Here is a 72,089-nt window from a genome sequence, read left to right as displayed (position 1 = left end):
GGTTTATTGTTCGTCTAATATATATCTTGTATTTAAGTTTTTTTTACATCTCGTTCTATGCCTGAATCTTGAAAATAATATATTTATCATTCTTATTCTGAAGAGGTCAAATGCTTGAATTCTATCTCATTATTGTCCAATTAGTTTGTATACCATGATTTATAAACTTATTGATAAACTTTTGGTGAGTAGAATGCAACTTCATCCATTGATAAATCTAGAACAAGCTGCTTTCATTAAGGGCAGAAGCATCTCTAATAATTTTCTAATGGCTCAAAAAATCATATATGATTAACAAAGAGCTCTAGCTAGGCATAGTTATATGGCAATCAAGTTGGATATAAAATGGCATATATAGGATTCAATAGATTGTGTTTTAACCTCTTTCCTTAGCTGGATTTTCATGAAGCTTGGACTAACTAAATTTGAGGTTGTATTATTTTTTTCTTATTTGAGTTATTTTTTTATTCAATCATATGACATGAGATTGTCCTCATCGCCCTATTATTTATTAGATTGTCATCATCGTCCTATTGTTTATTATTTATATTGATATTTTTTTGAGAATGCTGAAAGCTATAGTGGAGAAAAATTTTTTACTGGTGTACCAGCTTGCTGAACTAGGGCAACTATTTCTTATCTTTTATTTACTGATAATTATATTTTATTTGCCTAGACTACACTATCCAATGCAATGCATTTTCTACTATTATATCAAATTGTTATTGTGCTTTGGGCCAAAGAGCGAATCTAGATCAAGTAATAACAAAATTTAGCTTAAAATAAATACTTTAAGTAGACAACATATTGAGAATTATCTCCATATTAATGAAGATGATGGCACATGGCAATACCTTAGTTTCCTATCTCCAACAAAAGATTGTGTCTATAAAAAATTGTAATGGTCTAATTCAGTAATTATTTGATAATTAGAGGATGAAAGTGGAGAAAATTATCTATGATAGACAGAATTATTCTTATTAACTCTTTCTTTTAGCTATTTCTATCTATTTGATGTTTAACACTATGATCCTCAGGGGTGTGCTTCTAAGCTAGAAAGTATCATAAGAAATTTTCTATGGAGATCATCTAAGAACATAAAGAGAGTACATTTAGGGATTGTGTATGTCAACCTATATGTAACGGTGGTTTGAGCATTCTTTGCTTGGTTACTAGGAGTGAAGCTTCAATGGAGAAATGTGTGATGAGATTTCTTTTACTTTAGGATGGTTCCTGAGATCATCTATGGGAGGTAAGTATGGTGCTTGGTCCCCTATGTCTTTTCCTATTTCTTTCCAAATGGCTCTCCAATTTGGAAGAAATCTACTCTTATGCTCCTTTGTTTATTCTAATATTAGACGGTGTGTTAAAAACTATATGTCTATTGATGTGCTTCGTGATGCATGGTTATCATCTATTCCTCTAGCAAGATGGCCTACTCTGGTTGATAGAAAATGGAATCAGCTGTTAGTTTTATGACTTTTTGGAAACAAATTAGCTAGTGAAATTTTTTCTATTCTAATTTCGGTTGGCAACAGTATGGACAAGTTAGGATTGGACCCATCTTCAAAACTGATGATCAAGATATCAAAATTGTATAATTTATTTTTGTCCAATATTCAACTTAATCAAGTCAAAAAATCAAAGTATTGATTGGGTATGGAAGCTAGGTTTTCAATCTAGAGTTACTTTATTTTTGTGAAAAGTTGTTTGGCATTGGCTTCTGTATAAAGAGATTTTACATAATCTTGATCTTTATATTCTATGCATTGTGATTTATGCCAAAATGCTGAAGAGTCTATTATTCATGTTTTACTACAGTAAGAATGACATCAAATGCATGGAGATTAGCTCCTTTTCAAGATTGAGATATTATTTCTACACTATCCATTTATAGATTCCTTGTAGGTATTAGAGAGAGATCTTCTAATAATGATGAAAAAAATAATGCTATTTTGATGTGCTATATTGCTTATTTTATTTGATTGGCTAGAAATGAATATATTTTTTAAGGATAAGATAAAGTATAAAATGATTCTTCTTAGGGCTGGCACTCATGCTCAACAATTCATCCATGTGACCACTTCATAGAGGAACCTATGACCCTTCCTTTGCAGATTCTGTGTCCTCTCAAATTATTTATTTATTTTTGAGAGCTACTACTCCCTATTTTCTCAAGATTGACTTTGATGGTTGCGTACATGAAAGAGGTGCTTTCAATGGAACAATTTTATAATCAAAAATTCAAGTAGTGTTCTACTGACTACAAGTGAAGCCCGAATATTTTTGATATAATAGTTTCAATGGTGGAATTGCATATAGCTTAAGAGGAACTAACATATGCTGCATATATGTTGAGGACTTTGCATATTTATATAGAAGAGGATTCTGTGATGGTTATCAAATTCACCTTCTCTAGAGGCCGATTCTCATTTTCTTTTACAAGATTGTAGTAGATGATACATAATTTACTATTTTTTGAAGCATCTCATATCTACAAAGAAACTAATAATGAAGCACATTGGATGATATCTTATGTAACTAATTATACAAGAACTATTTATGGATTTCTATGATTGATCTACCTTCCGATTTTTGAACATTTTTTTTTTTTTTATTTCAACTGATGTATATATAGCAGAATGGTGTAATTTTTTTCCAATTTACAGGTGCTAAGAAAATTCCCCAGCATGCACTTTGCTTACAGTACCATTAATTGTTCCAGATTTCCAATTCCCAAAGAGGAAAAAAAATATCTACATCTCCATGATCAAAAACAAAGTGAAGTAAATAAATAGACAAGTGTTTCTACAGCTGAAACGTGGCCACATCCTATAACAAGCTGAGGGCATCCTAACAAACTAAAAATTCAATTAAGATTTAGAAAGAAAAACACTTCCGCTTCGAAAATAAACAGCAGATGGTAACAGACTTGCAACATAGAAATTATGTAAGCTTCATCGATACTCAGAATCTGAATACATAAATCCATTTGGTTGGGGTATGTCAGATTACAAGATAATCTGATAATTTTTAAGGATTATTTATTTAAAAAATAATTGTGAAGAAAATTAATTTTTATTATATTTGGTTGGTGAAAAAATTATTCCGAAAAATGACATTGGAAAACGATTACTACATTTGATTGGAGGTAACTTTATATAGGAATATGGCCAAATTTACAAATATATCTTGGAACATAAAATATTTTTTTAATACTATGATAGCATTATTCTTTCCAATTAATTTTTATGTAATGACTATAACCACATGACTCTTTACATAATACTATTTTCATCTTAATTTTTTTATAAAAAATTTTTATTGAATAAATTTGAAAAGATATCAGAATAAATTCAATAATTATATATGTAGTTTTATCGGAATATTTTTGTCAAGTATAAATTACTGTCATTCGAAAATTTATCAAATACCAACCCTTTCATAGTATTTGTTTTATTTTTTCTTTTCGAAAAATAAATATAAGGTCCATCAACTTTTTTATTATTTTTTTTTTTTTTTCATGCTAAACATGATAATCTATATAAAAATTATTTTTTCATACTAGATTACCCCTAATCAAACAGCTCTGAAAAGCTAGACAGAAATCCATCGTAACATTATAGTAACGGAGCAGATACAATTAAATAAATTAGAAAATAAAAAAAATAATAATATTTTTTTATATTTTTGTCAATATAATTACTGTCATTCGAAATTTATCAAATACCAATCTTTCATAGTATTTGTTTTATTTTTTTTCAAAAATAAATATAGGATTATCAACTTTTTTTATCATTTTTTTTCATGCTAAATATATTTGATATAAAATTATTTTTCATGCTAGTTACTCTAATCAAACAGCTCTGAAAGCTGACAGAAATCCCATTGTAACATTAAGAACGGAGCAAATACAATTCCATGAAATAAACGATACAGCAATTAGACTTGATTAGATAATTAAAAAAAGGGCACATGACTAGAGCATAATTCTGTAGTATGAGAAATCCAGAGTCTCGTAACAACAACGGATTCTACATCCTGAGCATAATTAAATGCTGTAAATGTTACCGATAGGCGGTTTTTCCATAAAAGAGCGATAGGTAGCGTGGGAAACTTAACAGCTAATTATTTTTTTTTGGGGGGTAAAGAACGGCTAATTTATTTGAAATACGACCGAGTTCGAGAAGGAAAAGGGTACCCTCTTCCCCGGTCCCTTATATAAACCCCGACGCCCCCCTCTCCTCTCCCGCTATCGTCGTCTTCCAAGATTCCACAGAAGATGGAGCTCCTCCTATCCCCAAAGAAGAGGAAGCTATGGCTTTCTTGCGAGGAGGAAAGGCAGCCAGCTCCGCCCAAGAAGAAGGCAAGATGGCAGGAGAAGAAGACAAGAAAGACGCCGGCCGTCGTCGACGTCAAGAACCGGCCGTTCAGGAAGTTCGCCGCCGCCGGTGCAGCACCGTGCCGGACAATCTTGGTGCGGTTGGGCATCCACCGCCCGGTCCTCCTGTTCGAGAAGATCCTCTTCCACAGCGACGTCGACAAGGAGCAGAACCGGCTGCAGGTGAACGAGGAAGTGGTGGAGTCGTCACCATTGATGGCGATGCTAACCGAGGAGGAGGAGTCCTTGATGAAGAACCCCAAGATCGGGTTGCCGGTCACCGTGCTCGACCCCCTGGCACGCGAGTACCGGATGACTCTCAAGAAGCTCGGGACCCAGTACTATCGCTTCATGGGTGAATACCATAAGCTCGTGAAGAACAACAAGATCGAGGTCCATCACATTCTTGATATCTGGGGATTTCGTGTCCGGGGAGGCCAACAGGAGGGCGAGCTCCGATTCGCGATGCTAAATTACGGCCAAGAAGAAACAGAGGATGATGGAGAAAAGCTCACGGCTCGTGAGAAGGAGGCCATCGAGGCGTTGTTGGAGCTGAAGAAGGGGCCCGCGATTTCCCGGCATTAGCGGCGGGCTTGGGTTTTGTTCTTTCCTTCCCACTCTTCTTGTGCATGCAGTACATTACCCATGTTGACGGACGGTGGATGCAGGCATTCTTTGATTTAGATATTATTGTTATTGTAATTATATACCGGAATTGATGGACGGTGGACATAGGCATTCTTTGATTTAGATATTATTCTTATTGTAATTATTCTCATTCTTGTTGATGTTGAATCTTTGAGCTATTATGTAAGTCTCGGGACAAACAGTTTTGTAGAAATTAAAAGTTGTCCAAATTTTTGTTCATTCAATCTTTATAAATACCAGTTAATTGATGTATGTAATGGTTCAGATATGGAAGGATTAATTAGCTTCTCTATTTCTGTTAATTATCTGAATTTTGTAGTCTTCGTCTGTCTGCATGTGCATATAATTTTCTATCCAAGCCAATCCAGGACCCAAAATGCAGGAATTCAACTTCTGCAGCACCTCAAATTTTCCCATTCACAGCAAAGCTACAGCCTTTATCGAACCCATCCAAATGCTATCGTTACATAAGAACTTGCAATACCGGGTTAAATTTAAGCATCAAGCATCGCACAGGCTAGAATACTCGAACATAAATACCTCAATCAACTCCAGAAATTCAGTTAAAAAGCACAAATTCTTGACGATTGCTGTTCATTAAATTATTTCTTTATCCACAAATTTCAAATGTTACAGTATCAGAGTGAAAGGCTGCTGCTAAATCAAATCAAAATCATGAAGCTTGGATGGATTACCATGCCATAAAGCTTAGATTTTTACACAAAGCAAGTAGATCTTCAGACTCATTTCGTCTAGCAAATTTTGATTGAATAAGTTCATAGAAGCTTGTAGCTGTTCCTCTTCAGCTGCTTAATCTTCTCACGTTGGGGCCGGCACAACCTACAATTTTCAACCAGTGTGCACAACTCTGCCTTCAAATATCCTGTTGGTTGAGCTTTTCCAGATCCACCGTGACATCGATCCCAATGTTTAGCGAAGAGGTGACCATTGCAGGGATGTCACTTTGAAAGGATTCAGCTGATGTCTGGCCAGTTCATGCAAAAAGAGGTGCAGAAATATTAATGGGACACAGGGAAGGGGGAAATTTAAATGCTGTCACAAGTTACCAATAGGCAATGTTTCCAGCAAAAAGTGTAACTCATAAAAAAAGATAGCATAGGAAAGTTAACAGCAATATTTGAAACTAAAAAGATAATATAGAGGATATACAACAGAGCTTGAGAATGAAAAGGATCCATATGAACATGGCATGACATTATGATACACAAACAATTCAAAATAACCTTCTTGTCTTCTTTCTTCTATCTCTTTATCACCTCCAGTGGCCATTCACTGATCAGTCTCTGTAGCACATCTCAGATGCGTGACTTCTTCTGGTCAGGCAGATTCTGTAGTATATATATCCAGTAAAAACATCAGTTTCATTTTTTTTTTTTTTTTTGAAAAAAAGATAGGTAGCTAAGAAATGCAAATGGCAGGATAAACTCGAAAATAAGCAGAAAAGATGGTTTCCAACTCTTGACCATTTCCTGAACCCACTCAACTCAGTAAGTCTTCTAATTATAGAACTATGCATTATGAAAGATTAATCTTTTCATTAACTGCTTCACATTGTAAATTACACAAGTCTAGGGCTTATTAACATTTCAATACTCTTTATTTGGAAGTGTAACTTGGTCCCAATTATAGATTTACAGGAATATCCAACACTTATCAGGACCCAATGCACCTTTCATGAGAAATCTTGTTCTGATAAGTATATTAAGAATGTCATGTTATACAAATTAACTAAAAGCATTTTGATATCAATGTTTGTTTACATGGGGCAATTTCTAGTGCTACAATGAGCAAAACATTGCAATTGGCCATATGGCTCAACCAAAAAAAAAAGAAAGCTGTACTCTCTCACAAAATTTATATCTTACTTCACTATCAATGTAAGTAATCTATCCCATAGCTTCAAAAATAGGGTGTGAGATGGTCCAACCTGATGGAGAAGATGAATAGTGGCAGCTGCACTCTTAGGATTACGTTCAAGAAGAAATCCCTAAAAGGACTACAAAGAAACAAAGAAAATGTTGAAATATAGCATACTTCCATAGTGCAATATTTTAAGAATCTATGAAATCAATAATTAATCTATATATCGCTTGTCTCTTCAATAAGTAATCTACATAATCGGAGATAGCTATGCCCTGGTATTTGTTTGGAATAGTTTACCATCGACAATCTAGCTATATGTTCAATTGGACCTAGCAACACAAGTTGATGGGACTTGAATGGAAGAAACATGCAAAACTTTGTAATATGTCAAAAATTCCAGGCAATGGTAAAGTGGATTTTTTTTTTTTTTTTTTTTTTTTTTGAGATTGGTGAAAACCTGACATCGGCAAGGACAAAAAGCAGTAGTCAGGTGGAAGACTTCGAAGTTGGGATGCCTAGAATGGTTATGGATTGGGGATGGCTATTCAACTCGCCGGGATGATGTCCAGAGGTTACTATCATATTCAATGTGTGAGAATTTGTTGCCGTATTAGATAGAAAATTTCTGTTAAACTAGCATGAAACCTGCGCTATGCTGTGGGACTTAATAAATAGAAGATAGAATAAAAAAATTATTAATCTATGGTTCAAAATATTTATTAAAAAATATTACGTAAAATAACGATTATGTGCTTGAATTATAAAAATATTTATAAATTATAAATATTTACCAAAAAATTGAAAAATATCTTTTTAATTGATGTTCTCTAATTCAAATATATAGTTGAAAGAATAGAAGATTAAATAATAAATAAAAGAGCTATAGTTCCTTTACTTCATAAGCACCATGATTAATTAATTTAAAAAATATTTTTTATAAAAAAATCTTCATAAAAGAGAGGGTTGAGAAATGATTGATCCATAATTTTTATTATAAATTTATGTTCATTGAAAAAAAATTTAACGAAAAAAATAAAATTTTTATGCCTCATGCAAGAAATTAAACAACAAAAATTTAAAAAAGAGAGGAAAATGCATTGAAACAGAAGAAAAGAACCATGCCGATTCAGTTATAGAAATGCAAGAAATCAAACCATGTATATTATTTTTTAAAAATTTGAATTAAAAAATATTTAAAGAGAAAAAAATTTAAAAATATAGTTAGTTTATTTATAAATAATTATAAGACCGTCTGCAGATACCTAAAAAAGTTTTTGTGCTGCTGCTCCATAAAATTTCTATGCACCCTATAATTTAAAAACAGCTTCCCTATATAATTTTTATGAGGACATCCTCATATGTTTAATTTTTTTCCTCCTATATACTAGAAACTCATAGAATTGTTATGCGTCTATTTATTTTTCTTTTAACCCTAACCTTTTCTCACCTACCCACCACCGCTGTCACTTCCAAATCCTCTTCTACTCCTCCGCTGTCCTCCGACCACCGCTGTCGGCCTTTCTTCACTGGATTTTCTCTACCGATGGCCATTCCATAGCTGGGGAGGATGAAAGAGAGAGCAGCACAGGCAATCTTGTGTGTTTTTGGTCCCAATGCCGATTTTGGATTTTTTTTCTTTTCTGCCTTTCATCTTCGAAGATGATGTGGTGGAGGATGATGTCCTTGAAGATCCTATGGCAAGCTACGAAGATGCTCTGTACCTTTCTCTAACCTATGCCAGCATTCTCATCTCCGGACGAATCAAGGTAAATCTTATTTCTAAGATCTATTATTTCTAACCACCTTTGGCTTCTATTACTTATTATTTTTTTCTATTTTTTCTTTTTCATTCCAAATCCAAATCCTATTCCTCTCTTCATCTTCTCCACCATCTTTTTTTTTTGTTCTCTTTTCCGATCCAATTTTCTCTACAACCTTACCCTAACCCTAATCCCGCACTTATTATTTTTTCTTTTCTATTTTTTCTTCTTTGTTCTGATCCAAACTGTATTACTCCTTTCCTCTTTTTGACCATTTATTTTTATTTTTTTGGGGGTTCTCTTCTCCAATCCAACCTTCTCTGCATCCCTACCCTAACCCTAACCCGAGCCCCAACCCTAACCCAACCCCTAATCCTAACCCTTAGCAGAACCTAACCCTAACCCCCAGTAGAACCTAACCCTAACCAGCCCCTTAGCCTAACCCTAACCCTAACCCTAGCTGGATAGCTAACCCTAATTAGATCCTCTATCATAATCCTAATCTAATCGGATCCACTAACCTGTTAGCCGAATAACCTACAACTCATTTAATGTGCCAGTCAGTCGATTTGTACAGATCTGATTGCAATCCATCCCTAAACCCATTAAACCATATCTTCTTTTCTCCTCTTAATCCATCCATTTCTTCTTATTCACCAAACCCTAACCTGATCCATCAAAACTCATATATGTTTTTTTTCTATTCATTGGAAGGCTTCCTAGCAAACCTTTGCTCCTTCTTCTTTTTGTTCATTGGAAGGCTGCTGAATCTTAGCAGCAATCGTGGTATTTTTTTCTTTCATGTGGATGTTGAGGAAGGCTACCATAGCATGGTACCAATCCTTTGTCCCTCTCTTCCCTCACATGATATGTGTAAATAAAAGAGTGGAAGGCTGCCAAAATGTAGGCAGCAACCCCCTTGTATTTTTAATAAGAAATAGAATATTGTTTCTGATATTATAGTAAAAAAAAATAACTGATGAGGGAATAAAAATTACAAACATTTGATAAAAGTAAACCCAAAAAATAAATAAAAGTTCCTAAACTCATCTTTTCTAGCTCCCTTTACTCAATTTTTCTTGTCTACTGCCACACTCTTCGATCTTTCCTCAATAAGCCTGATGAAAAATAAAAAAAGCAGTAATCAGAAACAGACCCACCAAAAAAAAATACTCTCCACCTCACCTTTTTTATCCAGTACATATAGGCTAAAGCATGGAAAGAAAGCGATAAGATAATCAATACTTTGACATCAACATTTTCTATTTTTTTTCTCTGAAATCTTTTCTCTGAGATTTCTTTTCATCCGCTCCATTTCTCGCTCTTTTTTTTCTTGCTTGCACCTCTCTCATGACAGAAAATGACATAGGAGAGGAGAGCCACCGCACATAAAGCTCCATCCCATTTTTCTTCTTTTTTTTTTTTGTGTGCCTCTCCCATGAGAGAGAAGGTCATGGGAGAGGAGAGCCAGAGCAGAGTCAGCCTGCTCAGCCTCTAGGAGCATCTTTGATCCATCCAATCCAAACTGCTACTTTTTTTTTTTAGATGAAGCATCATTTTTTCTATATGCTAGATGCACGCCATCTGTCCTCTCGTAGATAGCCGGCACTTATCGCATTAAGGAGGCTCTAGTCTCAACTTTAATGTATCGTATATATAGTTGTCTATAGGTTTAGCAACTGATATACATGTGTCAAAAATGAACTAACGGCACATACGCAGTTGCCTATTAAACAAGAATAGACTAATTTAAGGATCCATTGTTATCCAAAAATTTATATTTTTTTAAATAAATAATTTTAAATAATATTTAGATAAAAATAATTTATTTATATTTTTTATATATTAAAAATAGCTCAAAAATATATTACCTATGTTCTTTTGCATTACTAGTTTCTTAAATAAATTGTTAAGATCTATGTTTTCCATAATATTTTTTATTATATAAATATTAATCTATATTATAATATAATATATTATATTATATTTTATATAATAATATAATATTATTATATTATATTATAGTAATAAAAGAAGATATTATATTATAATAAATATTATTATTATACTATATTATATTATATATTAACATATTATTATATAATAATTATATTATATTATATTATTTATAAAATAATTTTATATTATTATATTATTGCTATAGGATTAAAGGTATATTAGAAATAAAATAGAAAGGTTATTTTTCTGGCTAATAAGAAAATGATTTACCCACCTCATATATGGGTAAGACTTTCCTTCCATTTGATAGATAAATACTATCCATGAAAAAATAATTTATCCACCTAAAAAAATATGACCACATAGGAAAGTTGGTCAAATGGATAAGTTGATCAATGTGAAAATTGATCAACTTTTATATGATATTTACCCACCAAAGAATGGGCTAGAAAAAATACAAACTATCAAGTAGGAGGAAAGCTCAGAAGCTACCCTAATATCATCCTGATGATGTTACCCATAGTGAATTGCACTTATTATAACTCTAGTTGGTGACACATCCTTTTAATTACAAACCGCCAAATGTCAGTCCTAAATTTTAGCAAATAAATTCACCAATCAAAGCCAACACATGCTAAATCGACAATAAGTCAAAAGTTGTATAAGTACCTTAGGAAGCTATAGGAGTACCATATAACCCATTCCCATCAAATAAAATTTAGTAGTTAAATCAAGTGGTCAACCAAAGTAAAGGGTAAAAAGGTGTAGATATGTTAGTTACCCCAACTACAATCATGGGGTTTGCCATTTGATAAGAATTATTACCTTAGCACATAGAAACCTACTTGCAAGAGTTTGCCTTTTCATATAGGAAATTTTAATCTTGAATGCAGAAATAATCATATCTTTAGCCATTGTTGTTCAAACCCAAACGAATCAACCTATAACCTGCAACCATAGGAGAACCAATCCTGGATGCTTCTCGTTGTTGACGAGCAATGTCTTAATTTTTCTAACCCTAATCTGAGTATATCTGAGGGAAGTATCTTATAAGCTTTTGGATGAGTAGGAGACCAAGTCCGTAGAAGTTCTTTTATGATGTGCCTCATCCATCAGAAATAGTATCTGAATCGATTACAAAAACTGAAAAATAGACTTTATCCATAATGGTTGTATAGAGCTCAACTTTATGAAATCGTCTAATATATCTTTATCACTTTATCAGAGGTTTACTTTAGTCAGAATTTAGATCAATTAAAATATATAAAATAAATCTCGATACGTATTAGTATGGATCACATTTGGATGGGATTAATCATATAAATTATAATTTTCTCTCACTTGACTCAACCTAATACATGCATCTTCATTTTAATTATTTAAAGCATTTCAAAAATCTTTAATGAAACCTTATCTAGATCTGATAATTAAAAAATTGATGTGATCACATTTTAAAAACTTTAATTCCTCCTTAGGATACACACTATATACTTGATTACCAAATAATCATCAGTACGAATCATAACTACAAATATATTATCAATTAACACACAACTTTCCATATACCACAATACTAATGATACTTCATAATCAAATTCTTTATATAGAATTTTACTTTATGAAAAGAAAAATCTTATGCCTATTCTTTGATCATCTTTATATCATATGGTAAATAGGTGATCAACATAAAATAAACTAAACTTTATCATAAAATTTAATGTGATGACTTTATACATAGTGCACAATATATAAAATAAGCTATATCCCATATAATCCACTTGATTTTCAAGATTTCAGGAATAGATCCTTTAGTCAATAGATCTACAATTATCAGCCTTTCTTTAATATATTTCACAGACACTATGTTCTCTTTTATTCTTTCACGAAGAGCAAAGTATTTAATACTGATATGCTTATAAGCATATGTACTCTTTGTATTGTTAGAAAATCTTATTACAGAATTATCACGGTATATTTTTATCGATCTACTGATAAAGTCAACAACTCTAAGTCTTATGATAAAATCCTATAACCTTAGAGCTTATGACGATGTCTCATATAGGCTACGTACTCTGCTTTCATAGTGGATATAGTAAATAAAATCTTATTTTATATACATCCATGATATAGTACCTCTTGTAAGTAGAAAGATATTCCAATAATAGACTTTCTACCATTGGTGCATCTAGTAAAGTGCGAATACTAATAGTCTATTACTTCATGATGATCAGACCGATCGTATGTGAGCATGTAAACTTTTATACCCTACAAATAATATATAACTTTTTTTGTAGCATTTTTATACTCTATTTTTAGATCATATTAATAATATCCAAACATTGATGGACCATAAGTAATGACTGAACCCATATAAACATGCGCATAGACTCCCAGCATCATATGCATAGATTATGAACTTCATTTTTTCTATTTTTATCTTAATTTTTGGATATTGAGCTTGATTAAATTTATCATCCTTTATAATATGAGCACACCTAGAGAATATTCTTTCATCTCAAATTTTATATTATAAAGATGTAAGTCTTTTAAGATAGTCTAAGTAACCTTAAGGATCTCTCTCTATGAATCTCAATGCCAATAATATAAGCAGCTTCATTCATATCTTATATTTCAAAATCTTGAGACAAAAACTATTTAGTTTTTTTAAGTGGATCAAAATCATTATTGACAAGTAGAATATTATCCATATAATACTAAAATTATAAATTTACTCCCACTGACCTTCAGATATATATATTTATATATTAATCAATAATATTTTTTTAAGTTCAAAAAAAATGATTATCTTATTAATTTTGAGATATCATAATGTGGAAGCATGTTTATTATCCATAGAGCCCAGCTTTTCCCTTTATGGCATCCAACTATTGTAAGGAGTTTTCACCTTTCATGGCTTATAACAATGTCTTAAGGTCATATTATTTTCACCCATATTAGTTAGATACACCACACAATCTAAAGGCATAGCATATTTTTTTATTCTAATAGATCTTCAAAGAGCTAATAGCATTTTTTTTATTCTAATAGATCTTCAAAGAGCTATCCCTTAATCTACTTATGGTAGTGATTAGACTGTGACCTCTTTGGTAATAGAAAACTCATAGGATGAAATTTGATGAAGTGATGATTCCTCCCGAATGTTATTCTAAAAAATAATAATAGGAATCATTACTTTAGTCTGCATTATAGACCTACTATTTTCTTAAATATAATGTCTCAAGATTCTTCACTTTCACTAAATATATCATCCTACAGAAATCTAGCATTATTAGTTCTACTATCTTTAGTATATGAGATAGGTAATAGAATCTATTTTTTTTAATCTCTCCAGATAATCAATAAAAAAATTACTAGTTGTACTGAAATCAAATACCTTTCCTTATGGATTTAAAACTTTGGCTTCAGTTAGACAACCCTATATATGTATATATCACAAACTAAGTTTTCTACCAGTCCATAACTCATGAAAAATCTTTTACACTATCTTAGTAGGAACCTTATTTAAGATATATATGGCTGTCTTTATAGCCTTATCCCATAAGTAAATAGATATAACAGAATAACTTATCATAATCTGAACTACTTCTTTAAGCGTCATATTCCTTCTTTCAGCGATACCATTTTGATCTGGCATGCTTTGACATTATGTAATACAATACCATATTCTTTTAAGAATTTTGCTAATAGTCCTAGCTATTGTTTCATCTTAATATCTATCATAGTACTCGTCACATATATCGGATCTAATTATTTTAATTATTTTTTCTTTATTATCTTTCTATCTTTGTTTCAAATTTTTTAAAGATCTCAGACACATCAGCCTTATCAAACAAAAAGTATAGGTATATATATTGTAAATAGTCATCAATTAGTGATGAAAAATTTTTACCTATTAGATATAGAAAAAATATCTGCATACAATGATTATGAATGATTTTCAAAATTTCTTTAATCAATTCGATATCCTTTTTAAATATGTATGTCTACTTTACCTTTATGCAGTTAATACATATCACAAAATTAGTGAAGTTTAATGATCATAAGATCTTATACTTACTAGTTTTATGACTTTTTCTTCCAAGATATACCTCACTCTCTAATGCTATAATATAGAAGAGTTTTGAAAATAGAAATCTACTCCAGAATCTAAGACTATCCTGTAGCATCCAACTGTCTTAATAAGTAAACATGCTTGATTTTCAATAAAAATAGATCGTTCACTTTTAATCAGAGGTCTTCTTAATAGGAAGCCCTACAAGTTATTAGTAATATGCATAAATGCACTAGTCAATGCACCAAATAAAATTAAGAACATTTACCAAGTTAGATTCAAAACATACTAAAGAGTAAAGGATATTTTCTTTTATAGCTATTTTTTATACTTCATGTAGTTTTAAGAAGCATTTGACAACCTTATTAATGACTTCACCTAATACTACAAATAATGCTTTTTCTCTTTTGCATTGGATACATCTTTTTCTTTGTCTACTTCTTTACTAACTTAATGTGAAACAAAGTTCACACTATCTACCTTCTCATTCTCTAGTGTCTTCTCCACTTGCACATAGTGATTCACTAACTGTCCAATTCTCATTATATATACTTAGAAGATCTTAAAAAGATCATATTCTAATAGAAGAAAGTAGGAATAAAGTGGACCAAAATGATATCTGATATAAAAATTTTAATATCAGAAAACTATACTGCGATATTCCTTATCTCTATAATATGCTCATGAATACTGGCCTTTATCATATCAAAGCTTACTAATTTTTACTCTACAATATCTAAGAAAATATGAGCCATATAATATGAAGGGATAAATCCCCTAATGTGTCATGTTACATTTCTTACAGAGCAAAATAAGTTGATTAAATTGCTCATATTTTTCAAAAGCTCTTCTTTTCTAGTGTATTTTCATCCATAAGTAGAAAAAAATTATTCATTCAAAATATCATATCAAGATTAGCACATCCTAATGTGAGCACTATTTTTCTCTTTTTATTCCAAAAAAATTCAATCTATTAATAAAAAAAATTATGCTATTATCAATAATAGTGAAAATTAATACTGTAAAATACGCATGCTCACATTATCATCAAATAATGAACTAATTAAACTATAATCTAAAATAATTTATATTATTTCATAGTAAATTCTAACCTTCCTATGGGCAAAAGTGCATTACGCATAAAATTTACTAATACTTTATTAATAAGACCAGCAATATAGGTATTAAAAAATAGTGAATTTTCATATCCATAGATTTAAAAAAAATCCTATCCTCAATGCCTAAATTATCATTTTATTCCAATTTAATCATAAAAATAAACGCTCCCTGTGGATAAAGTTAATTATTTCTATGATTTAATTGTAATTTATTCACATGCTATTACTTTTTATTTTATAATCTTCATATAGTTTTTACTATATCCAGGATGTTGTGGCTATTCTGAATATAATAAACAAACTAACTTTATATGGCATTAAACACATTATCAAGAACATAATAATAGGTCTGTAATTCTTTATTTTCATATAAATAAATAAAAAGCATATAAATCAACCATATAATATGTAAAATTATATTTTTATGTAATAAAACCATATAGCAAGGATCTCATCATGATTATCTGTGAATATTTATGTAATTAAGTTTATTATAGAACTGAATAATAATCTAAAGGTTTGAATAATAATCTAAGGTTCTTTATATAATAAAATTCTATTATAGAGATCAAAATATAATTTTTAATATCCTTTATGGAATCAATTTTTTTATTAGAGACTAAATTGCAAAAATTTCTAAACCTGGTTTAGCCAATTATTGAAAAGGACCTTAATTGATTATGGTCTTTGTTAGGGGTTTAAATGCAAGATTCCTTGTTTAATTAAATGGGTCCATGCCGGATTTCGGGTTGGGACCCAAAATCCGAACCCGTTAGGCCATCTCCTTCCTCTCTTCTCATCCTTTTCCCTACCATAGCCAAAAAAAACCCCCAAACCCTCCACGGCCGGCGTTAAACTTTTCCCTGATTCACCTCCGATGAGGCACCAACCAATCAAAACCACCGGTGGCCGGCCTTTGCCTATTGTCCCGACCGCCGGCGAACCAGCCGTTCGTCGGCTTGATGGGTGATCGACGGAGAAGGAGGAGCCCAAAACCAGCGCTCCTCCCCTCCAAATCCCGACCGATGGCCGTCGGAAGATCTCAATCGACGGGCCGCCGACTTCACCGAGGACGACCGACTCCTTAATGCCGCCGATGAGGGAGGGGGAACCGCCGGTTTGCCTTGATCCGGTTGTTCCAACTTCACCACCGGGGATCCATTCCCTTTCATCCCCTTTTTTTTTTTTTCAAAAATTCCGGTCAGCGTCCGTCGGAAAAGACCGGATCGGTGGACGCCGCCGACTCCGCAAGGATCTGGTTGATTTCTCTGCGGAGCAAAAGGGAGGACTACTGGTTTACCAAAATCCGACGAGTTTGTCCTCTGGCCACTGGATGCAGTCCGGAGGTTCGGCCATCCTCACCAAACGAGGACGCCGGCGTAAGCCCGGCCAACGTAAGAGGAGCAGGGCATTTGGTCTTCTTCTTCCTTTTTATTTTATTTTATTTTATTTATTTAAACAATATTCCAGCTCTTTAAAAATTATGTCGTAGGTCAAAAATAAATAAATAAACATTATAAATCCTTATGAAATCCAAGAACGGATCTGGATCGTGGTCAGTCGTATCTACAACCCATCCATGGGCGAAAAAACGGAGGCCCTTTTGCTCTTCCTTCTATTTATCAATAAATAATATATCAAAATAAATATAAAATATGATATATAAAATTTTTCATAATCTTAAATATAAAAATAATTATATCTTCTATCATTGTTAATCAAGTTCAAACTCAATCTGTAACCTGCAATCATAAGAGAATCAAGTCGCATCTTGATTTTTCTAATCCTAATCTGAGTATATTCGATGAAATCAAATATATCTGATGGAGGATCTCACAAGTTCTCGAATAAGTAAGAGATCAAATCCGTAGAAGTTCTTTATAATGTGCCTCATCCATCAAAGACAATATCTGAATCAATCACTAAAAGATGAATTTTATCCACAATGATTGTATAGAGCTCAACTTTATCAAATCATTTAATATATCCCTATCATTTTATCAGTCGTTTATCTTTAATCAGAATCCAGATCAATTAAAGTATATAAAACAAGTCTCGATGCATATTAGTGTAGGCTACATCCAGATGAGATTAATTATATAAATTACAATATTTTACATGTTTTACTCTTAGCTTACCATTTTTCTATATTGGTGTGAAAAAAAAGTCACAGAGAGATTAATTTTTAGAATGCCCAATTTTTCCAAAGATGACGACCAAGTTAAAATCCAATATATATTATATTATCCTCATTTAGTAAATTAAATTTTGTAGAGTGATCTATAAAAACTAATATATTTGACACAATTTGTCAAATACACGGAATATGTTCTATGGTTAAAACAAGCAAGATATATGTAAGCAAAGTTCATGCATACATTATCTAAATTTAGCCAAAGAAACAAGTCCTGTCCTCCACACTCAGCATTGTCTTCCAGAAATAATTGCTAAGGTCCATAACAAATACAAGGGTTTTGATTTACTAATCTGATAATCTGGAGCCCAAAAAAAAACAAACAACATTAGAAGATCTGCTCAACTTTCTCCGACGTAAGGATATGTTCGTCCCATTTGACACAGTTCAACTAGATATGAAAGGCTGCAAGGCCCCTATCTACCTGCCTAGTACTCTGAACTGCCCTGCCTAAAATTCAACCTACTTCAGAGGACAACAAAAACCGGACCAGGGTGCACGTGGAAGGTGCCTCCACAACCAGGCCCTGAACAGAGACACCAGGGCCCATAAACCTAGGCAGCACTAAGAACATTCATATGTCTTCATTTGTTTTAGCTTTCGACTTGCTTATTCTTTGCAAACTTATTCTTAATTTCCAAATATGTTTGGAAACCATCTTACCACTCTTCAAGTTAAAGTTTAAATCATTTTCTGAAGGACTAAGAGAAGGAAGCCACCGGAAGGTTGTAACCAGGAGTCTAAACAGCGCTATGCAGATTGCACGTTCACTCATGTCAATTTATCAAAAGAAGTGTTGTGGTTCTAATAATGTGGAGGGCATTAATAGTCTCACATCGATTGTGAGTTAAAAGAGACTCACGTTTACAAGAAGAAAAAATTCTTCCTACGTGAGGTGTTTTTTAAAGAACAAAATCGTGATACTCATGGATCAGAGCGGATAATACCTCATGTGAGGGTCAAACCTTTGTCTACAACAATGGCGCATCAGAAAGGATCGAGATCCGTCTCGGTTCTCTGAAGCTGAGGTCTACTTGGCTAACTGTGGGGCTCCTCGACTGTACACATTAAAGTCTCCCTTGACTGTGAGGTTATGTTGTGGTTCTAATAATTTGGAGAGCACCAATAGTCCCACATCGGTTTATAAGGAGGAAATAATCCTTCGCCTTGGTTCTTTGGGGTTGAGATCCATCTCGACTGACTTTGAGGCTTTTCGAACTGTACACATCGGAGTCTCCTTGATTGGAGGCTCTGTTGTGATTCTAATAATGTGGAGGGCACTAATAATCCTACATCGATTTATAAGGAGAAAAAATTCTTCCACGTGAGATCCTTTTTAAAGAGAAAAATCGTGAGGTCCATAGGCAGACCGGATAATATCTTATGTGATGGACCGAGTCTTTGTCCGCAACAGAAAGTATATAATTTTTTTGACCGAATCATGCACCTTCTTCTGCAAAAAAAAATATATTACAGAAGATACTGTATTGTGTTGTATTGCAATTTACACACACTCAAATTTATTGTCTCGATGATATCTACTTAGATCTTGTACCTTGAACGATAAAAGAGTCTTACATAAATCGTTCGGTGATCCCTAAAAGTCGAATGATAAAAAATATTAAACTTGGATACTGGTAATAGATGTTGATTGTTAAGGTTGCAAAGTAACATGACAAGATTGTTTTGAATTGGCTTCTTTGCTGGTAATTGTGCCTCAAAGGTGTGTGTGCTCCTCTATAGCAATTTTTCAAGTCTTTGTTCTATGTCTAGACTCTTTCCAAGTTTAGGGAAAGCTAGGACGTGGCTCCTGGTTTACACGTGCTTAGACACCTTAGATTGTGATATTACAAAGGAACAAATCTCTCATAGCATCCAGTTATCCACAATTTGTGCTAGGCCTTTCATTTTTGGCAAAGTTGATGAGTCAAGGAATTGGAAAAGGTTAGATATGACAGAAATTCTTAAATTTGCTATGGGTAAAAGAAACCTTAAAGACTTCCTACAAAATAATAAGTTACAAAGCGTAAAACAATTCAGCTGCATCCAAAGATTAAAATCCAGAAAGAAGTATCTTACTGGAATCATGTTTACTTCTAGTGCTGCACTGAACTTTGTATTGTATTACTTTCACATTAATTTGACCTCAATTAATATGAATATTAAAGATCATGTCAATGAAACTTTTCATGTTTTTCCAACAATATGAACTTAGACACTGCCAAATTTAGCAGCAAACTCTATCCAAATATCTCATGTTTTTCTAAATATTCCAATTCCTTTAAAGATCGATAGTTGTTAAAATCCAAAGAGTCGTGAAAATCTTTTTTACTATTTAATAAAAAGCTTCTAGTCATAAACATATAAATCTACAATAATCAGCAATTATTTTTTGTGGGTTTACCATATGGTCATGATTTTACAGTGAGGAATGAGAATTGATCTATTCAGTGTTTGCGAAGTTCATCACCTGATGTACACAGTAATAAGAAATCAAGAAAAACAATTCCCTATCCAAAATTGTCCATCTTCGGAAAAAAAAAAATAATCCACTTCCTAGTCACTTGTTAGGATATGCATACCTGTGCATATCTTTTCTTTTTGTAAAAGTATGTAGAAGACTCGAGTTGTATCTTCCGTGCGAAAGGATTTCCCTTCCTTTGCACAAATTCACCATTAGATCATCCATCACACAGATCTCAAAGCACTTTAAACTCCAATAATTTGCCTACAAAGATCTCAAAATGAGAAAGGGATAATCCAACAATGATTTGTGCAATGGAAGATGAATCCTTCGTGGCACAAAGGATACAAACCGAATCCCGACTTGAATTTATCCACGATTTATGATTATCTATTTAAACCAAAGGTTATCAAATAGCCCTCAAATAACCTCTCTCTTTTTTTTTTTTTTTTTCTTCCCTTTTTGTGACTTTGGGATGGGATGAGGATGGTTGGATTAGGCACTGAGAACCCATATAAGACCTAATACCGAGATAGCGAACTACAATGCTAAGATTAAAAAATATACATATAGAAATTGAGAAATGAACCTGAAAATCCTAATCAAATTAAAATTTAAATAACCTAATATAGGTTTAGACACAAAATAAGACTTCTTAGAGTCAAGGATTATTAAATAGCTCATTTCAGCATCCAAATGATTAATTTGAAACCTAAATGACAAAATTTCATATAATGTTTGACTGACCATCTTTAAAAATATGGAACTTAATACCCAATCCTCCGTTTGACTGCCATTCGACGATGATTAGTCCTTTGCCATTTGTGCCGTCCCTCTCGAGGGTTTTTGATTAGGCCTGTTTTCATAATACATCACTCAGCAAGCTTTGCATAACCGGCACCATAATCTGTACCAGTCAGCTACCGGTATGGTACCATCTAAAACGGTTCTAACGTTATTATTTAAAAATTTGGCATGAAGCAAATCCACTTTCACCGCAGAAGCAAATCCAGGCGGCTGCAAACCCGGAACCTAATCAACAAAGCCCAGCATAGCTTTAGGAGTTTTCAGTACTTTCAGCGAAGATGGTAATTGCAGTTCGTCAAAATCTCACATACGTCAATCAAAATAATCTAATTCAACAGACAATTAGCATTTGGATGACATCAAATTCAGCCTCATCTCCCACTTTCTAATCTACCCCTTTTTTTCTAGGTCCCTTTTCATTGGCAGCATGCAGAATTCAGGATAGGGTCTAATTTAATCATCCAGGCCAGCAAAAACATATATATATATATATATATATATATATATATATATATATATATAGAAATAAGAATTATGAAAAATTGGGGTAAAAGAAAATTCCTCATTTACAGACCTCTCGTGGCCTTCTCAACAGACACCAGGCTCTAAACCAATGAGGCCAAGAGGAATAAAATGAAGACAAATATTACCATTTGCCCGGTAGGCCAATGATGAGAGCACAAGACAGTACAATCAAAAGTTACTTGATGCTCGAGGTTAACCAAGCAAGAATCTGAATACATCACTCAGCGAAATAATGCCTTCTACACGCTTGCTTCCAGCTTCCACGATGATAACACGCCGGACCCCTAAAATCAAGGAGCACAGCAAGAATGATATTACAATTGAGAAACCTGAACTTTCTAAAGACAAGATGTTACCAGGATTTGCCAACCGCTCCATCACTTTCTGCAGAGTATCAGAATGAAGACACATCTGGCATCGCTGCCCATTGAAGAATCCATATGGAGCGCTTGCATCTTGTCCAAGTTGCAGTGCCTGAATTTATCACACACGCACACACAAACACACACACACACAGAAGGGACAATTCAAATTTTCATTCATTTAAGGCATGGTTGAGCACATGCCCTTATAGATTCAGAAGATAAAAAGAAAGTTCTCACTGGTGGTTTAGTTATTTTATTTTGTTATTAGGGTGAGTTTTCAGCATTTGTTTGTGCAAAAATTGAGAAATGCAGACAATAAGATAAAGCAACTCAATATAAGAGGGTGTGTGATAAGCAAGGTTCGCAATGTACCAGGGATATTATACCGTACTAGTACGGAACTAATACTCAAGACGAGTATCAATACACCGAACCGACTCCTATATCTAGTGTACCAACACTTACCAATATAGTACCGGTATGGAATCTAGTACCAAATAATGAACTTCAATGCTAAGGTTTAAAAAGCATGGAGACCAGAAAATGAACCTAACGAAATCCTAATCAAACTAAAACTTAAATAACCTAATATAGCTTGGACCTTGAATCATTTAGACAAAATAAGACTTCTTAAACTCAAAGGTTACTAAATGGCTCATTTTAGTATTGAAATGACTAGTTAAAAGTCAAATGACAAACTTTTATATAACATTTGGCAAGTTGATTGGCCATCTTAAAAAAAGAACTGAACAACCGGTCGTTTGTCTGGATGTCATCGTCCTTATTATTTTGATCAGTTAGGCCTATTTCCATAAAAGGCTTGCCAAAAACCAATACTATGACCCATACCGATCGGCTACTAGTGCGGTACGGTATGATTGCTAGTATGGTACGATATGGGTCTTTATCGTGTTGTGCCAGAGCATACCAAAACAAGAAGAGGAGGTGAGAGGGGGGAGGGAGAGGACAAAGAGGAAAAGGAGAGGGAGAAGGGGAGAGAGAGTGACAGAAAAAGAAAGAGAAAGGCAAAGGCAGCCAGCGTTGGCCTCAACAAAGGAGGAGAAGAGAGGAAGAGGGAGAGGGAAGGAAGAGAAAAACCTAACCCTAAACTTAACCGGGGAGCATCAGAGAGAAGGGGAGAAAGATAGAGGGGGAGAGAAGGGAGGGAGAGAGAGATTGATCGAGAGTCCTACCCATTTGACCATGCTTGTTCACCATCACCATCACACAATCTCCCATTGCTATCACCTCGCATGGTTTGATCAAGAGAGAAAGGGAGGGAGGGGAAGAGAGAGAGGGAAGGATAGAGAGAGAGAGAGACAGGAGGTAAATCGAGCGAGATTGGAAGAGGGGACTAGGGAGGCCTTGAAATTTTATTAAAGACCAAACCTTCCGGACCACATGAACCATTACAATTCCTAACTAGTCCGGTTCAGTAGGGTCCGAACCACTTGGTTCGGCTAACCTTGAGCACACTCTTTATACAATGACTCATATGCCATAAATTAAATAAAAATTGGAATAAAACTTTTTATCAATAGAGGCCAAATGTAAAATAATAGTCAAGTTAGGGGCAGACCTCAATTTTGTCTTAAGAAATAACATGGATGGCTAATAATTCAAAAAAGTCACTTGATTGACCCATTCTTTAGATGAAATTTACAACAAATATCTAACAAATACAAAGAAATGCCTAAAGAACCCTAAGGCCCATATACTTCCACAGGACACCATTAGAGCTCCTCACTCATTGTCATAGCAATAACCCTTTAAAACTATAAAAGGGTACATAATTTGATTCTTCTTGTATTAAAATTTTTCACTATTCCAATACATGATAATTTTGGACATTCAATCCTGATCGCAATAGTACAAAAATATCACATACTTCATTGAATCCACTTTGAGCTATTGAAAGTGGGTGTCCCACACAAGATCGGTGGTTATATCCCGCACCATCCGATCCAAAACGTACCAGCTGTACCGAAGGTCGACCAGGACAGTTCCAGCCTTTAGATTGAAAAACCAATGAGGGAGGGGGATGGGGAGAACAGAGGGAGAGAGGTTGGAAGGGAGAGGGAGAGGGAGGGAGAGAAGGAGAGGGTGTCAAAGAGCACGAGAGGTAGGAGGAGGGAGAGAGGGCTTCCAAAGACCTCTATCCTCCATGGTGCCAAAAGAGAGGCGGAGCCCTTGTTTCAAAGGAAACAAAGGCTTCAACCACTTTATTTATTTATTTATTTATTTTTGAAATTTTTTTAAGAGAAGTCAGCAGGTTCTACTAACTTTACTTTTTTGAAGTTTTTTTAAAGTGAAGTCAAAAGCCCTCTCTCTCTCTGTCCCCCCTCCCTCGGCCTTTCTCTCTCTGCACCGTCCCCTCCCTTTCTCTCCCTCCCTTCTCTCTCTACATTCCTCTTTTTCCTTTTCCCTCACCCCCTCCCTCCACCTTTCTCTCTCTCTCTTCACTGCGCTCTCCCACACTCTCCTTCTCCCTCCCTCTCTTCCTGTCTCTCCTTCTCCCTCTCCCACCCTTATCGATTCATGCCAAAATGGCATAGCACGATACCGTACTGCTGGCCTACCAATATGAGTACTGATTCCAATACTACGAACCTTGGTCCAACAACTGAATCTTGTAATAGTGACATTCACACTATTACAAAATATCTTTAGGCTACAGAATCTTAACATTGATAGTTTGGTAAAGAAAAATATATTTTAAAATGCATTAAAAAAATATCCAATTGGCGGATAATAAGTCAGAATAATTAATTCAAATGCATTTTTCCCCAAGGTTCAACAAAAAGAAGCATCGGCATATACCTGGTGAATTTGCATTTCATCAAGGTGAATCTTTGCATAAGCTCTATCTTTAGCCAAAGCTGTAACATCACTGGGCATAAAATCACCAAAGCTTTTGCATTAAAAACAGAAAGGGAACGACAACATTACATCCTCACACTAAATTGAAGTATAGGGTACCTTCTAGAATATGTATCCAGCAAAGAGTCATTGTCATCAACTATTGGTATTGAACTAACTCCAGCTGTGAAACCAATAAATACAGTAGCATAAGTCCAAGATATTTGGCGGGGAGAATAAAAACATGAAATATGCACAGAAATAGAGATGATCATCTATTTGGAAACAACAAAAACAAAAAATAAGTATCCTTTAGCACTTAAAAAATAATACTAGAGATTGCATAAAGACTGTTTGTAAGGAATTTGTATTTGCTTTCAAGTGATGTATGAGATGGTTTATAACAGCCAAAGCATACCTCTCAAAACATCTAGTTGATCTGCTAAGAAACTCAAAAAGATGCATCCATATAACAAACCTATTAAAAATTTCATCCACAAAAATTTAATTAGTCATTTTTAGTATAAATAATGAGTCATGTTTGGCTCTTCTATAACTGTCATTAGGTTCTAGTTAGGCTAGTTTGGTGAGATCTCCCAAAGAATTACAGGTCATCCTCACATTTACAAGTTCTGACATTCCTAGCAGCTAGGCAAGCCTGTAAAATTGAAATTTTCTAAAAGCAAAAAAAAATAATGTCCAAGGACCCTAATAGCAGGAATTTTCCTGGTTAGGATATTACACCTGCTTCCAAATCTCCTTGGAAACTCATCCTCACTCCCACTTTCTAAGCATTTTCTTACTGTTTTGTTTTAGAGACCGCTTCCACGTACCAGCACCCAACATGCTTCCAGTAACTAAGCCAAGACCAGAGTTGAGACTTGAGAGTCACATTTCTAGCTATTTGCAATAATTTTGAGAGGTTCTTAACCTAGGAATGCAAAATCAGCTTGGCTCTTATCTTGTTTTTGCCAACAATAATCTGCACACAATGTGTTAACAACCCAAAATATAGCAGACAAGATGTTAGAAAAACTAAGAGAAGAGAAGAAACAAAGAATACAAATGATAGAATGCTTGATATGCACTTATTTGCACAAATGCACAGCATGAAATAATATTTCAACTTTTGCTTTCAGCCCAACGAAAGCAATGACCACGCATACATAAAACACTTATACTAAGTACCAAAGCCCATGATAAAGCAAATAGTAACTACAATGTGTTTGTCAAGATCTAATTACAATCACTATTTAATTCATTTGATTATCAAGAATTAAAGAGAGTTCCACCTTGCACTAACAGAGATAGGGCAGCACCAAGTGTCGCATTGGGTCTCAGCATTGCCAACAGTCTCCCATTTGATTCCCCAATTTTTGGGACCCATGTGCCAAAAGGAATAGTACATATAGGTTGTTGCAAAATGGGTAAAGAACCAGAACAATGCCTAAAGTACCTGCAAATACCTGAAAATTAAGATACCAGCACTTCTGATTACATCAATGATATGGACTAAATGAAGCTTGTATATAAGCAACACCAAAAGAAATTCCAACTATAGGTGCAAATGATCATCGACAAGGGAGACAATATAGAGCTTACATTTGAGTATTCCTGAAAGGGATGCGATATGCAGCAGCTGAGGAAACGACCCATCCAATGATGATGAATGAATGATTGGAACAGTCGAAACCTCATTTTGCAAAATCTTCAAAGCAACATCTTTCAGTGAATCAGAGGGGCCAGCCTGCAGATACCAAGTACATTCAATATATAGATCTCAAGATGGCATTTACAAAAGATGGATGAAAAATGGCAAAGAGGCATGGTAGATGTAATTTCTTTTCCAAAAAAGAGATATATTTAAGAGGCATTATGTATGCCACTGAATTGCAACCACACCAAACCAACTTTTAAAAGCAATAGAAAGGAATCTCATGGGAACTTACATAGATTAGCCGCCTCTGAAATGTTCTTCCACATGGATCCATTTGCCTACTGAGTTGTTGTTTTGCCTCCTTCCAAGCAGATATTGTGTGAGTTTCGAGCTCCTCCTCTGTTAGATTTGAGCCATGATTACCAAGCTGCAAAACGTTACAACAGTAAGATATTTAAGAACACATATTAGAAAGATCTGTGAAAAATATTACAGGATAATGAAAAGAAAAGGAAGAGAGAGAAGAAAATGAAACCAAAAAGGAAGAAAAGAACATTCACAGAACTATGCAAATCCAATCACTACCAACTAATGCAGCAAGATTGTTATAGATCACACTAGATGTGCAGCACACATCAGAACAAAAGACAACTGAAATAATGGAAGCATGCATGTCCAAACAGGAATGAGCATAACATGACCAGGTTGAAGGCTGCCACAATGCAAAACTAGACTAAGAAAATAAAAAAGTTGTTAGAAACTTAGAAGACCAATTTTTTCATTCTACAATCATTTCTTAGTACTTAAGTTTGTATCATAACAATCATTAAAATAAACCCTTATCGATGATAGATTATTTTTGACAAAATAATTTCAGTATTACTGTATTGCCAAAATGGTGCCCAACATCAAAAGATTAAATCTTGAGAAGTTATTACTGCTAATTACAAAATAGATTTATAAATATCACATGCAGACCAAAATTATTACAATACCTTTAGGAATCTGCAAAAGAAAATAAACATTTACATATAAAGTTTTGCATATTTTCAATTTAAGTATAACTACATGGTTAAGTTAAATAAACAATTTTTAACAAGATCAGGAAAATGATTTAACAATTTTTTTTTCATATGAATTTATTTCAACCAAGTTAATTTAATTTTCCCATTCTATGAGAAAAAAGCCTAGATTTGTGGATAAGTTATTGGGTAATAGAAAGAGAATTAAGAAACAATTTGAAGCAAAAAATGATGCAGCCATAGCATATTGTTCTGAGATAGCTACAATGTTTGTTTAATATGGTACCTCAACAAAGGTAGGTTTTTTCAATTGATAAGTCATTTGTGAACAACTTGCATTTGACTCAGCAAAAGATCACTAACACTAGTAATCAAGCTAAGATGGAGCCAAGGGTCTAAGCTCGAAAAAGTTTTGAGGTGAGCTTAAGCAATGGCCACCATACCAATGTATACTTTTGTATATTTCATATTAGCATCATATTGGACCATAAATATTTCAACTGTCTGCTTGTCTATTTCTTTATGATTAAGGAATATTCAAGCACTGAGGTGCAAACTACTGCAACTGGTAAAGCCATTCTGGTTGGTACCACTGACCCAGGTTGAGTCCCACCATCACCAGATTTTCAGCCTGGTGTGCTCCCATTCTAGTTCTCCATAATAACAGTTACAACCTCTTTAGGTCAAACAGTCACAACCAATTCTCAATAAGAAACGCAAGGGGAATACCTTGGAATTGATGTGTTTCGGGTCTATTGGTCTACTAGGTGACATCTTGCTCCAAATATCTACAAAGGGCATGGGACTGCAAAGAGAATTGTGAAGTCTTTGCTCCCAAAATTTTCTACTTACGGTTCTGCACCTGTTTTCTGATCCCTTCAAATCTCACTCTAGCACGTGCTTCCGAGGTGCTGCTAACTTTCAACTATTTTGACCGCTCGATATCTCCACTCTAGTACCCAAATCTGCTTCCACACCTAATATCAATCACGTAACTTAAGTTGGAGCATTTGATGTGCCATTGTTAGCAGCTCATTTATGAGCATGATATTGATCAGTGCAAGCTTGAGATTAGAATTCAAGTCAAAACAGCAATAAACTGACAAAGCTCAACAACCATCAATACAATGCAAAGCTTGAGCTGGACCAGGCTTGCTGACATTCAGCTCAAAATCACCCCTAATCAAAGATACTCTCACTGGAGTGCAGCTTAAAAAAAAATTGTGCAATGTTCAGATAGAAACTTGAATGTATGCAGTAGAATTGATAAAGACAAAAACGAGAAATTAGTGGATATTAACTAACGACCACCCATGGGACGAGCGAACCAAAATACACAGAAAAGGAGAAAATCAATTCCATCGTTTTGCCTAAGGATATACTCTTAAATTCACAAGATTTTGACTCAGAATTTTTGGATGACATATTAAAAGTGCCAGCATCTTGAATGGTTATCAAGCCTGTTCTTTATAGGTATGCAAATGAAAGTAGGATGCATGGTAACCTAAGAACTGCATGAAGACTCAAATTGTTCCACAAACCATCAGCTAATGAACTAATACTGCTCCTGATAAGTTCTAACCAAGGGTACTCTTAAAGTAATTACAAAGAGGGATTACGAGCATGTAACTGCATGTGCTACCAATTCAAGAATAATAGCAGATAGAACTGCAACATTAATAACTATAACCATAATCATCCAGCCTTATCCCAACTCCCAAGCATATAGTATCAACTTCATATATCCTCATTCACCGATAGTTCCTATCCAGAGCCACCTCAGATGTGATTCCAAGCTTTTGCATATCTTTCTCACACCTTGATCCATGTCACCTCAAGTCTTTCCTCCTACATCCTTCAATAGAAATTAAAGTATCTCTTCTTATTGGAGCCACCTTATGTCTTTGTTGAACTTGCCCATACCATCTCAAGTAATTTCTCATCAATTTTCCCTTAGTTTTTGCATTTACAACAGCTCCTCTAATATCCTCGTTTCTCAATCTCCCTTCTAGTTTTACCACACATTCATCACGACATTTTCACTTTTGCTGCACTTGCTTTCTTGAACCCTCTTTATTGTCCCACTTTCTGTGCCATAAAAGTTGGAACATTGTAGACCTTATTGTTGCTCTATATAGAATTAAAATGTCAAAGTCACAAATCCCATATCACATACAAAAGAATCTCACGAAGAATATGTGGTTTCTTGGATAATCCAGCATGAATTGCTAATTGATAAAAGGGATTTATTACAATGCTCCTTTATCGTCCATACACCTATATATGTGAATTCATTCAAACAGTCCATCTTTAGATAAGTGGTTTCATATCTTTAAATTTTAGCAGGTGATGTCTGGCCAGCTATACAAGTACAGGTGAAAGAAGTAAGCATTTTGGTCATTCAATTGATAAAAGGGATTTACTACAATGCTCGCTTCTCATCCATACAGCTATATAGGTAAATTCATTCGAACGGTCAATCTGTAGATAAGTGGTTTCATATCTTTAAATTTTAGCAGGTGGTGTCTGGCCAACTGTATAAGTACATGTGAAAGATGTAAGCATTTTGGTTATTCAATTCAACTCGGAGGGCAGTTTACTACTTTATAAAGGGCACCTCATTCATGTCCTCAAACCCCTCCACTACTCCATCGATCTTCTGCCAAGTAATTCCTCCATCGCTTCTAGTCCATCCCATGGCCCCTAAGCTGCAACATCGTGGTACTCATCTTCTGTGCCCCATTTAACCTGCCGGCTCCCCGATGATGCTTGCTCCAATGACAATACCTCTCCTCCCATAACCACCTATCATTTCCACACTTCGTTGGACTGCCACTTCCTCTACACAAGGTCTCTCAGTCACCACCTGTTTCCATTGGCTGACAGTTATCCTCTCATCCTCAATGATCTCACCCCCTCCATGCTGCATCCAATTCATCAATATGGTTTCTAGATTGGTCCGCCATTTTTTGTCCCTGAAGTTAGTTGGGGGAAGGAGTCATTGGTGAGCAGAGGTGGAATAGTTCTGAGATTGGCAGGGAAGGGCAATGGGATTGGCAAGCAAGGAAGGGCAAGAGGGATGCCTGGTGGGAAGAAAGACTGGTCCATAATGGTATTGAGACAGCATAGCATCGTATAGAATGTTTGGAACATGGGAGCAATCGATTGAGTGTTTTCCCATTTTACCCTTTACCAAACCAATGACCAGGATTAAAAGTTATACCAACTAAAACTTAATAAAGAAGTATCATAGCAAAACCTTGATACAAATCAAATACATGGGGTGGAAAGTGAAAACAGGAGCACATGAATTAAGAATCAAGAATGGTCATATTGATGCCAATGCTAAGAATACCACATCTCTACTAATATATGCAATTGGTTTGTAAATAAATCAACAGATCCTGGCATCCTTTTATTATTTTCTTGACAGTAATGCACCAGTTTTTTTTCTTTTCCTGCAGATAAGCTCTATGGTTCAAGTTAAAAGAGCTGAACATGACTTCGGGCAGCCATGAACAGTGTTTGTTCAAGTTCTATAATAACAGAATCAATCAACAACTAATTATTTCACATGAACAGAATCATTCCACACAATCAAACCAGTCTACATAAAAAGAGTTCAACTAATCTTATCAAGAAAGGGGACGAACTTATATCACGTAAAATGAAGCTTAAGATCACGGTCTAATCTGATGGGGCTTGATGCAGCTAATAAAGTCAACTTGACCCTTGTTACTTGAAACAAGCTTAGTTAACCTTTTATTTATTAATTCTTTGGAAATGACAAATACTAGCTGTATTACCTTCCACATTAATTTACTTGAACGATGCAATTGAAGGGTTATGCTGCATATTATATATTTATGCGTCAATGCAGTAAAATCATTCCAGCAATTTTAGAGTGATGGAGAAGGAAAACATTAGGAAGCCCTATCATTCAGGCAACAAGGAATGGGCACATTATCTTGCAAACAAGTTCACAGGAATCCTTTCTAATTGAGCACATTGTATGATTCAGAACAGCTCTACAAAGAAAGCATTAATTAATTTATGAAAACCAAGCCAGTCATAATTCATAGTTAACAGAGAATAACTAAAGCAACAACTACAACTAGCAATTTTCCTGGAATAAAGAATAATATTGTCTTGGCTAAGATTAAAACCTGTGAGAAACAATGTTCCATATGCACCTGTTTCAGAATTAATATAAAGTCCAATGCACTCAGCACTCCAACAAATTGCCCCCGGTATGAGTTCCATAAAGGAGCCACAGGAATTCCCTGTAAGCAAGTTGATTTTAGACAGCGAGCATAGATGACTACTTGACAAAGCTTTGATCAATATGAAAAGGAACAATACATCAAACTTATAGTTTTTCAACAGTGGAAGAACTTGTCCTGATCTAAAGACATAATGTGCTTCATAAACATCCATACATAAAAATCATCTTGAGAAAGGCATTTAGGGAGATCAAAAAACAAGAGAAGACTAGAAAAATTTCTATTTAAGAGAGCCACTTGATTTATATGCCAAGTTTAAAATATCTTTCAGCTAAACTTGAAGACTCCTTTACAAGCATTTAATTTGCACATATTCACAGATATGGAGGCAATTTTAAACCAACGCTAGACAATTTAGAACATTTAGAATAAGGATTTAATAGAGATTATTTTTATGGGATTCAGGTGGGCTGATAGAAGAAGATGCATGGAATTCAAGAGATGAGACAGTAAGAATCAGAAAGCTAAGATAAGCCAGCCTAGAAGTCTAGAACAGAAGAGGAAACCAATGATAGGCAATGCACCATCAGACAGATGATGCTAGCCAATAAAGGACTCCAAATGGCAGATTGTAAACCTTCTAGGGCCTAGGGATTTGGAAAAAAAGAAACCAAAAAGGATGAATGCAATATTAGATATAGCTGTTATAAAAGCTATATCCTACTGTGTTAAAATTAACTCATAGAGTCCTCTGCCAAAACGTTCCAATCCGGCGGCATACTTCCTGTTGTTTTAGATGAGCAACTAGGCACCCACAAGTGGCAATGCGTAAATTGCTATTAAGTTCAACCTAGCGACCTAAGAAGCAGCTGGGACAAGATAATTAAACACAAGCACACATATTAACTGGTTTACCGCCTCTCCATGAACAAGGTTTCTCCCCTTAATGTTCAAACTTCAAAATAAATCTCTTCTAATAGATCTTTACCAAGCAATAATCAACTGCAGCCACTGTACCGGGTTATTATATCTTGTTAACTTTATATGAAAAAACAGTGGATATAGATTGGATAATGCATATTCGTATATGTACTTATACTTTGCTGTCAGATGGAATGGATACAGGTAAAACATAAAATTTGAATATCAATATATAGATCTATATTTAGCGAAAGAATATGGATAAGAGTAGGATATCAGCAATGAAACATACCCAATATAAACAGATACAAAGAAATAATCATATCTAATGCTAATGGATTCAGATTTGCCAATGTGTCCAGTAAATGTGTTGCGAAGATGTAAAGTGACCCGCAATCATGGGCCCACCAATAAATTAAAGTAACTAATTGATCGGACAGCCCCGGAGAGTACCCAACAAATCCCAACAAAGCTCTGTATCAGTTTCTCTTCAGAGTTTCCTATAGATCATGTTGCAAGCTCATGTGTCAACCTGTGGTTTGGAGTTAAATTTTCTTTCTAAAACAACTTGACAATAAATTAGTGCTAAGATCTACCAACCAATATATGCACATTATTTTTCCTCAGAGCTTGGTGATGAAGTAGGATTTCTAAATTATTTTATGATAATTATGTGCTAATAGTATCAAACATATGTTCATGGAACATGTGGATATCAGATCATTGCATTTTGCAAATCAAAGTGCCCCACACCCAATAAAAAAGTGACTATGAAGAGTCAAGGCAACTTTCATTAATGAGAAAGTATCAAAGAGTACAAACATTCCATCAGTTCTTACTATCCTACAGTCTTGCAGGTGATAGAAATTAAAACAATAAGATATAATGATCACCAGATAAAAATAGCTGGAATTCCATCCTTTAAGACTAGAGGTACCTGCTCATAGAGTATATGAAATGCGTGCTTTACAGGCAAATTAACATCAAAAGCAATGACCTGAAATCACATGTGCACTTTGAATAAGAAGATGGAAGAGTGTCAACAATAGTACAGTACAAAAACATGAAATTGTTCATTGGAAGGAAACTAATTACACCTTCCCTGACTCTGGAAGCAACTGATAGGCATTATGGGTGGACAAGAATGAAGAAATACGATGGCGAGAGACCTCTATATCAGACTCCGATATCCTCGAAGTTGTCTCCTGCAGGGCACCACCTGATGACGTGGCCTATTTGGCATAACAGAATTTGCAACAGAGAAAAGATTAAGACAATGAATCCAATAATATGCTAAGGCACCAATAGCTAATTTTGCTGATTCAACACCAATAATATCTAAAATCTAAAAACATAAAACTGGAAAAAAATATTAAATATTTCACCTTCTGGTTTCTTGCACTCACAACTGTAAGGAGATAAATAGAGAGTAGCTGAGAAGAGCACAACAATTGCTCTCATAGGCATCAACAAAAGGCCAAAAGACAGGACAATCAAAGCATCCTGCATAATTTCCACCTTTGTCTCTTCCCCTTTCAACTCTTTCTTCCCTCTCTTATAGTCTTCTTGCACTTATGGTTCTTTTATGGATGTTTTTCCTCTATGCACTCACCTAGACACTTCAAAAATGCCACCTTTGCTTTTTGGACATTGTTAACTTGGAGATTGAAAAAGTCAAGTTGGCCATATTGGATTTTACACACAACCATGGTCATTACAGACAGTCCTTATAGACTCCATCAAATTGTGAACAACTCCATCCTTTGTCCTAAGCATACATTAATTTCACATTATCAATGTAAAATCATTTACCTGTATTTTCAGTTATTTAAGTAAAATCCTTTTTACTATATACATATTTTAGAGTATGCATACATGACAATCATTAGTTTGAATCACTATTCAACACATATTTACTGAAGCGTATTTATTTATTTTAGAGTTTGGGCAACCTCCTTGAGGGAGAAGCTATGTGGAAATCTGATTCACTGCCAAATGGAATCATAGGACACACTTGGTCTTTCTGTTTGGAGGTCAATAAATTACAGATATGAGGATGAGTGGAAGGTTATCATGCACCCATCTCAGGTTCATTCATATTCTTCCAAGGGAAATAATCCTATTTTTTGTTACATATTCACAACTAAATATATTTAAGTTACTCAATATACCGCATGTATATTAAGCATGTTATGAACTTATTTGGCATAAACATGCACTTTGGGTTCACATGGAATGGCTAATGCAATGAAAAAGGTTATTTTCACAAGGCATAACTATCAATTCTTATTTATCTATTATAAAATTGACCATGGATCTATTGCTTTCATTTGGTAGTACTGGGTGTATCCATGATTCTGAGTTTCACATTACTTTTCCCAAACACATGTCAGAGCCCAAGAAATCCTATTCAATCTGATTGGAAGACAGTTTCTCAACCATAAACGAATATGTTGATCAAACCACACATTGCAATATACCAGGCCTTCAAACTCCTATAAAGGATTTATCAAAGATTAACAATATACTAGGAAAATATTTCAAATACCACACGGGGCAAGACATGCAAGGTTGATGTATCACATTTGATATCTTCATATCCTAGAATCAACAAATTACAACCCGGATTGTTCACAAATCTCCGGGCCTTCTTTCTCAGCTACAATAACTCAATAATTACCACAAGCACAAATTCTACTTTTTATGGTTGAAAGATTCTTTCAAAAGAACCCATTTTTTATGTTTACTCGTTTTATAATGAAAGTAAAGGGTTTTATTACCTCAACTCTCTCCATTTGGTAAGATTTTGTTTGCCCAAGCCCTTGTTGATAGATCAATGCCAAAAGGAAAAAAAAAAACAATCAGACTCAACCCAACCCAATTTTGGCTATGCTCAAGCTGAGGTTTTAGGTCTAGCTGGTAGAGATAGTCTTATAATTTTAGTCTCAGTATGAAATCAGGCAAAACTTGGGTTTGCTATTTTAGCATATAGCATGGCCTAGCCCAACCAGACTGTATAAAAATATATTTCCAACTATATAACAATATATTTTATTTTCATATATGATAAGTTATATATTTTATATATTATAAATTACTTATATGATATAACCTAGCTTAGCCATAGCCCACTATCATGACTTCTGCTCCCCCCCACCCCCCACCCCCCAAAAAAAAATCAAGTCAGATCCATCTGGCCAAGCCCAATTGGCCCGACTTGTCCTAGGTAAGGTGGGACGAGCGTGGCTACACTCAGCCAAGTTTGGCATCTTTAGACCAAAGACTAGGCTTAGCTAGGCTTGGATGGGTGAATTTGTCTTGATAATAGACCTTGGCCCAGCACACCTGAGAATATGCTCAAGTCTACTTATTCAAGAGAAACTAGTCCAATTCGAAATTGTAGATATTTATACCAATCGATCATAGAATAGAAATCTGATTTATTCAAATCAATCTTCCTTCCTATTAATCCGGGAGGTTCTTAGATACAAGCAATGATTCAGTTTTAAAGCCAAAGATCATAGTTCTCAAGTGAGCAATCAAAAAGACAGTAGCATTCCTCCAATGGTCATACCACCAACTACTTCTTGACAAACTCTGATACCATGATCAAATTTATAAATGAGCATCTCTCATAAAATATAAGCAACAACAATCCCTTTAAAGCCCATACTTCCATTTTTCCTACTCATGCTTGGCCTATCTTTAGGGGGAGAAAATCCAAAATATAAAGTTAGATAGCTAAACGCACCTTGAGGTGCAACTAGGGACATTCTCCTCAAAGACAAGATAGGAGTCAGTGGGGGACTTGCACTTGAATTGAAGTAGCACCTTTTAATTAGGTCCCATTGGGAATGAGACCAGTACTTGACTTATACAAATATAAATATAAATACATATATATGTTGCACTACATATATATTTATATACATACAAGATCATCTACAAGATTTAAATATAAACTTATTATAATACAAGTTAGTTAGTTTTGATTAAATACTTATATATTGCTCAAGTTGACCTTTGGGAGTGTGAGTAGTGTGTGCCTAATGTAAACTATAAAATACAACAACCGCATCAAAATTTTCAAACATACCAGGCATCTAAGATGACTCCCTAAACCATACCACCCCATCATAGCACAAACTCATCAAACTTAACTATCCAAAAACCAATGGACTATTCAAGTTTCACCACATATCTAGCTTTATTTATCCAATTTTCCCCCAAAAGAACATTACCTGCAACATTTTTTGTAAGCCTCATCATTGCCTTTCCTAAGCCATTATCCTTCCAAAAGATCTCACATATTAGGAAAGAAATATTGTTTTTTGAAGGATAAACTATTCAATAGTTTTTATTTTTAACATTACAATAAAGAAAAGCTCAACTCAAACAATCCAACTAAGCTTTAATCACAAAATAGTTGGGGTCGCCTATATAAATCCTTTTCCTCCATTTCGTGCAATTTAGAGGTAGATGTTCTGAAAGATGTTAAGATATCAAGTCCTTCCTTATGACTTCATCCCACATGAATCGACTACCTCTACCCCTCTGCATTCCTTCCAAATGTATCAAATCACTCCATATTGGTTCATCCCTCGGCCTGCGTTGTACATGTCCAACCATCTAAGCCATCCTTCTCTCAATTTATCCTTAATTGGTGCTACCTCCATCTCTTTATGAATAGCCTCATTTTTTATTCTATAACCTTTTGTATTACCATACATCCATTTTTGCATTCTCATTTCGAGTCCACTCATCTTGCACATCAAGAGAGATATAGTTTCTACATGAATTGAAGACATGGGCCCGATATCAATTTATCCTTAAGCGGTGCTATATCCATCTTTTTATGAATAGCTTTATTTTTTATTCTATAATTCCTTGTATTACCATGCATCCATCTCTATACTCTCATTTCAGCTACACTCATCTTATGGGTCAAGAGAGAAATAGTTTCTACAAGAATTGAAGACCTAGGACTGATATTAGTGAGGAGACCAAATCCCTGTGGTAGCAAGAAATGTTCATGTTGAGACACGATACACTAAGGTGTGTCCTAAAACCATCACGAGACCCCATCTTTTTCCTTCTTTAGGGTTGTTAAGCCTTGTTTTGGATTTGTTTAGATCATATATTAGGGTTGTTGTGATCTTCCTCTTTCTTCCTTTCTTCACTAAAACACCAACAATAGTTAAAAAGGAACCAGTGCCTTTTTGACTACATTTTGGTGGGTATCAAACAAGAGAATGTAGTATTTGTCATGTCCCACTTGGTACCAATCTTTACCGACGAGGTTGGCCCCCTTGTAAGTAGGCCACGAGTCCTAGGTGCATCCTAGGACCCAGTTTGTCACCAATCCAATCTAAGAAAGCCAATATAGACTAAGATAGACCATGGCCTAAATTCATAACCTTTTATATTCACCGGAGAAATACAAATTTCAACATCTTTAAACATACAACCACATATCTAAAGGTGACAACGAGTATGAACAACATTCAATCATGAAGCATCTAATTAGGTGTCAATGAAATTCAAACCTTTTGGAATGTGCACATTTTACACCATTCCCAATGCCTAATGCACATCAATGAATAATTGTTTCACATATGAGTAAACTAGTAAAGCATCTACTACTGGGAACTAAATGAATTTTTTCGTATGACAAAATTAAGAGAGTCAATCCGAAGTTTTAAATTTTGACTACCAAAACTGCTCAAATTCTAGCAATTTCAGCTACTTGTAATTAGTTTTATCCAAACTGGATCACTTTTGGCTAAAAGTATCATCTACATGACTAGAAGTCTCATTGCTAGTTTCAGTCTCCATTTTTTTTCTTTGTATGCTTGCACTTGGGTGTCGAATAGAGCGAGCCCTTTGAAGCTTAATTTTAAATATTAATTCTATGTTTAATTTTGGAACGAAAAAGGGAATATGATAATTGTTCCTTTTGGAATAGTTATTTCACAATTTTTTCCCTTTTTTGCAATAGTTTGTAGAACAGCTCAAGGCTGAGGCCTGAGAGTGCTTTTTGTTCAAACAACAAAAGAAGTAGGTATCAGTAAGGGCTTTATGCTAAGAATAAGCAATATGACAACTTCTACCCTTGGAAAAGTTAGCATAAGCAAGTTTGACTGCAATACCATCCTTACTACTACCCTTTTTTTTTGAAAAGATGTTTGGTGAGCATAAAGTTTGTCCTAGACCTTCTACCCACCTCATTCCCAAACTAAATGCCACCAAATTTTTGCTAAAATAGCTTAAAACTTTAAGCATGTCAGCATTATTGGAGTAGGTTTTTAAGCATGTACCTGGTTTTGAAAACCGGCTCGAACCGGGCATCGAGCCGTACCGGTGCCGAATAGGATCAATTCAAGCTTGATTTTCAGCACCCGAAAATTTTTAAAAAAGTATTATGAACCACTTGGTTCGAGCTTGAATCGGACGGTACACAGCAATTTCGAGCCGAACCGCCCGGTTGGGCTCATGTTGGACTGTTTTTATGGCTGAGATACAGAGAGGAAGCCTTCTTCTCTAGTTTCTCAATCTCTCTCTCTTTCTCACTTCCTAGCACTAAAAGCAACAGAAAAACTCTTAAAAAAAGCTGACTAAAGGTATGTTTCTCCTTCCTAGCTCTCTTTCCTCTCTTTCTCTCTTCTTTTTTTTGAAAATTTGTAAAAAATGAAAAAACAAGGAGAAATCATGTCAAAATTTCTTTTTTTGGCATGATTTTAATATATGTCGTAGATCTATGGATGATCTACACAATGACACTAAAATCATTAATTTTTGTTAAGTATATAATTTTTAATATTAAAAATATATTTTCAAAATAAATATTATAAAAAAATAAATTTAAAAAAATAACTGTAAAATCAGATTATAATCACATACAATTAAAGGTGCATCGAAGTCATATGAATATTAATTAATATCACTAAATATCAATTTGAACTTCAAAACATTCAATAATCTATAAAAATTTTATTGGACACCCCAAAAAATGAAAAAAATCAATAAAAAATTGACATGCTGGTTTGGTCGGCACGCCTACCATACCATGTGTCGGTGCAATACCGGACGATGATCGATATGGCCATCGATACCAATTTTCAGAACCTTGCCTACTGGATTGTCAAAAATACAAGAAAAAGTATTTTCAAAAAATAAGTATACCAATGCTTTAAATCCATATGTGCATGTAAAAGTGTTCATCTACACCCATATGAGTATGTTTATATAAGTTGACAATAATATGCACGTTCATTTTATGTACTTATGTACGTTGTACATGATTACCATAAATCTGCACCATCTAAAGAGAATAATCACAAAGCTGCTTGTCATCCTACCACACGTTGGAAGGTTTCATAGTCCACATCCATGTTCCTTCTGCTGTCAGGTGCCTCAGGGCTTGAGACTGCAGGTCTTGGATCAAGTTCCCATGCAAGAAGCAACGTGTTTACTGTCCCATAATTTCCCACCACAAAAGGTTGCTGCTCATCATGCCGCCATTCCCCATCAACACAGAACTTATACTACATATAAGAGGGCATGAAGAAAATGAGCTAAAGGCCCAAAAGCAACAGATGAAATATTAACACATCTAAAGTCATTAATAATTAGACACTTTTCCTTGAATGCATGTGGATACACACTAACGTGATGTGATGCTGAACACCAGACTCGGGCATCTTCAATCACATATCTGCATAAATATCCGCATGCGGTGCATATTTGCATGGATGTGTATTCATAAAATAATTCATACCTTAGCCTTATACGGTGCAAAGATGTGTTGATCCTAAATCTCAGATCTTAAATATTTCAATTGAGAATGTGAGGAAAGTAACTATGTTATGACATATGCATCCAATGAATCAACTTAAAAATCAACACATATTTAATCTATAATGTAATTAGAAAGAGCATCAAGATACCATGCACATATCATAAATTTAAAAGTAACAAGATTGATGCTAACAAAAATGAAGCATCATGAACCTAGCATTCACAAGAATAAGAACCACATGCTGACCTGGTGGACGCCGGGGGTCAAGTTCCACATAGTTTGAAATACAGAAGGACAACCTTCCACAGGAGACATCAGTATATGGTCAGTCCACCTAAGACAGATAATTCAAGACAGATCAGTATGAAGTAAAGATGAAAGAGTTATATTGTGGCAGATATACATACACAATACCAAAGCTGAGAAGGTCAAGATATGACGGAAACATGACATTAATTTTATAAACAAGTATCCTCTCTATTGGAGAAAAAAAAAAAAAAAAAGAACTGTGAACAAAAAGCAGGTTTGATATCTAGCTAGTCAGAAGCAGATGCATACATGCACATATGCATTAACTTGCATTCATATACATACATGCATGAACATATCCCCTATATAATGTATAGTCTGGTATAAAGTTACAAGATTATGACCACACCAATTTCCACTAACTGTATCAATGGCCTACACCATTTATTTACCGATGGCCCTCCCTCTCTTAGCACTATATATTGCTACATTCACATTGAACAGTTACAGCATCTATGTATACCATTCGATATTAAACCTCACTGCAGTGACAGTATATCTTAATTCAATGTATACATACATACACACACATAGATATAGATAGATAGATAGATATAGACAGATATGCATGTGTGTGTGCGCGCGCGCTAAACAAGTAGAAACATAATAAACAACACGTTAAGCACAACAGGGATGGGTAGGAAACAATTGAAACTGACCTTGTGAAAGAGCCAGTGAGAAGGACCCTTCTCCCCCCATAAGGCCATACAAACCGTGTTGGAATTAGCACCCCACCTGAGGCTCCAGTTGCATCTTGTGAAGGATTTGTCCCGGGGGGAAACATTGTTGAAATCTTCCAAGAAGCCCGATGATATTCTTCCAGTACCTCTAGTTTCTTCCGGAAAACAAGAGAATGAGTCCTCTCGAACAACTCATCTCCTGTCCCGATGCTTCTGCTCAACACAAAACTTCATGGAAACAGAGGACCGAGTGAAGCACGTTCCACTACTCTAAAAACCCACCAAGGAAATAAAACTCTATCCCTACGTTTCTTCCTGCAACGGGATCCTCCACAGATTCGCAGAGGATCCCTCATGATCACGCCTTCCACGCCAGAAGATCACCAAAATCCAAGGGACGCATTGAATCACCTATTAATCCCATAAAAATGCCACCTTTCGCACCCAAATGCCGCTCTCTTCAACTGACTCAATCGGAAAACAGCCAAATCCTATGAGTTCACCAAAACTGCTAGTTTAAATTTTCCAAACTTCAAACCCCCACAACACCATCTCGATCCAAACTCGAACCTAATCCGAATCTTGCAATCTCTCCAATCAACGACAAAAATTCAAAAACAATAATAGAAATTCGGAAAGTAACAGCGTCCACGGAGAATAATTATAAAAAGAAATTCAAGATTTCCGATAAAAAATAAAAAGAGAAAACCAGAAGCGCCCATAGAACATAGAACAAACTGAAGCCCTAACGATACTCAAATCGGGAAGCGGCAAAGAAGAACAGAGATCTTACGAGGCCGATTTCCGATTGAAATCGAGTGGAATTTTGGGAGTAAGAAGCAAAAGGAAAAATGGCGTGGAGAGGGAGAGCGAACAAACGACGGAGTGACGGTTAAGAAGCAGAAAAAGAAAAAAAAATAATAAATTCGGAATTTTCGACTTATTTTTATTGCAAGGGTAGGACACGGAATAAATAGGACGCCGCTGGCGCATCCGGTAGATCTCAGCCGCAGATATTAGATCGTGCGGTGCTAAAATGCAATCAGACGCGGGCCCCTGAATCAACGCTTGTTGGCACCAATCAGCTGTTTCGTCTTTGGGCAGTTTTATCAGATCAATGACGTAAAACTAACCCTGTTGAACCCGAATGTGATGTAATGTGGGTCCCATCAATCATGGGTGATGTTGTTCACGTGCATTTCACGTGACAGATTGATGGTTTTTTTGTTTTGTTGGGAAAGCCAAAATAAGCTTACAACAAGCACTTCCACGGCAAACCAAAACTAGCGCCGCAATCGAGTGGAATCGAATATAAATAAGTCAGATCATATATGAATTAAATTAAAAAATTTAAATTTAATTTATTTATTAAATAAATTAAATTTTAAAATTCGAATTTGACATATCTAATAGATGGTTATCAGATCTGACTTATTTACGATCTGTTTATAATTTAATTAAAAAAAATTGATCCATTTATGATTTATTTAAAAAGTTAAAAAAAATAAAAATATGCTCTCACCTCTCAATCTTCGATCTCTGTAGCTTTATCATCGTCGTGCTTTTGGCTCGACCACCCCTCAGTCCTCACTCTTTGCCCTCCTCGGCCTGACCACCCCTCCGATATCTGCAGCTCTACCCTCACCGCACTCTCGGCTCGACTAAACCTTCGCCCAACCACCCCTCCACCTCCGACTCCACCATAGAAGGCTTGATCGTGCTCTCGACCACCTCTTCGCCAATCGGCCCAACTTGCGCTCTTCGTGCCTCCAGCTCCACCCGACCATATCCTCGACTGCCTCCTGCCCTCTACTCCACTGAGATCTCTCGGTTGCCTTTGGTAAGCCCCTATGGCCTCAACATCATCTTCGAAACAGTGGCAACGTGAAGAAGAAGGAAAAGGAGGGTCGAGGGGACAAGAACAAAACCCTAGCACAATGGGGACAAGGAATTGGGGCTCGACTGCTCAGGTATTGGTGAAAATCGTAAAATACAAGGGGTAGTGTGGTGTGTTATCAACTGTGGGATTTGATGCGGTCCAATTACGCCTATAGAGTTGGGGGGTTACTTGAAAAATTGGGAAAAAGCACATGCTGCGAACCTACATGAGAGGATCCCACTAGCCCTTACCTAATCCATTTAAATAACCCAATTCATGACCAACCCAAAATTTATGCAGATTAAACGGGTTAAGTATGTTAGATATATGAAATCTGAACCCAACCCAAATAATAAATAGGTTAAATGAGTCGACCTGTTTACAATCCAAACCTGTTTAGTCCAATCCAAACCTATTTATGGTAGATCGAACATGGATCAAGTTGGTGGATCAGGTCATATTTTGCCACCCCTAGTCCTACTCTATATTTGGTTGGGATTATTAAAGGATGGATGAATGAGATTGGAAGGATCACTACAAGAAAAATGAGTATTACCAATGGCAGATCAGCCGTCGCTAATAAATATTTTTACTGATGGCAATTAGCTACAGTGATTTTACCGTCGCTAATATTTTTTTTTTAAAGATTATTAGTGATGGATTCTTAATTATTAACGATGTATTTTCTCGTCATTAATAAAAAATATTTTTTAATATTATTAGCCATCAAAAAAAAATATTTATTAAAATTATTAGTGATGGTGGAAAAATATTAGCGACGGCACTATTAACTACGGCATGTCCATTGCAAAAAATAAATTTTTTTTATTTATTATAATTATTAGTGATGGTGTGAAAAGTATTAGAGATGGCAAATGCCATCGCTAATAAGTATTAAGGATGGAACTATTAGTGATAGAACGTCCGTTGCAAAAAAATTTTTTTTTCTAAATATATTATAAATTTAGAATTTAAAATCTATCTTCACTATTTATTATCTAAATAATTATCGTTAGAGTATCATCATAAAAGACTACCTCGATCCGATGGCCCTAGATATGTCAATCATTAAAATTTGATTTCGACGATCACGAACGACCGCATAATGATCTGATAGATAAAGATCACCGATGGATTTAAAAATTTGCAATGATGATCTCGGTGATATTTGTAGCACATTATCAAAATTTTACTTCAATCAGATATCATTATCATAGTCAATTTAGCATGGGATGATTTGGACTATTAAATAAAAATCGAGTGATCAAAAGACCAAACGACATCCAATTATAATATATTTTTTAGATAAATGATCTTTACTACTATTTTGATCATTTATACGATGACGATCATAAAATTTAAACTATACATATATAAATAATCTAAAATTATATATCTCTTGATACTCATTCTTAAAGTACTTAAGTAATTATACTTATACTTTTGTAAGATCTACTTAACATAGATGGTTCATATATGCATGGTTTGAATTTTATGATCATCACCATATAAATAATTAAAATAGTAGTAAAGATCATTTAGTTAAAAAATCATCCTAATTGGACGCCGTTTAGTCTTTTGATCGTTTATTTTTTATTTAACGATCAAAATCATCCTATACCAAATTGATTATAACAACGATGTCTGATTCAAATAAAATTTTGATAGTGTACTATAAATATCATCAAGATTATTATTATAAATTTTCAGATCTATCGATGGTCTCTATCTATTATATTATCATGCGATCATTCGTGATCATTGAAATCCAATTTTATTGATCGACATAGCTAGGGCTATTGAATCGAGATAATTTTTTGTGATGATATTTTAATGATAATTATTTAGATAATAAATGATGAAAATAGATTTTAAATTCTAAAATTATACCATATTCAGATGATTTTTTAGGAATGGAGTCATAATTATTAGCGACAGATTTTAGCGACAACAAATATGCTATCGTTATTTGCTGTCGTTAATATCTTTACTGACGGTATTAGCGACGACATATTTTTCGTCTCTAATAGTCCATCATATAAACCATCATGAGGGAAAAATTTTTCGTTCGCTCGCTCATTCTCTCCCATTCTTGCCCCTCATCCTCCTTTCACTGGTGCCCTCACCCCCCCAACCCCCCTTTCCTCCCATCTCTCCGACGTCTTGTGGCCGCTCTGATACTGCCGGCCCCATCCCCACGTCGGCTCGACCCTGAGCCGGCCTCGCGGACCCTACCCCGGCCCGACCCCTAGCGACCCATCAGCCCCGCAACCCCTGCTCCGACCTTACGGCCCCTGCCTTGTGGCCCCCAGCCTGCAGCCCAGCCCCAACCCCAACGTCCCTGGCATGACCCTGCGATCACCCCAAGCCTCCGTCCATCAGATCTCGAGCCCTTCGACCACCTCCCACCTCTTCGAGCCCCGACTACCTCCTTGAGCCCCCAGCCCACCTCCCCCCAACTGCAACCAATCTCCTCTTTCCCCCATCGTCGGATCCGACTTTTTCGAGCCACCAACTGCCTTCCCAAGCCTCGAGCCCCTGACCCCCATCCCCTCGGTCACCTCTCCGAGCCCCAGTCCGTCAGATCTCGAGCCCCTCAGTCACCTCCTCGAGCCCCTGACCTACCTCTCTCCAACTGGATCGCTGATTATCAGTATGTGATCGTTTAATCTTTTGGATCTTTATTTCTGGTGATTTCTCGACATTTTGTTTGGTGGTTTATTATTGTCTAGGTGTCAACATACAGAGTAAAAAATTATAATGATAACATGGTTGGATTGCAATCAAAGGAGTTATTGGATAATTCCATACTGCTCATTCATGTATCATAATTCTGAAAATCTGATATAGTATTTTATTTTAAAACTTTTATTAGTCACATATATATGCTTTAATATTTTATTTTTCTTTATCCTTTAGCTAGTTTCATGTGCACACTGTCTTCTTTATGTTATCAAATCTTGTTTTGTATCTAAGGGCTTAAATTAATGTTTGCTTGTCCATGATTCTGAAAATAGTTCTCATACTTGTAGATTAATCGAGATGAGCACATGCATTCAAGGGCCTGGTCGTAAAGAAAATTAGATACATTCTTATATTACACTGGCTCTACTTTCTTAGCATTTAAGAATATGAATTGCATTTGTTGGTCTGATGCTGCAGCAGAACTTGTATCTTTTTATGAATAAGTTAGTGTCAAGATTTTGATTCATCCTACTTAATCATAGATTGATGTTGTTAAACATCAAATTTTCACTTGTTATGTATTGATGTCTTCTACTTCCCAAACCTAAATACCTTGATATTAGCTTTTACATGTCTAGTTTGATTGATTTGCTAATATCAATTAATGTCGATTGCACCTTGGATTGCTCATTATGTACGATGACCAGAATAAGAAATAATCTTGGATTGCTTGAAACAATTTGTGAATGCATAGATGGAAATTCTTGTATAGTCAAATTTTTGAAGGAGGATTTCTGTATCTCCAAAGAAAATTCACTTTTACAGGATTTACTTTTTGGCAATGAGCCCGCAATTTTATTTGACATTTCCTTGTCTTAACCTTAGATAACTTAAATGAAAAAAAATGAAAAAATATAGCTAGTCAAGAATATGCTGTATCTGTCCTTGCAAGATTAGATCTATTTTAGAGATTTTCTTAACAAAGAATGATGATTTTGATTATTTGAAATAAGAAAGGACATCAAAAAGTGTTCTCAACCATTGCCGTCACATGCATGCTTTTTTATTAACTTTAAGCAAGCGGTGCCCTCATTTAATGGCTAGCTTCCGATTGTTCTAGAATATTTGGACAATTTCCACACCTTGATAATGATCCAAGTTTTTGTCCAGCATAATTTATGGAGCAAATCAGCTCACTATAGTTCAATGAACAAAGTAATAGAATGCACTGTAAAATGAAAGTATAAAAGTACCATCGATCACCTTAAAATATTTGAAAATCCTGTGCTTCACTTCTTTCTTTAACTTTTGCTTATTTGCACCTTTTTCTCTTGGCTATCTTTGTGATCTTTCAGTCATTTTACTTCAATATGAATATGAAGAATAGTTTGTTTTGATCTATTTCACATTTCAATGACTTGATAGATATCCACTACTAACAGCTATGCTCATTTAGTTTTCTACAAGAAATTATGTTAAATAATTTAAATTTTTAATATAATATAATTAATTTTTTATTTATAATTATGTTAAATAATTATTATTTTATTTATAATAAATTTTTAAAAATAATTATAAAATAAATTTTAAAATATTTAATTATAAATTTTTTAAAAAATAAAAACTATTAGTGATAGTATTAGCGATGGCTTACCGTAGCTAATAATTTTTTAAAAATTATAATTAAAAAAATAAAAAATTATTAGCAATGACAGATTGTCACTAATTACATCGTTAATAGTTTTTTAAAATTATAATTAAAAAATAAAAAATTATTAGCATCACCAATGCCATCGCTAACTATCATTATTAACGATGGCAAAATCACCATCGTTAATAATGATAATTAATGATTATAATATTTTTATCAGATTTTTAGCGACAGCAAACTGACTATTAGCGACGGTAATTAGCCATCACTAATAGTCAATTTTTTTATAGTGAATGGATGGCTTCCATCCACTATTTGATTTTAAAAAGTTATAAGAAGGATAAATAAAAAAAAAATTATCCATCTATCCTAGTCCACCAATTTACATCCTCTTAAATTGAGAGGAAGTAAAGAAAGATAGATAAAATATTGATGGATAGATTTTTGCATTGATAAAATTATACTTCATTAATTTTTAATAAAATTATAATTTTATTTTATTTTTTATTTATATTATTTATATATATTTTTATATATAATATTAATCATATATTATTAAATTTTATTCTTAATTATTTTAATTTTAATACATAATTTTGATAGTTATAATTAAATAATTATAATTATCTTCTATTTCTTTATTTTTATTTTCTATTTTTTTGTTAACTATTTGTATAATATTATTTAACTATTTAAATTAAATTATAAATTAATTATTATTTATATAATTAATACATATAATTAATTTATTAATAATTAATTTATAAAATTATTTATTAAATTAAATTAAAATTAAATATTTATATAATTTTAATATAATTATAGATTATAATGATTATAAGCATATATATTATTTACTTTTTGGTTATAAATAAATGATATAAATTTATAATAATAATATTTTTATCAAACGATAGTTTAGTAAAAATACTATATATATATTGTAGGATTCGATTAATAACATACACAGCGGAAGCATAATAGATTTCAAAAATTTTTAGTATTATGAAATCCTAAATTACTCAAACCCTACATCTAGGATCCTCTTTGATGACATTCAATCATATAAATAATAAGCATGGTGATGATAAGTATCATACCTTAGGCTAATGTAGATGGATAGAAGCCAGTATTCTATTTTTTCACTAGGCATCCAAATATTCGTCCTCCAACGTTGATCCACACAGGATCTTGATCAAGATACTCTCTCCTTAAATAAGTTTCTTCCCTCTAAATTCTTCCTCTAAGAACTCCTCTAGACAGTACAATCCCTAGGCTTCCTTCCTCTCCTCCTAGCCTTTCCTTTTTCTATCTTTTTTGTCTCCTTGTCTTTCTTAATTTTCTTCTTAGGCCTTTGTCCAAAAATCGAACTTATCCTTACTATTTTGGACTTGTTCTTACAAGAGAAAGAAGAGAATAATTGGATAAGCTAAGAGACTAACATAAGAAAGAAGAGATAAGGCTTTCTCAGACGATCTAAATACCCAGCACGCATCTCCTTTTATAGTTGGAGATCGGACACCTTCAGGATTCATTCGTGCTCATTTGAATGGATTTCTCATGCCCATCCACATCATCTCATACCCAATCTGATGATCTCACACCTGATTGAATTTTCCACGACATGTGGAAGCATCAGGGATTAAATCCAAGAGTCGCTTCTCTTCGAAAATAATTCCCGATGTTTTTCTGATGAGTCGCATAACTTCATAAGTTGTGCCAAGCAAATCCAATGGATGAGATTTCATATGATGGCCATTCAATGGCCAAGATAGGTGGCGCCCAACCAGATTCAGTATGGAGAATTAATTGGCATGTAGGAAAAATGAGATACCATAACCACTTGGACTCTTAGTCCAAGTGGCGCCAAGGATAAGCATGGGCGGCTAGGTTAGGATCCAATCCATTTGATTTCATCTTTATCTATCCAGCCAACCACTTGATGGCTGACCAAACTCCATGCCCAAGAGGTGTTTAGCATGGAATAAATCAGATGAGGCTTAAGGAAGGGGCATCCCATCCCATGGGACGCCAACCATCATTTGTCGCACACAACAAACTCCCACACTCCAAAAAAAATTCTTCAGGATGTGGAAGCCTGATAGGTGGTGCCAACTCCTTAGCTCAACCAGCCAAGTGTTAACCCAATTTAGTCCAAAATCTGATTTGAGTTTAATTAGATTTAATTAGCCCAAACAGGAACCAAATTCGAATTCGATTTGAACACAAAAACTAGGGTTTGCAACATGTACTAGCATATTCACCTGCAAACATGATCTAATCCAATTAGACTCTTGACCAATTCTCTTTGTGTGTAATCCATTGGGTTCCACATCTAGCCAGCAGTAGATCCGGGTGTAAATTAATCTGATTTGATTAGAATCCAACCTAATCGATTTAGGTCCAATCGAGCTAATCTGAGTTCAACAATTAGAACTCTTTCTAATTGACGATCGAATTAAACTCTTTAATTTGATTGATAAGTGATATACTTTTATATTTATTGAAGATATTTTTTGATAATTTATGGTGCTAATATCTTCTTAAAAACCTAATTTCATGAATAAATTAGATTTTCTTACAAAAATAAATAATTTTTTTAAAAAAATATAAAATTAGAGTATATTTATGAAAAATAGATGTTGATTTAATTAAGAATCTAAGTATCAAAATGTTGAAAAATTAATAAAAAATTTAATACATATATATTTTTTAATTTTTTCAGATAAAATTGAAGTGAAAATCGAGCCAAAATATCCTAAAAAATAATTTTTATTACCTTCGGTGCATGGTGGACCGGCTGCTCGGTCCACAGAATCAAGGATGGGATCCACAGAAATAGTTCATTATCCACAGATGCAGTCCACAATGGAAAGAAGACTTTTTTTGCACTGATCGATGGTCCAGATCAAATTTGAAGCTCGATCCAACGACTGTGGTGGTTTCCGACTCTGTTAAGGAGAGATTTGCGTGATCCAATGGCTGGAATTCTATCTGGAGCACGATCGGATGATCAAAAATATATTCGACTTTGATAAGGATTAAAATATCAAATTTTGGGCTGATCAAAATGGTTCAAAGGCGATCTGACGGTCAAAAATTAATGTAAAAGGTATTATACGAATTCTAAGGATCTTAGAATGCCTTTTTCTACCAAAAAAATATAAAAAATTCACCTATAAATAGGAGATCTGGAAATAAGAGTAGAGAAGAGAAAAAATCAAAAAGAAAAGTAAGAAAAAAATTAAAAAAAATTAAAAAACTTTAAGGATCAAATATTGAGAGATTATGAAGTCAGAGATCTTGATGCGTGGCTAAATCCCTTCAATCCAGAAATACGATAAAGCCTGTAAATAGATTTTTATTTTTTTTTTATATTTAATTTTTATGTAATAAAATTTTATTTTTATTTCATATCTTTTTATTTTTTTTTTGAGGTATTGATCCAGCCTACACGACCTTTACCCTCTATTGACGTGCCATGATCTTTGAATACGGTACGTACTTTGGAGAGATAGATCGTAGTATATGAGATTAAATCTTAAATCTTATAATTGAATTTAGATAGTTTATACTCTAATAAGATGAGCTATGATCTACTGATACAGTCCGTATCCCTTAGAGATAAGCTATGCTAATATCTTAATCACAAGAATTAATATTGCAACATAAGAAAAAAAATAAATCTAATTTGTATGGTAGATTCGAAATTTCTGAATTATTTCTCTGACTTATTTTTTTTATAAATTAATTTATATTTATAATTAAATTTTTATTATTTAATTTTTATTTAATCTTTCTACAAATAATTCTCTTTTATTTCTTCTTAAAAAGAAGAAAAAAAGATAATCGCCCTAGATCTCCATGGAAACGATCCCTACTCATCCTATCTATATAGTTTGAGTTAATTTTTATTCTTGACTACCTATGACAGTGATCAAATTTTGGCACCGTTGTCGGAGATCTAGGTATGATTATTTTTTTTATTAAAAAAAATTTAGTCTTATTCTTAGTTTCTTTTTATTTGCTTAGTTACTTTGTCAAATTTATTTTCTTTTAAAAAAAATCTCTACATTGATACCTCATAATCTACTTAGAAAATTAGATACTTAATCACAAAACTTAAAAAATAAAATAAATCAATTTATTCTTGACTAACTACCAAATCTGACCATCTTTTCTTCTTGTATTACATAAGTCCATAAAATATCTTAAAGACACAAATCCTAAACAAGATAAGGTGGGGATTTTATCATCCTTCCTTGACCCACAAACCATCATCCTGTATATTGTATTAACCAAATCTTAACTTAAAATCAATTAGACGTTGGCCCCTAAGGACTCTCAAGCTCAATAGGATAACGGATCCAAAGAGTTGAATCAGGTTAGGGTTAGTCAATTTGACTGATGTCTAAAAAAGTGGTTTATGGATTATGTCCTGAAAGAAGGTGATTATTTAATTGATTCTGTTCGCTTATTTGGCCAACTCAGTTAGTGTCTAAGAAAAACAACGGGGGGACCCCCACCAATCTTACACTTATCCGATCAATTGAGTGGCTAGTCTTTTACCTGAAGTGCTCAAAGGCAACCTTGGCAGTTAGGAGCTGTCTAGATCTAGGATTACTCTTAGCTAGGATTGTTTGCATAACTTGATTACTAACCTACAACCATTAACCTTAATTAAAATACTCTTCTCTATCATCTCTCGATTTAGGACTCCTTAAGTTCTCATCTTTAGAATTCTCTTCTCATCTATCTCTCTTTCCTCTTCTTTTTTAAAAAATAAAAAAAAATTATAAAATAACTAAAAATTCTCAAATTTTTTTTTGGGCAAAGATATCTGATCGATTAGTGAGAATTGATTCAAATCCTACTCTAATTCAAAAAAATTTTGAGTCCACAATGAGTGAAGCCAATCAACCTCAGGTCTTAAAAGATCTTTGCTATCCTGTTGGGTCAACCCATCCATCTTGTATCAGACTTCTCCAAACCAATGCAACAACTTTTAAAATTAAACCTCAAATCATTAACATGCTCCCTAAATTTACTGGTAATGAAGATGCATATATTTTTATTAGAGAATTTGAGGAAGTATGTGACATTATGAGAATACACCAAATGTCAGATGATGCTATTAAACTTAGGCTGATTAATTTTGCTCTCAAGGACAGTACTAAGAAATGAAATTAACCAATTTTATCAATTTGGGGGTGAGTCTTTCTGGAAGTATTTTGATTATTTCAAGAACTTTTTACCCCAATGCCCACACCATGGAATTGAGACTCAGAGACTATTTCAAACCTTTTATGAGGGACTAGATTCAAACTCTAGAACCATGCTAGAGTCAATGTGTCAGAGTCAGTTTATGCATAAGGAAGTCACTGAAGTCTGGCAATTCTTAGAGGATCTAGCAGAAAAGAGCCTGCAGTGGGAAGCAACTAGGGAACCTACAAGAGGTGCTATGCACCAAGTATCCATATCCCTAGCTACAGAGGCCAAAATAGATACTATACTACGTAGGTTAGAGGCCTTAGAACTCAAGGAACACACCTAAGTGAACCAAGTTTCAACATCTACTTGCAATGAATGTAATGCCACAGACCACATATTGGAAGAATGTCCCTTTTTGATGAACCCAACTGGGAACGAAGTAGCACAGGTTAATGCTGCCTACTATAAATCTACAAATGACCCTTATGCACCACCGTATAATCCAGGATGGAGGAATCACCCTAACTTTTCTTGATCACAAGGGTCAAATCCTAGTAGAACTGTCCTTAATCAATCCAATCAAAGGCCCACTCAACCATAAAATTATTCACAAGGCTTCAATAATGATCAAAGGCTTAATGCACTAGAAAAAGGATTAAAGATTTTAATAAAAACCACTTCTGATAGTATAAAATTTAATGACCAAAAGTATAATTTATCACAGAAAAGCCTTGAAGCCTTGACAAAAAATACAAACAATTTCATACAAACCACAGACCAATTTGTAAATTCAAATACCTAAGCCATTGCCCGTTTAGAAATGCAATTAAATCAGTTGGCTACCACCATCAGTAAAAGAGAAAAAAGAAAATGGTCAAGCCAACCTGAACCTAATCCAAGAGCCCAAATTGGTCAATAATCTCAACCTGAAGGTCGATTCAATCATGTAAATGCAATTCATACTTTAAGGTCTGGGAGACAAGTAGACAATCAGGTAGGTATAACTAAGAACCAAAAAGACCAACCGATTGAACCACAGACTGATCAGACCAAGTCTGACGAGTCTGAATCAATAGAGGTTGATGAGCCATCCAAGTCAATTGCAAAATCCATCACTAGGTTCAAGCAAGTTGAGACATCAACCACCAATCCTATAGATTCTTTTTCAAATAGACTTAGGTCTCACAGACACTCAGTCCACATGAATTAAATCTTAGAGATATTCAAATAAGTGAAAGTAAATATTTCTCTGTTAGATATGATCCAATAAGTTTTCACTTATGCTAAGTTCCTCAAAGACTTATGTACAAAGAAGAAGACCACTAATGTTCCCAAGAAAATATACTTGGCAGCTAGTGTGAGCTCATATCTTTCAAGCCACATGCTAGTCAAGTACAAAGATCTAAGATCTCCTACAATCTCATGTGTCATTGGAAAAACTATCATTGATAGGGCCTTGTTAGACCTAGGGGCTAGTGTGAATATCTTACCTTATTCGGTCTATAAAAAATTAAGGATAAGAGAATTAAAGCCTACAGAAATTATATTGCAATTGACAGACCGATCAGTGAGAATCTCCAAGGGAGTTGTGGAGGATGTGCTAATCAAGATCAGTGATTTCATTTACCTTATGGATTTTGAGATCCTAAAAACTGAACCAGTGTCAAACCCAAAAGGTCACATTCCAGTCATCTTAGGTAGACCATTTTTAGTAACCACCAACGCCCTCATCAATTATCGCGATGGACTCATGAAGCTCTCATTTGAAAATATGTCCATTGATTTTAATATTTTTAATCTTGAAAACAAAAAGGATCAATTAGTTAATGTAAACTTGATCCAGGATGAGATCTATAAGACCATTGATCCAGGAGAAGAAGATTTTAACTATAATCTCTGATCAAATCAAAAATTTGAAATAGCTTATAAAATTTTTTCATCCAGTGATCAAAGAGTTCATCCACAATAACAACCACCTGTCGAATCACTTGTAAAGATGAATTTTTTGAATGAATAAATTGAAGAAATTCAATTCCAGGAGGTTAATGCCCTGCTTGATTCACCTCACCCATCTTACCCACTTGAATTTATCAATCTAATATTTGATACGGGATAAGTGAGGTAGAATTAGTATGGTCTGGCTGAAGACGATAAACTTAGCACTCTTCGAGAGGCAACCTAATTTTTTTTTTATTTTAATTAATTTTTATTTTTTTAGAAATAAAGGACTGCTCTATGTGGAAGCACCTGTCAATAATTTGGTCTGATTGAAGACAATAAACTTAGCACTTTTTGGGAGGCAACCCAGTTCCAACTTTTGCTTTTGCTTTCTTTTGTATTTTATTTAAGTTAATCAAGTCTTGCTTTGTATCTGTTGAAAGGATTTGAGCACAATATTGGCTAAGTTGGGGGGAGAACTAATTTTGAAAAGACTTCTGGATCAGATCATATCTCTCCTTTTCTTTCTCTTTTTATGCACTCTTTATTTTTTTTACTCCATTGAGAACAATATCGATTAAGTTGGAGAGAAGAATAATAAAATTTTTTTAAATTTTTAAAATCCTCAAGTAAGTTAGTATTTAGTATTTAAGCACTTGATTATACTTAAGAATCAAGTTAAACCAAATATTTTTTAAAAAAAATGATGTATAGATGAGAGAGTTTGTGAGATATTGAGGGAGAAAGTATTAAGAAAACTCAATAAAGAGTTAAGTTTAGAACTTAAACAATTTTTTTTTAGTATTTTTAAATTTTTCTACCAGTATCAAAGAAGAGTTTACTTCTTATGGACTTATGTGGGATAACTATATATTTCTTCATATATTTAATATAAAAAAAAATTTTAAGTACTTCATGTTGAGTAACCGAGCCTCTTTGCCTAAACAAGCATTGAGTTTCACATCAAAAGGTATGAAGGATAAAGAAGTTTTGTTATAAAACTAGTTTTAACTCGTAGTCTGTTTAATTCGAGCAAATAGATCCGAGAGGTATTTTATACCTAATGTCTTAAAGCCATCTGATTTGAGAGTCATTGGCTGAAAACTTGCTACATAGGTCAAAGAGAAAGCTTAAGGGGTTAAGACACTCAATAGTAGTACAACGTTAAAAAAAAAAAAAGAATTAATAAATGAATGATGGAAGTAACAATATACTTGTCCATATGAGGTTAATGATTTGGAGATAAAAGTAGGAATGATTTAGAAAAGTTCAGAAAAAGTTTAGTATTCTTAGTTTAACTCCCATATTGATTAGTATTAATAGTCCAATGACATACCTCACTCACGCGCTACTGAACATCACTGGTTCTTTTGAAAATTATTTGATAAAATTTAAAATTTTAAGTTAAAAGATACTTAATTTTGAATTTTTCTTTACTCGAGGATCAGCAAAGTTCAAATTGGGAGATGTGATAAGTGATATATTTTTATATTTATTGAAGATATTTTTTGATAATTTATGGTGCTAACATCTTCTTAAAAATCTAATTTCATGAATAAATTAGATTTTCTTACAAAAATAAATAATTTTTAAAAAAATATAAAATTAGAGCATATTTATAAAAAATAGATGTTGATTTAATTGAGAATCTAAGTATCAAAATATTAAAAAATTAATAAAAAATTTAATACATATTTTTTCTAATTTTTTTAGATAAAAATCGAAGTAAAAATCGAGCCAAAATATCCTAAAAAATAATTTTTGTTACCTTCGGTGCATGGTGGACAGGTCGCTTGGTTCATAGAATCAAGGGTGTGGTCCACAGGAATAGTTTGCGATCCACAGGTACGATCCACAGTGGAAGGAAGACTTTTTTTTGCACTGATCGATGGTCCAGATCAAATATGGATCTCGATCCAACGACTGTGGTGGTTCCCGACTTTGTTAAGGAGAGATTTGCACGATCCAACGGCTGCAATTTCATCTGAAGCATGATCGGATGGTCAGAAATGCATCCGACTTTGATAAGGATTAAAACATCAGATGTTGGATTGATCTGGATGGTTCAAAAGCGATCCGACGGTCAGAAATTAATATAAAAGGTATTATACGAATTCTAAAGATTTTAGGACTCATTTTCCTATCAAAAAAATATAAAAAATTCACCTATAAATAAGAGATCCGGAAATAAGAGTAAGGAGGAGAAAAAATTAGAGAAAAAATAAGAAAAAAATAGAAAAAATCAAAAAGTTTTAGAGATCAAATATTGAGAGATTATGGAGCTAGAGATCTTGATGCGTGGCTAAATCTCTTCAATCCAAGAATGCGATGAAGCCTGTAAATAAATTTTTATTTTTTATTTTTTGTATTTAATTTTTATATAATAAAATTATACTTTTATTTTATATCTTTTTATTTTTTTTTGAAGTATTGATCCATCCTACACGACCTATACCCTCTATTGACGTGCTGTGATCCCTGGATACGGTACGTGCTTTAGAGAGATAGATTATAGTATATGAGATTAAATCTTAGATCTTGTAATTGAATTTAGATAGTTTATATTCTAACAGGACAAGCTGTGATCTACTGATACAGTCCGTATCCCTTGGAGATAAGCTATACTAATATCTTAATCATAAGAATTAATATTGCAATATAAGAAGAAAAAGAAAATAAATCTAATTTGCATGGTAGATTCAAAATTTTTGGATTATTTTTCTAACTTATTTTTTTTCATAAATTAATTTATATTTATAATTAAATTTTTATTATTTTATTTTTATTTAATTATTTTATAAATAATTTTTTTTTATTTTTCTTAAAAAAAGATAATCATCCTAGATTCCCATGAAAATGATCCGTACTCACCCTATCTATATAGTTTGAGTTAGTTTTTATTCTTGACCGCCTACGACAACGATCATCGATCAAACCCATGAGATCAGATTTACGTTGAGCAATATATCATGTCTATCCAAAAGATATAAAATTTTGATAAAAATATCAAAAATATCTTTCAGTGGTAAGTTACCGTGTAATTTGATTCTGTGATCATTCTACATCTCGAATATGACCCTGATCATAAAAAAATATCAAAATCAATATCATATTTATATCTCTCTCAATCTTATAATGATGATTAGATTAATAAAATATTAAAAAAAATTTTTAATTTTTATTCGACTTTGATTAAAGTCTCCTTGAATCATCATATGATTAGAGCAAGTAGGATAAAAACTTCTCTTACCAAAAGTGATTGATTCCATATCGATCTACTCACAACCTTCATACACCATTCACCATATTCAGAACATTCCGTACATGACTAAATCATGAATAAGTATGAACCAAAATATGAATTCATGCATATAAGATTCTATGGTAGTCTCAGGTCAAAGGATTACATGCACAACTCTCACAATGAGAAAATATCTTCTGACAGGTAAGTAGATTTCATAAGATGTTTCTTAAAATAGATCAATTCAGTAAATTTATTCTCTAATGAGCATCCATATCCTTATATTAGTATGTTACATAAGTGGCTTACGAGATCTGTCACTCTCACCATCAAGCATGTATAGGATGTGCCAATCTATCCAGAATATTGATCTCCTACTCAATGCTCCTATGACTAAAAATATTCTAAATCAGAATTTTAAAATTTTAGGTCTCATATGTATGATCTCATCATAACCCTAAAATTATTGTCCTGATTTATGGAGTTCATCATAATCATTATAAATATAAGATACAACATATGATGAAAAATAAATATCTTTTATTTATTCATAAAATGTCAGTTACATGAGTCTGAAATATTACAAGAAAAATCCATCAAAATATAAATTTTGATTGGCTTGTAGGACATATTCCTTTCATATATTATCCATCTTTTCTTTCATTCCTTCTGTACCGAATAGAAGAGAGAATCATTTCCATCCATCCATCCTTCTTTCACCAAACATATGATTTCCATCCATCCATCCTCTCTCCCATCCATCCTTCCTTCAACCTATCTTTTGTACCAAATAGAGGGTTACCATGAATGAAAAACATGCTTTCTTTCAAACATACTATATCTATAAATAGAAGATGCAGCACCCATCTGATATAGAATTAAGAATATATGTTGTTAAAAATGCAGTAGAAAAGGCACCCCAGGCCCTTGAAGGTGTCAATTTTTTTTAATCTCCTACTTGCACTAAAGCCAATCGTCCTTCAATTTTATCCCCAAACAATCAAGATGGTGATCAAACTACTACTGTAGTAGAGCTTTAGTGAATAAATTTATTAGAAATTATGTCTTAAAGCCAATCGTTTGACGATTGTGCTAATTATAAATGTATATGAATTGATAAATAATAAAAGTTATTTGATTTTTTTCATCATAAAGATACATCTTCTAACGAACTCCTATATTGTGATGAAGTCTTTAGGACTACTTTGATCGATAAAGAAAGATTTATCATGTAGTCCTTAAATTGCTTCGCGACCAAACGATAGCTATTACTAGGACGATAGCGATATCAAGCGTAGGTCATTATATGCCATATGCGTTGGTTGTCCTCGTAACCAAATGGTATGGAGATACTGGTATGGTATGTAGGTGATATGTAAGAGTACATCATCACTGAATGTGACCAACTGTAGAGTACTCTGCTGTCAAGGATAGCTCACGAAGGATATGGGTATAAGTGTCCCTCCGATCTGAGATCACCACGACGACTTGCAAGCAACTCACTGTACTTTGATATCGGACTAACTGAGTTTTTAATTCAATGATGAAAGATTTTTGGATATAGTCAAGTACTTGTCAAGTCAGTGTGTGAGTCAAGATGGGATTGACCCCTTCGAATTAGTAGGAGATATGCATCAGTGTATTTCAATTTAGCAAAATCTGGATCCGGATAATCCATGTGATGGATTTAAAAAAGATTGAAATAAAATATGGATGACTTATTTAGGATTGACAGTTAAATCTTAGGTCATCCTCGAGTATTAGGATCAAAAGGATGAATTATATGGTAACCATACACCAATAGATTTTTGAATATTGCTTCACCATTATTCGACCTATCCAGGTATCAGATCATTATTACTAGATGGTTACATCGATTGATTCAGAAAGATATTTCTGTGCTATCGATTTAGGTTCGAACGTATGGGGTCACACTCAAAAAAAATTTTTGATTGATCATGTGGCTGATCAATGATTGAGAATCGTTCAAGGGCTTATCGTCAATTTGATTGATGGTTGTAATAAATTAATTCATCAAGTATTAATAAATTAATAAAAAATTAATTAATAATTAGATTGCTAATTAGCTTAATTTAGTTGAGTAAAAAAAATTAAATAAAATCTAATTGAATTAGATTCAATTAGATTTGACCTAATTAGGTTATGAGATGACTTAATTGCTAAGGAAGAATTATCCCTAATTTGATCAGAACTTTAGTTCAATCAATTTTTAATTTGATTAAAATTGATTAAAATTTTATAAATATAATTAGATTAGATTTTATATATTTTATTTAGACTAAATCAGATATGATTTGATTTGGATTCAGATAAAGAAATTAAAAGTTCTTATTGGAATAGGACTCTTCTCCCTACGCTAATCCATATTGCACACTATATATCTTCGCACACAAAATTATTTTGTGTGAGATTTTTTTACACCAAATAATTCTTTCCTTTATCTATCTTACTTATAAATTTGATTTAGTTTTAATAAAAGAAAGATTCTAAACTTAGATTTCAAAATATTTTTTATCAAGTGAATCTGTTCTCATTTAGATCAACCTCTCTACGCCAATAATTTTTTTCTTTTTATATGTGTGATATTTTGAGGAAATTTTTTATGAGACATTAGTTGGAGAATTTGTTTACTATAAAAAAATATGAGACAGGGTGTCCCATATTATTTTGATATATTTTTGGATATAGAATTGTGAAGGGAGGTAGAATCCTGTAAGAGTCCAGGATCATTGGGACTCTTCATCCCATCTACTTATATGCCTATAAAAAGGGATTTTATGGTTTCTTTTATGTGTGTAAGATACTAAAAGAGAGCTCTTCATGTGGTAGAAGTTTGGACATAGTTCATAGTATAAAAAATAGAGAGGAGGATCCTCTCTCTTGGGGTGTGTGCAAAAATTTGAATTTCAGATTTTTGGTTCTAAGGGTTTGGGAAGAGAGAATAAATTAGAAAAAAATTATTTTTTTTATCTTTCTTCTACCTCTTCATCTCCTCTATAAGTATATCTTCAATCTTTAAAAAAAATTCAAAAATTTGAAAAAAAAGATCTAGATCAGCTAAGAAGAAGGTCTTCGTGTGAGCTAGCACTTCCGAGAAGATCGATCAGATCGGAGCTTCGAGTGGATTTCTCGTAGAGGCCAGATGCGTGTGCGGCTATGAGCAACCAGTAAGGATATTCTCTACCATATCTCTCAGCAGTGGAGATCATCGATCCGTGATCAGGTATGGAGTTCTGAACTCAGATTAGAAGTAGATGTGATCTACTGCTCATATGCATGTATGCTGATTTTATCTTTGGATTATTTCAGATTTTATATGCAACATAACATGTCATAGATCCTACAGTAGGTTAATTTAATGTTTAGATCATATGCATATTAGATTTATTTGATTAATCTAGTTATCTTCTACTGTAATTTTTTCGAAAAAATTTTGAAATACATGCATAAAATCATCTATGCATCCCAACAGTGGTATCAGAGCCTAGGTTCATTATGATATGATTTATGTGCATATTAAATCTAAATTTTAATTTTATTTAGATCTGATATATGATATTTTGATCCAAATTTAATTAATGATTGATCACACAAATTGACATAAGATTGTCCTGCTGTAGGGTTTACCCCTTACAGTGAAAAGGTTATCCTAGTTTGTGCTGATCGTTGATAAAATCTGATTTTATATCATGCATGTGATATTTATGATCTGATTTAGATGTGATCTAAGATTGTAATCATAATTGATATAATTTAGATTAGATCTAAATTCAAGCATATATGATATGTGATTAGATTAGATGATCTGATTAGCAAGTACTTGGATTGATTGATCACCAAGCCGTCCAGTCATAGGAGCAAGAAGGGTTTAAAGGCCCTCTCTTCCCATTCGATGGGCTGCTCTTATGATGTGTAGGGGTACCAAGTGATTAAATCCCATGAAGAAGAACTTACTTTTTTGTAAAATTCTAGATTTTGAAATCCTAGGTTTGTTGTATGTGATACAAAATTATATAAAAAATAAGGTATCTAATCTATATGATTAAAATTATTTTAATCATGATAAAATAAAATCTCAAATCATAAAAATTTTAGATATAATCTAAAAGTGTTATGATTAATTTTATTTTAGAATTATGCAAGAATTTTTAGATTTGAAACTCCTTGAATCGTGCTTACAAAATTACTGGGCCGACCCAGTTTTGAACTGAGTTGACCCAGTCTCCTTATGTAGCCAGCTCAATGTTGATTGAGTTGATCTAATTTCAGAATAAAAAATCTTTACATAATATTTATTATAAATTATTTATAAAATAAAAGGTTGAAATTATTTCAAACCATAATCTAAACCCTTATTGATACTGAACTTAATTGAGAATTAAGTGTAGAATCGATTAGATTTAGAATTACGATTTAAGATCTAATGACATTCGTATAAAACATGAAGGATGTGTTAGCTCAAATCAGATCCTTTTAATTGGGTTAGACCTAAGGTTAGAATCAAAGAGTTAATGGATTAACTAGAGAAATCGATTAAATCTAACCAAATATTGAATTAGATTAAATTAGATTTCTCTAGAACCAATACAATAGTTGTAGATGGTCAAGTCCATATCTTTGATTAGACCAAATGGACCTTAATTGTGGCTCAGTGGTTGAATTTGAATCATTAGGTTGGTTAAATCAAAACTAATTAACCAATTGGTGTCTAAAGTAAGTTTGGCATTTCGATCGATGGTTTTTAATTGGTAGCGGCTTATCTGATCATTTCGATGGTGTCTAAGACAAGCTTAGCAAATCCTCCCACCGATCTCACTTACCTAACCAATTTGATAAATTATATCTTAATTAGACCGCTAAATGATTCGAGTTGACCTATATCATTAAAGTTGATCAGTGTGACTGATCTAGGTGCCATTTCAACCAGCATGATCCTGATCCAATTCAATGACTTAGTGAAGTCAGTGGACGGATTATGGTTTACTGGTTGATCTCTTCTCATCTCTTATCTAAACTAATTTTTAAATATTCTAAATTATTAAGTCCATAAAAATGAGCTAGTTATGGGGATAACTAGATCATAGCCTCCCATTAAGGTAATGATAATGGATCCATTATTTTTGATTGATATTGCAGGTGCCATCCGTCTAGTGTTCTCTTTGAATGATAAAATTATCATTCATTATATGATGACTCTGTTGTACTCTCTGATGATGGTTGGGTTGATCGAGCCATCCTCGAGCCTAATCATTTATTAGTCAGAAACACTAAGTAGGTTCATGTTAATGGTTTGACCTAACTGAAACTTTCAGTGGAGGCCCATCCCCTACTGAAATAAAATATAAGATAAAATTAATTATTAAAAATTATTTGAAGAAATAATTGGTTGAGAACCTATCCATAGATGCATATGGGTTGATTGAGCCATCCTCGGGCTTGTATGTAGTCTGCATGGATTCTAGTACCCGCTAAGAAAGTAAGATAATTTCTCAGATTGGAGGTAGAGGCTACTAATTCAACGAACATAGTGGAAGAACATTTAGACTAAAGTCCAAGTCTTTAGACTTAATCAATTTATAAATATAGAGATCTTGTATTTTTCTTTCAGTTATGACTAGATGTACATTGCTCTATTCACTATTTGACAGTGACTGACTTATAAGACCCAACTTCGATAGATGGTATCGGAAGTTATAAATAGTTCTAAAGTATGAATGGATCCTAAATATGATTATGAATCTAGCATCTGAAGTTCTCACATCCAACATATATGATGCGATCAAAGGCACTTATCAGAAGTGGCCAAATGATCATATCATCGTGTGGTGTTATTGAGAGCAGCAAAGAACACAAATTTAGTTGTTAATTCGATGATGCTCAGTGGAAAAAAAATTTTCAAATATTGAAGGAGTTCTTTCGCACCTCTGAAGATGTATCTTCAGTATGGTAATAATTTTTTAAGAAAGAGAAAAAAAAAGAAGGTGCAAAAGAGTCATGCTTGGACTAACGAGTCCGAACTGACAAAAGAGTCTAAGATTAATCTAGTGTGGCAAAGTCTCTTGATCCGAACAGGCTAAGAAATCAACAAAAGATTGCAGAACAAGGTGCTTATATGATAACACCTTGTGATTTCTCTATCTGTGACACTACTACCTAGATATTCGATATAAAAAGTCCATGGAAATTATTGAATGACTTCATGTTAGTAGAAAATTTGAAAACAACCAGAGATTGATGAATGTTGGAGTTGGAAGTCATATTCCAATCCTAGTTTTAGAAATCATCGAGCTTATTTTCAATTCTAATAATGTTGTTTTAGTGATTGTCATTATTGTCTAATGATTTTTGTGATGTCATTATGAATGATGTCAAAATTATGTGGATAATTGAAAAATAATATTTATGAATAGTCACAGTCTGTTAGTGTATTGTGCACAATCAAACAAACTCTCTAAAGTAGAAATATCACAAATATCTATCTTTGACAATTTAAGCTCGGCCATTAAACAAGAATAGGATCAATAGGAGATAATTCTCAAAGTCAATGATTGTAAATCATTGTCAATCTATTAATCCTATCTCTTTAGTAAGATGACCAAGTCATCTTTTGTTGGAAAAGATGAATGAGCCAATGATGTTCTGAATTTGATACATACTAATATATTGGATCTGCGAACATATTTGTCATAAATTTAGATTATTTGAAATGTTCAAATAATTTCATAATAAAGTAGAAAAATAAACTGGAAGAGTATTGAAACTCTTTGGTCAGACCAAGAGGAGTATATCTTTTCAATGAGTTTTGACATATCTAGAAGAGAATAGGATTTTTTCTTATTGAAATCGACTTTGCTCGACATAGTTCGATCCATAATGGGGTTTATAAGTCTGTCAGTCTTCATTTAAGGTTATGCTCTTAAGACTACTTATTATGTTCTGAACTGGATTTCGAACTAATCAATCACAAAGACTCCATATAAGATATGGACTAGGCGTAAGCCAATACTTTTTTACCTTAGGATTTGAGAGTGTTTAGTTTATGTCGAATATTTGTAGATCGATTAGTTTGGATCCTGATCCTATATATATTATCTTATAGGATACTCCAAAGAATCTAGGAGATATAACTTCTATCTTGCTAAAAAACAAAAGTTGTTTGGCTTTTCTTTCAGAAAAAGAGTACCTTGGTGAAGATACTGATGCCTTTAATGTGAAGCTTATGAAGTTCCATAGGTAGATGAACCAACATAATTTAGTGAACCCATAGAACTGAATTTGATTAGATCAAACCCGTAATCTATTATAGAGGCACCATTAAGGAGATCCGGTAGAGTACCACGTCCGTCGAATAGATATTTTGATATCTAGATCCGGAACGTGAACTTGTTGAACTCGATGAGAACAATAAGATCTGATCACCTACATGGATGCCATGCAAAAGTTCGACTCTGATTAATGGCTTAAAGCCATAGGTTCGAAATGGAGTCTATGAAGGTCAATGATGTATGGACACTCGTTGATTCACTCGAAGAGTAAAGCTCATAGAGTGTAAGTGGATCTTCAATAGGATCAGAGTAGCGCAGACGAGAAGATGGAGATCTAAAAAGCTCGTCTGGTTGCCTAAGGATATTGTCAACATTATGGTATTGACCATAACAAGATATTTTCTCTTGTGGCAATATTAAATATTTTGGAGTTGAAATGTGCATTTTGATAAGTGATCAAAATGCATGGTTTCATTGAGAACGAAGAAGAATCTTGCAAATATAAATGGGTTAATAGTTCTGTGAGTATATTTTTTATTTTGTATGTGAATAAAATTTTCTTAATTAGGAATGATATTTTTTACATTACAGAAAATAATGATTTCACTATTATTATTGTTCTCCATAAAGTACTTTGAGAAAAGCATCTCTCATCCTAGTGATAAAGATCTATAGAGATAGATCTAAGAGGCTACTTAGATTTTCTCAGTCCAACATACATAGAGTGTTTATGAGTAGAATTTATTCTATCATGTACACCATGTATGAGACCGGATATGGTATACTTACTAGGATAGTGAGTGGATACTTAAAAGATCCGGATGAGAATCATTGAAAGGTCACCTTTAAGTATTTGAGAAATACTAAGGATCGGTGACTTGGTTATGGAGAATTTGATTTAAAATATGTGAAGTATGACTCCAATTTTTAGTTGGACATAATAATTGCAAGAATGTGTCAGAATCCATCCTTATCCTAAATACTGGAGCAATTTGCTAGAATGGTTCCAAGCAGAGCAATATAGCCAAATTTAAATTATGAGGCAGAATGCATTGCAGCATTCGATGCTTACAAAGAAGCTATATGATTGTACAGATTCACTGACAAGCTAAGAGTGACACCCTCTGATGATGGTCCTACTGTATTGTACAGCACCGGAGCCATAGCTCATGCCAAGGAGCTGAAGTCCTATTAGCTTATCAGACATTCTACATTGCTATCATCTTATTCAGAAAAATCTATTAAGGTGATGTCAATCTTTAGAAGATCGACATAAAGGAGAACGTAACCAATCCATTTACTAAAGTCTCGGTATCTAAGAGTTCTGAGATGATAAATCGAAGATGGGTATGTGATACTATACTGATTAGCTTTAGTCCAAATGGGAGTTATTGAGAATTATGTCTTAAAGCCAATCATTTGATGATGGAGGCTATTTGGAAGAGGATGGTGGCATGGAGAAGGGGTTAGGAGTAGGATTTAGGTGTGGAAAAGAAGGCTTGAGGTGTGAAGAAGGGTGGTGGCCAGCTAATTTTTTTCTCTCCCCCCCGTAGGGTGAAGATTGAGTCCTATTTATAAGCTTCTTTGGCACCTTAGGTTTTCTTTCTTTCCTTCTTTGCACATACCACCTAAATAGCAATTAGAAGACTCTTTGTGCCACCCCACCTGAAGTCTTGGACGTCCTTCCTTCTTCAGCCCTCTAGGTCCACAAATCCATGCAAAATAGGTAAGTTGAAGCCGCCCAAATAGAGGTCTCCTAGGCACCCTAGGTTCTTCTATTTGTGCCACCCACTACTTGCTCTTTTTGCCCATGTATTTGAATTCGAATTAAACTCTTGTTGACTGCCCTTGATTTCTTTTCAGATTAGCTTCATGTCGCCCAAAGATGGTTGCCTGATTTGGTCTCTGTGCCAAGAGAAGTTGGGCTGAATCTGGATGTATCAACCGCTGCCTATTGTACACAATATTGTTAACGTATTAGATTTCTTGCCACATCTTCATCTAAAATCTGATTTTGTTTCGGTAAATTGCATCCCTTAGCTGCTTCTCTCGAAAATCTTTTGGTACTAATTTTGCTTAATTTAGACTCTTGTAGCCTACCTTTCAGGGGTCCACACATCAAGATGGTCAAGATCTAGCACTACAACAAAACATGTTATTAGCGATGAAAAATTTTCATCGCTAATAACCGATTTTCATCGCTAATAATATTAGTGACGAAATTTTGATCGCTAATATTTCATCGAAAATAATCCCATCATTGATAATATTTTACGATGAAAAAAATTCATCACTAATAAAAGATATTTGCGATGAATATTTTTTGTCATTAAAAAAGATTGATGAAAAAATTTAATCTAAAAAAAATATTTACGATGAAAAATTTTTGTTGCTATTATTTGCTAAAGTTTTAATGATAAAAATTTCTGTCATAAAAAATTATTTTTACAATGAAAATAATTCATCGCTATTAATTTAATAAAAAAATTATTTTAAAAAAAATTAAATAATATTAGTGATAAAATAAATTCATTATAAATAAAATTATTTACAATGAATATTTTTTCATCACTATTAATTATATATTTATTAATAAATTAAATTATGTTAGTAAAATATTTTTAACGATGAATATTTCATCAAAAATAATTTCATCACTAATAATTTAGTCATATTTTTTTTAAAAAAATTATGAATATATATTTTAAATTTATATGTATAATATTTTTTATAAATTAAAAAAATTAAAATAAAAAATTTATATAATAAAATGATAAATAAATTTTATTATTTTATTATATTAAATTAAAATTATAATATATTTGAAATAAAAAAAAGTACATCAGTAAGCCATCAAATATCGATATCTGGAGAATGAGCTGGGGATGGAGAGCGCTCAACAGAATCCGAACCGATGATGGAGCTCGGATCGGTCTGTTGCTACCTTATCAGCTATATCGTCTGCTCCATCTGTACCATCCGATCCATCATCTGGATCTGAAAGCGCTGATAGTCATCAATGCATGCAGCCAACTCCTAAGCTCATTGTCGATCCTCGACAGCCTGCCTCTGTATCTCTGTCAGCCAAGCCTCACACACAGAATGGATGTCTACCCTAGATGTGCATGAGGATGAGGAGCAGTGATCCCATACCCTAGACTCCTAACATAACAGGGTCTCGTACCGAGCACCCGATCATAGATCTCATCATCTGTGGGTGCAGTCGAGCCCTCAAAGGTAGACTGAGATCTAATCTCTGTCATACGATCCTGAAAATTAAAATTATAATTATTTTAATTTTATAATAAAAATTAGATTGTGAATGAAAAGTAATTGAAAAAACTTATAAAGAGCTCCTGGCTCCCTATCGTCTACTCTCTAGACCGTCGTTGGTGGGTCCGTTGGTAGATATCGATCCTATCAAAAAGCTCATCACTCTCAACATCTCTTTACAATTTAAGAATTAATTAAAAAAATTTAAATGACTAAAGAATTATATGCTAATTAGAAATTAAAAATTACCTACCATGCACTCCATATGACGAGCAAATGATCTCGAACCCCCACAATGCGGCACGATTTGTCTCGTCCTGTTCGCCACATTCTGGGCACATCATCTCTATAAAATTATCAATAAAATTAGTAAATAAAAAATTTAATTTAAGAATAAATGATTAAGTCATTAAACTATAAAAAAAATTTAGATATGTAACCTGATATGCCAGATTCTCGTACTGTCGGCATATAGTAATCCAATCATCTATGGTGATGCTGTCATAGGGCTGCTGCCGTGCTGCCTCCTCCCCATGATTCTGCACCACCCAATACCAATGCTAATGCATGTGATGGCGATAGTCCTTGAAACACAATGATAACTAAATATCGATGGCTCGCCTCACACGATTCTTCTCAAAATCAGTGATATCAAATACACCTTGCCAATAACAAATATTAGAAGAATACTATGCAAATTTAATATTTATAATATAATTTATTTTATCTATAAGTTGATGTAAAAAATCTCTCTCTGAACCGACAGAATGTGACACAAATCGAAGAGCATCACAGGGGGCATAACTGCGGTATATGATGCCCAGCTCAGTCTGCCATGGGTCACACTATCTCCCAATGGGTCTGGTGTAGCCAGTCAGTATCTCGATCCGGAGATGCTGTCCCAGGTACTCGCATCTCCAACGCTCCAGAGTGAGGTTCTTCGATGGACCTCGCCCTCGTCTCACCGTCGATGAGGACTCACCTGAAACAACAATAAATAAATCATTAGTATAATCCAAATAAAAGAATCAAATTTTATTATATATAAAGTATAATAGTTAATACCACTGGGGCTCGCCTCACTGGGACCTGCTGGTGCAGGATCTTCTGATAATGAGCCGGTGTGGCAACAGAGATTGGTGGAGGTGCCTCAACCTCTGAGGCATCTACAGGGAGCTGTGAACGCGAACGTCGTCGTCTATCTCCTGGTACCATATCTGTAGAAATTGAAATATAAATAAATATAATGTTGAATAATAATAGTAAAAATCAAATAATATTCTAATGAATACAATTATATAACATACTATTATTGAAAGACAAAATTGAACGAAGAATATACATCTACTCATCAATATTCGTTTCTTTCTCGATGTGTAGATCCTCGTCCGAATCACAGTAATCGATATATGTGTCATCTTCTATGTCGTCATCATTTTGAACTGATCGTCATCCTCCAACTCATCAAGATTAAATACAAAATCAGCTTCAACTTCATTGGACGGAAGATCAGCTCTTTTCAAAGGTGCCGTTACAAGTTCTTCATCAACCAAAAGCTCGGCTAATATTTGTTTTTCTTGCTGAAAAGCTTCCTCTTCATATAAATCCAAATTTTCATCCATCTTTAATCGAGTTGGTATGTCATATATGCCTCTAGGTGTTATTTTTTGTACAATATGCCAATTACCTCGATACTTTAAATCCTTCAAATATATTATTTGTTTTGCTTGAGTTGGTAATATATATGGCTATTTTGGTACCATATTCGTGCAAAATTTACACTAATAAATTATGAATCGATATGAATACCGATCTTTTTATTACTAATATCTTACCATTCACACTGAAATAAAAATATAAAATTACTGGACCCATACTTCAGTTCTATGATATCTACAAGTACACCATAATAATCAATCTCTTCTTCTCCTTCATATCCTGTTATAGCAATTTCACTATTCTGAGTCCGTCATTGCATCTCAAGCTCCCTTGTGTGAAATCTCATTCCTTTAATGATACAGGATGTATAGTGATTAATCCTTCGATTGGGACCCCATGCTAAATCATGCAACTCATCGATCGTACCTACTTTTTTATTGAAATACTTATGTTTCATTTACATCATAAGATAAAAAATTATATTGGTTTAAATAATATTATTTATAAGTAAATAAATAACATAACAACAATGTAATTTACAAGATCACCAAATCATTTTGCAAATTTCTTTCTATGTCAATCATCGGCATCCATATTATCTCTCTATATAGTACACTCTTGTGCTCACTGCAAGAAGTTATAATTTTTAATTTTATATCAATATAAAAAAATTTTAAAAATTAAATAGTATGGTAAGATGATATTTACTCAATAAAATTTTTAATTTTTTCATAATTATTCAGAAAGTAAAAATATGCTTTGGATAGCTTATTCACGTCCATAAATTCATATCTCTTTGCACCAGTAGGTCGAACCGTTTGTTTAAATATAGACAATATTGGTTCATTGTCACCCCATTCACGGTCTGCATTACGATCTGCACGATTGAATCTTATTTCAATATCATCAAGATGCATTGAGCAGAACGTGACACACTCAGTAGCTACATATACTTCTACTATAGACCCTTCAGGCTTTGCTTTATTGCACACATATTTTTTTAAGGTGCACAAGAGTCTGCAAACAAAAATAAATTTAAATTTTAGAAATACATTTACATCTTATAATTGATATGACAAAGTACGTATAATTTTTTTATCTTTCAATAGGATACATCTATCGATAATATACCGGTCCGATCAAAAGAGCTTCTTTTGAAAGATAAACAGCTAGATGCACTATAACATCAAAAAATAATGGTGAAAATTTTTTTCTAACTTACAAAGAATGAGTACAATATCTTTCTCTAATTTCTTAAGTAAGTTCATCTTCAATTTTCGATAACACAATTCTCGAAAGAACACTCCCAGCTCAATCATTGCAGTTTGACCATCACCACCCAAATAACCATTCATGGCCATAGGAAGTAAATGTTGCATCATCACATGGGAGTCATGACTTTTCATGCCGGAGATATTGCCGTCATTGTTCTCAATACACCACGATATATTTGAAGCTATGCATCAGAAAACTTTACCATTTTGAACCATCCACAAAAATTTTTTTTCTCTCCAAACAGTGAATAACATGCGAGTGGTATAAAAAATCTCTCATCTCGACGAACTAAATATAACTCCTGTCAGATTTTCATTTCCTGCAAATCAAGATAAGCTTTTGTAC

General features: G+C 33.7%; 1 protein-coding gene across 5 annotated transcripts; it reads right to left on the bottom strand.

Moving 5' to 3' along the window:
- Positions 1-21,819: 21,819 nt before the first annotated feature.
- On the bottom strand, positions 21,820-42,545 carry LOC105045247 (sucrose nonfermenting 4-like protein). Of its 5 annotated transcripts, none has more exons than XM_010923463.4 (13): positions 41,626-42,543; positions 40,904-40,991; positions 40,218-40,403; positions 34,029-34,091; positions 33,797-33,856; positions 31,882-31,998; positions 26,986-27,120; positions 26,639-26,783; positions 26,329-26,502; positions 25,157-25,220; positions 24,998-25,067; positions 22,169-22,286; positions 21,820-22,096 (listed from the first exon to the last, which is right to left on the bottom strand). In XM_010923463.4, exons 1-13 carry the CDS (start codon positions 41,748-41,750, stop codon positions 22,005-22,007), a joined length of 1,437 nt encoding a protein of 478 aa, XP_010921765.2. In that variant the 5' UTR covers positions 41,751-42,543; the 3' UTR covers positions 21,820-22,004. The 5 variants fall into 5 exon arrangements, with proteins under 5 accessions (XP_010921765.2, XP_010921762.2, XP_010921763.2 ...); XM_010923460.4 differs by having other exon boundaries at positions 33,957-34,091; positions 41,626-42,542; XM_010923461.4 differs by having other exon boundaries at positions 31,909-31,998; positions 33,957-34,091; positions 41,626-42,541.
- Between the last annotated feature and the right edge of the window lie 29,544 nt (positions 42,546-72,089).

Source organism: Elaeis guineensis, chromosome 5 (assembly GCF_000442705.2).
Source record: "Elaeis guineensis isolate ETL-2024a chromosome 5, EG11, whole genome shotgun sequence".
Classification (NCBI taxonomy): domain Eukaryota; kingdom Viridiplantae; phylum Streptophyta; class Magnoliopsida; order Arecales; family Arecaceae; genus Elaeis; species Elaeis guineensis.
The sequence above is the reverse complement of the archived record's forward strand: the minus strand, read 5'-3'. Positions and strand labels throughout refer to the sequence as shown.

Bases quoted from the DNA above. Each gene is read 5' to 3' on its own strand.
- LOC105045247 (XM_010923460.4), bottom strand. From the start codon at position 41,750: ATGTTTCCCCCCGGGACAAATCCTTCACAAGATGCAACTGGAGCCTCA. The intron at 33,857-33,956 runs GTGTAATTAGTT...ATGTGATTTCAG, and splicing joins TGCTTCCAGAGTCAGGGAAG to GTCATTGCTTTTGATGTTAA. The intron at 31,999-33,796 runs GTACCTCTAGTC...ACTTGCTTACAG, and splicing joins TTCATATACTCTATGAGCAG to GGAATTCCTGTGGCTCCTTT.